At 41.2% G+C, this 64,323-nt stretch overlaps 2 protein-coding genes and 1 long non-coding RNA gene across 4 annotated transcripts; all 3 read right to left on the minus strand.

The window, feature by feature from the left end:
* Positions 1-18,159: 18,159 nt before the first annotated feature.
* On the minus strand, positions 18,160-34,458 carry LOC308105671 (uncharacterized protein). 2 transcript variants are annotated; one of them, XM_080456538.1, is made up of 5 exons: positions 34,300-34,458; positions 32,780-32,830; positions 30,173-30,220; positions 27,945-28,030; positions 18,160-26,477 (listed from the first exon to the last, which is right to left on the minus strand). In XM_080456538.1, the coding sequence occupies exon 5, from the start codon at positions 26,302-26,304 to the stop codon at positions 19,315-19,317; it is 6,990 nt and encodes a 2,329-aa protein (XP_080312664.1). In that variant the 5' UTR covers positions 26,305-26,477; positions 27,945-28,030; positions 30,173-30,220; positions 32,780-32,830; positions 34,300-34,458; the 3' UTR covers positions 18,160-19,314. The 2 variants fall into 2 exon arrangements, with proteins under 2 accessions (XP_080312664.1, XP_080312665.1); XM_080456539.1 differs by lacking the exon at positions 30,173-30,220.
* Positions 34,459-42,058: 7,600 nt separating this feature from the next.
* On the minus strand, positions 42,059-57,941 carry LOC308105674. The gene is made up of 6 exons (XR_013934926.1): positions 57,783-57,941; positions 56,263-56,313; positions 53,708-53,755; positions 51,424-51,509; positions 49,915-49,956; positions 42,059-42,197 (listed from the first exon to the last, which is right to left on the minus strand). It is a non-coding gene; the product is annotated as an uncharacterized lncRNA (long non-coding RNA).
* Positions 42,193-49,875, minus strand: LOC308105673 (uncharacterized protein). Its single transcript, XM_080456544.1, has 2 exons — positions 49,666-49,875; positions 42,193-49,605 (listed from the first exon to the last, which is right to left on the minus strand). Exons 1-2 carry the CDS (start codon positions 49,781-49,783, stop codon positions 42,794-42,796), a joined length of 6,930 nt encoding a protein of 2,309 aa, XP_080312670.1. The 5' UTR covers positions 49,784-49,875; the 3' UTR covers positions 42,193-42,793.
* Positions 57,942-64,323: the final 6,382 nt, after the last annotated feature.

A 64,323-nucleotide genomic window follows, 5' to 3' on the forward strand; every position in this document is an offset into this window, starting at 1 on the left:
CCCCCCACCCCCTTCTTCTTCTTCCCTTTCTTTTTTTCTATAACGATACGATGGGAACTATGCACGAAAATTAATTTCACCCACTTTTTTACTTCTGTAACCCTGTGATGTGACAATAAAGCTGATTCTGACACCTCCAACCACTCTAGTTATATTGTATTACATACTCTACCACACTGTCTGGTGGTGGGGTACTGGAATTTCACAATTGAGCTCATACTTTCATTTTCCTGGCTTGTTTGTTCATAAGCTTGATACTCAGGGTGTAGTTATTTCGCAGTCTACTGCCATTGGTACCGTCTATGACTATGAAGCCACTTGCCACTCGGTAGCATCTGGCACAGTCCAACGCCCTCGATGGATCAAATAAATTGAGGTCAGGGTACTCCATGAAGTGGTCCTACTGTATAACCACTATAATGTCTGAGGAAGGACTTCATAAGTAAATGTTCTGAACTTCATTATTTATTTGTTTTTGTTTTGATGTTTGCAGCCTATTAATCTCCTTGTTGAGTTTTGGTATTTGAGGCCTCTTCGTTTTGGTTTTTTTGTTTTTATTCTAAATAAATATACAAAAGTCTTTGCATTGTTGTTGGATAACACCTTTTCAGAATGTATCTTGCATTTATTACTCACATTAAACTATTGACTAGTTCCATTTTAGGATTTATTTTATTTTCAATGAAAGTATTATTATTGACCTATTCAATTATCTATTATTATGAGAGATTTAAAAGTATTCTAATACTGGACACGATCTGTCTGAGTCACAGAGCAACATTTTACTCACAGTTTATATACCCCCAAAAACACACAATCCCAGAATGAGACAGACAAGTAATAACAAGGAAAGTTACCAGCCAAATCCCTTTGACCTAAGTGTCATCTATAATGATGGGGTTTGAGAGAAAACAGATCAGTCCAGGTCAGGTCAAGGCAAGCAGCAAATACCTGCGCTTAAGACGAGATAAGTGGTGGAAAAAGTATTCAGATATTTTACTTAAGTAAAAGTAACAATTCCACAATATAAAAATACTCTGTTACAAGTACAATTTTACTTGAGTAAAAGTACAAAAGTATTGGCATCAAAATATACTTAAAGAACCAAAAGTTTAAAAAAAATGTTTTGAATATAGCAGATCTACAAGCTCACAACGCGTCACAATACTTGAGTACATGTACATGTAGTATCACATTTTACAAAAAAAATCAGCAGCACCATTCAAATATACAAATTGGTGCGCAGCTTGAAATGCATTGTATACAGTACAGTATGTGCCAAGTGCCTACATTGTACACTGTTAGCTTTCTATGCACTGTAAAAATGAAGACTCAGTGGACCTGCATGTTACTGTTGCATTAATCCTATTGTGATAATGTGTGTGTGAGAAATGTAAAACATCAATATATTAAAATTCGCTTCACTCGTCAATACAGAGAACTCTACTGTACTATACTTTCCTAAATTATTTCAAGTTAAAAAGAAAATTACAGCTAGTCAAGCGTTCAACAACTCATCATGCTTTTATGGTGTGTATAAGGGCAGAGAGACGCTATAAAAATGAATAGCCTATTGGAGTATACTTCTGTCTAAAGCTGAGAAATAATAAGTAGTCTAAGTCTTAGACTACTAAGAGATGTGCCATTTTGTTTTTAGAAAGCTTGAGATGTAGATGTTCTTCTACTTGGTCCTTCACTGAAAGCATGTTCAATTTTGGAAACAAAAGAGCTCCTCTTAATGTCTTGGCCCATGAATGCATAGAGAAACGGGTTCATGCAACTGTTTGCACTTGCGAGAGTCACTGATATGTTTATTCCAGTTGCAATAAATGCGTTAATGTCACTGGGTATGGGGTTGCTATCTAGTAAAATGAAGACGTGGTAGGGAAGCCAAGAGATGACAAATGTGACTATCAGGGCAGTCATGACTTTGAAGGGCTTAGAGGACTTGACCTTCTTGTTGTTCTGTAGCCTTACAATGATAATAGTATAACACACAGTTATGATTACAAGTGGCAGTAAAAAGCCTAGAACAAAGCGCATGACAGGAATACTTATATAGCTGTTGGGTAGAATGGCAAAGTTGTTATAACATTGAATAACCTCCTTATTGTCAGATGTAACATTAGATGTAACATCAGATGTAACATCAGATGTAACATCGCGAACCACTAAGGAGGGAATGCTCATCACCACAGAAATGACCCAGGCAACAACAACTGCAGCTCCTGCCTTTTTCAACGTACGATTGTTTTGGGCCCAAACTGCATACACCACAGCCACACAACGGTCAACACTGACAAGTACCATGAGGAAAATGCTGCTGAACATGTTGAGGAACAAAATAAAGGAGGTGAACTTGCACATGAAACGTCCAAAAATCCAAGATCTTGTTGCTGTCACAATGATGTTGAAAGGGAGAGTTGCACAGAAGATAAAGTCGGAGATGGCCAGGCTGAGGTACCACATTGTGGTGACTGTCTTCTTCTTCATCTTGAAGCCAATGACCCAAATGACCACGCCATTGCCCAAAATCCCTAGCAGGAAGATGATCACATTGATTGCAACCAGGATGACACACCCTACTTCGTTAATGCACGATGGTGAAGGCTTGTTAAGGATGTATGAATCTGGAACAACAGTGTAGTCATAGTCATAGTCATGGTCAAATGTGTATTGATCTGCAGTGGTAGCAGGTAACGGTGATGACACAGATGTCATGTTAGTTAATGGTGAAGTCACAGATGTCATGGTGCACTCCTACGGAAAAGGAAACACAATGACGTGTTCAAGTTAAGTAACAATTTATCATACAGTGGTTAGCACTTGATAATGTCAGTGGTGGTACCCCTCTGGTGCCCCTGTGGTACCACCTGTTTTTGTGGTACCGCTTTTTTCTATGTGGTGCCACTAGATGGCGGTAGAGAGCAACTAATGCCCAGACATAGGCATGTTGTGTCTATTTGAGACAGGGCTGCTTTCAGTCAACAGATAGAAGCTGCAATTGAAGCTGAACTTGTTGAGAAGTGAAACAAATAATTGTATGGGTTATATTATCAAGATGTATTTTGGTAAATTGCACTCAGTGGGCTATTAAATATAACCCTCAGGAATGAAACATTAAATACATACATTTTACTTAAGTAAAAGTAGCAATACCACAATATAAAAATACTCTATTACAACTAAAAGGCCTGTGTTCAAAATGTTACTTGAGTAAAAGTACAAAAGTATTGGCATCAAAATATACTTAAAGTACCAAAAGTAAAAGTACTCCAATGTTTGAAAGTAGCCGATCTACAAGCTTGTAGATCGGCTATTTTCAAATGGTATAAAATAGGGCTAAAGTGGTTAATGTATATGTTTTATAATATAACAATTTATATCTGCAAAGTAACTAAAGTTTTCAAACAATTGTAGTGGAGTAAAAGTACAATATTTGCCTCTGCAGATGTAGTGGAGTAGAAGTAAAAGTGCACTAATACTCCAGTACAGTAAAAAAAACACCTCAACATGTTTCCCAAGGTTCTATGCAACCCAAGTGGGTATCGAACCCTGACCTCCAACCTTTGAGAAACATTTCATTAACCACTAGACTACCAGTACAGATGCAAAATAACTGTATGAGATGAGAACACAGTACACACAGAATGGGGCATCTGACTTCCAGCTGAAACAGTGCAATGTTACTTGAGTAACAGTACAAAGGTATTGGCATCAAAATATACTTAAAGTACCAAAAGTAAAAGTACTAAAATGTCTGAAAGTAGTCAATCTACAAGCTTGTAGATTGGCTATTTTCAAATGGTATAAAATAGGGCTAAAGTGGTTAATGTTTATGTTTTATAATATAATCATTTATATCTGCAAAGTAACTCAAGTTTTCAAACAATTGTAGTGGAGTGAAAGTAGCCGGTCTAGCATGTAGATTGGCTATTTTCAAATAGCCTTGGTAAGAGAGAGAGGGAGATTTGAGGTAAGGGGGAGGGGATCTTGAAGTGAATTGATCTACTCTACCAAGCTGAAAAAGGTTATGCTAATGCACACATCCTGTGAAGTAGGCTGTCTCATCTCAGAAGAACTTGGGCTTGACAGTGAAACACATTTAGTGAGCTGTAATCTTTATATTTCATTGATAGTGGCACTTCTAATATGTATGTTTTATAATATAACAATTTATATCTGCAAAGTAACTAAAGTTTTCAAACAATTGTAGTGGAGTAAAGTACAATATTTGCGCCTGCAGATGTAGTGGAGTGGAAGTAAAAGTACAGTAATATTCCAGTAAAGTAAAAAACACCATCATTTTTCACAAGATTCTAGGTGACCCAAGTGGGAATCGTACCCTGACCTCTAACTTTGCAGGTCACATTCACTAACCACTATACTACTGATATAGCTGATAAGATGGCTGTATGTGATAAGATTTTAGCAAAACTAAGCAATAAAAGCCTGGAGATCGAGGCTAGTGATGAGAAGACACTACACACAGAAGGGGCATCTCACTTCAGCTGAAACAGTGAAGTGTTACTTGAGTAAAAGTACAAAAGTATTGGCATCAAAATATACTTAAAGTACCAAAAGTAAAAGTACTAAAATGTCTGAAAGTAGTCAATCTACAACCTTGTAGATTGGATATTTTCAAATGGTATAAAATAGGGCTAAAGTGGTTAATGTTTATGTTTTATAATATAATCATTTATATCTGCAAAGTAACTAAAGTTTTCAAACAATTGTAGTGGAGTGAAAGTAGCCGGTCTAGCATGTAGATTGGCTATTTTCAAATAGCCTTGGTAAGAGAGAGAGGGAGATTTGAGGTAAGGGGGAGGGGATCTTGAAGTGAATTGATCTACTCTACCAAGCTGAAAAAGGTTATGCTAATGCACACATCCTGTGAAGTAGGCTGTCTCATCTCAGAAGAACTTGGGCTTGACAGTGAAACACATTTAGTGAGCTGTAATCTTTATATTTCATAGATAGTGGCACTTCTAATATGTATGTTTTATAGTATATCAATTTATATCTGCAAAGTAACTAAAGTTTTCAAACAATTGTAGTGGAGTAAAAGTACAATATTTGCCTCTGCAGATGTAGTGGAGTAGAAGTAAAAGTGCACTAATACTCCAGTACAGTAAAAAAAAGACCTCAACATGTTTCCCAAGGTTCTATGCAACCCAAGTGGGTATCGTACCCTGATCTCTAACTTTTGAGAAACATTTCATTATCCACTAGACTACCTGTACAGATGACATAATGGCTGTATGAGATGAAAAGTCTGTTTCTGATGTGTTTGGTCTGTCTAATATTCTAAAATAATATATCGAAATAGCATTTCATTGAAAGGCCTGTGTGTGTGTGTGTGTGTGTGTGTGTGTGTGTGTGTGTGTGTGTGTGTGTGTGTGTGTGTGTGTGTGTGTGTGTGTGTGTGTGTGTGTGTGTGTGTGTGTGAAATGAATAGGTTTTACATTGTGATCGTGGTTAGCTGTTAATGGCCTATTTACACCTATTCATAACAATACACCCAATTTGTGAAGCACCCCCAACACACTCAGAGGCAGAGCCATTAATGTTGTTATTTGATGCCAATACCTTTGTACTGTTACTCAAGTAACATTGCACTGTTTCAGCTGGAAGTCAGATGCCCCATTCTGTGTGTACTGTGTTCTCATCTCATACAGTTATTTTGCATCTGTACTGGTAGTCTAGTGGTTAATGAAATGTTTCTCAAAGGTTGGAGGTCAGGGTTCGATACCCACTTGGGTTGCATAGAACCTTGGGAAACATGTTGAGGTGTTTTTTTTACTGTACTGGAGTATTAGTGCACTTTTACTTCCACTCCACTACATCTGCAGGGGCAAATATTGTACTTTTACTCCACTACAATTGTTTGAAAACTTTAGTTACTTTGCAGATATAAATGATTATATTATAAAACATAAACATTAACCACTTTAGCCCTATTTTATACCATTTGAAAATAGCCAATCTACAAGCTTGTAGATTGACTACTTTCAGACATTTTAGTACTTTTACTTTTGGTACTTTAAGTATATTTTGATGCCAATACCTTTGTACTTTTACTCAAGTAACATTGCACTGTTTCAGCTGGAAGTCAGATGCCCCATTCTGTGTGTACTGTGTTCTCATCTCATACAGTTATTTTGCATCTGTACTGGTAGTCTAGTGGTTAAAGAAATGTTTCTCAAAGGTTGGAGGTCAGGGTTCGATACCCACTTGGGTTGCATAGAACCTTGGGAAACATGTTGAGGTGTTTTTTTTACTGTACTGGAGTATTAGTGCACTTTTACTTCCACTCCACTACATCTGCAGGGGCAAATATTGTACTTTTACTCCACTACAATTGTTTGAAAACTTGAGTTACTTTGCAGATATAAATGATTATATTATAAAACATAAACATTAACCACTTTAGCCCTATTTTATACCATTTGAAAATAGCCAATCTACAAGCTTGTAGATCGGCTACTTTCAAACATTGGAGTACTTTTACTTTTGGTACTTTAAGTATATTTTGATGCCAATACCTTTGTACTTTTACTCAAGTAACATTTTGAACACAGGCCTTTTAGTTGTAATAGAGTATTTTTATATTGTGGTATTGCAACTTTTACTTAAGTAAAATGTCTGTGTACTTCCACCATGAAACACAGTTGTGTTTAAAGAAACAATTGCTTTTGAAGCATTTTACTTTTATTATTGTATATAGCATTATTTTCTATGTTTACAAAAAATAAAAATTACAATCAATTTTAAATGCAATCACCCTTCCCCTGTTGCTAATAATGTACTATAGGGTTCATGGACTCACATGCGCCACATCGTGGCCGATCAGCCACACTACACCTAAAAAAAAGGTGTCAAATGTGGCACCACCAAGTAGTGGTGGTGCCTCTGTGGTACCACAGAGGCACTCAGATGGTATTACTGCCGTTATCAAGTGCTAACCACTGTACCACAAGGTTGCATGAAGGCTATCAGTTGCACATTTTGGGCTGCATAAAAAAGGCTCTTTATGCTAATAGTTTCCCTCATTGTATTTACAGTAATATAAACACTGCAGTCCATTTATTAGACACTATAAAAAACACAGCATATATACAGCAAATGTTTTATTGTAAATGCATTTAGCAATAAATAAAAAAAAGTAGGCTTTAGTAATCACAACCTACATATATATATAGTATCAGTATCAGTATTGAATGTCTTCACTTTCAAAGTAAAGAACGAAAAGCCCATTATAGTACACTGATATATAGCCTACTATGCAACTACAAAATCCAAAAAATGGTTTTGCAAAAATGTCCTCCTGGTGGCGCTATAACAGGACAATGTGAAAAGGGTGGCATTTCTTCCTCGGCCTAGTGGGTATGTGCTAGCCATGGTTCACATGACGCTTGTATACAAGCGTCATGGTGCCGAGTCCCCCTGGTCTAAAGTTGTGTTCGATTTTTTCACATTGCCATCTCTCACATAAACATAAACGTTCAGATTTCAAATATAAAGTGCTTACCACCGAGCCACGGATGTTACAAGGCGATGCGTACCGCGATGAGTACCCGTATCTCCCGTATTGTTCAATAAAAAGCATTTTAATCCCATCGCCGGCCATTTTCTCCAAATTGTCGCCGATACTTTCAACCATGTGACACTAATGGTTGGGAGGTGTATTGCACTCTGATACATTACAAAACAAAAAAAAAGAAAAAAGAAAATGGCCGGCGATGGGATTAAAATGCTTTTTATTGAACAATACGGGAGATACGGGTACTCATCGCGGTCCGCATCGCCTTGTAACATCCGTGGCTCGGTGGTAAGCACTTTATATTTGAAATCTGAACGTTTATGTTTATGTGAGTGATGGCAATGTGAAAAAATCGAACACAACTTTAGACCAGGGGGACTCGGCACCATGACTGTCATGGTATGACAGTCATGTTTCAGGGCTAGGTATGTGCGTGCAAAGTTTCACAGCAATGGAGGCTGCATGCCAATCAGGATGGAATATGAAAAATCGGACGGATCCATCTTAATCACATGACTATAGAGATACTGATTTGTGTGAATCTGAGAAAAATCTAAAATCAGCCTCCTGGTGCACTCTAACAGGCCGATGTGAAAAGGTTTTTCCTTGGCCCTAGAACACACACACACACACACACACACACACACACACACACACACACACACACACTATTGAGTGTGTGTGTTCAAAGTTTCACACCGATCGGTCCAGTTATAGATAATAATAATAACTAGACGCGTCGCAATTCTGGGCAATTGCAGAGTGTGGTTGCACCGACGCTAGTCGCGGGTCGCTGCCGCCGGGACTCGAGGAATACGCTGGGAGGAATACCGTCGGAGGCTGTGCCAATTACATTGTCACTTAACTCCTGAGATCACTTGCGTTTCATTTTGAGAGGATTGATCCCCCCAAAATAAGGTTTTTGCATCAAACGGTTACATTTTGAGCATTTGTGGCGCCCCCTATGGATCAAAGTGGAAATTATTTTGGGGATTTGTTGAGTAAACCACACTTGACATGTGATTCAAATTTGGGATTGACTGGACGTTTCTTTCGTGATTTGTGGTCTTTTTTGTAAAACGGGCCCCTTCCGCTAACTTTGGAAGCCATTTACGGACGAACGGTATGGACTATCAAAATTCTGTTTAGGTCCAGATTATCGCATGGGTCCAGAGATCATGTGTACCGATTTTTGTGAAATTTGGACAAAATATATGGGAGGAGGAGCTAAAAGTGTGTTTTGAAGAAAATTCAAAATGGCGGAAAATCTATCCTGACGCAAATGGGCGTGGCCTATATGGGGAGTTGCGTCATGACCCAAGGAATCTAGGGAAAAAGACATTTTGATTTTACGACCTACGGTTCAAGAGTTATAGGCCAAAACGTAAAGGGGGCTGTTATAGCGCCACCATGTGGCCGATTAGTGTAATTATTTTTTCAATAATTTTGGAACAAATTATGAACCTCCCCTCCAAATCTGGTAACTCTAGCTCTTACGGTTTCTGAGAAAAAAATACTTGAATTTGAGTTTTTTCACTTTTCCATTAAAGTGGATGGGGAAATTTAATGCACTAATAAATCAATATCAATAAAACTATGCAACCAATCTCTTAGCCTTATACAAGCACACGATTCCCGGTGAGGCCGGTCATTTTGACATATGGCACTAAATTGGGAAAAATAAACTGTGGGAGGAGAGACGATCTAAACTATTGTTTATATACAATAATAATAACTAGACGGGTCGCAATTCAGGGCAATTGCAAAGTGTGGTTGCGCCGACGCCGGTCGCAGGTTGCCGCCGCCCGGACTTGAGGAATATGCTTGGAGGAATACCATCGGAGGCCGCGTGACGTGCCATTAGAATTTGGTGCTAATTGGATCCTGTGTTCGTGATACATGGCGTTTTGATTTGAAGAAATAGGCCCCTCCCACTAAAATAAATAAGCCCCTCCCACAAATGTAGCGGGCCAATGACATCGTCATGTCACTCCTGAGATCACCTGCTTTTCAATTTGAGAGGAGTGATCCCCCCAAAAATCATGTTTTTGCATCAAACGGTTACGTTTTGCACAGTTGTGGCGCCCCCTATGGGTCAAAGTGGAAATGCTTTTGGAGATTTGTTGAGTAAACCACCTTCGACATGTGATTCAAATTTGGGATCGATTGGACGTTTCGTTCGTGATTTTTGGCATTTTTGGTAAAACGGGCTCCTCCCACTAACTTTGGAATCAAATTACGGACGAACGGTATGGACTATCACATTTCCGCTTGGAGACGTTTATTGCATGGGTCCATAGATCACGTGTACCGATTTGTGTGAAAATTGGACAACATTTGAAGGAAAAGGAGCAAAAAGTGTGTTTTGAAGAAAATTCAAAATGGCGGAAAATATATCCTGACGCAAATGGGCGTGGCCTATATGGGGAGATGCGTCGTGACCCAAGGAATCCAGGGAAAGGGAAATTTTGATTTTACGACCTACGGTTCAAGAGTTATAAGCCAAAACGTAAAGGGGGCTGTTATAGCGCCACCATGTGGCCGAATGGTGTGATAATTTTTTTAATAATTTCGGACTAAATTATAAACCTTCCCTCCAAATCTGGTAACTCTAACTCTTACGGTTTCTGAGAAAAAAATACTTGAATTTGAGTTTTTTCACTTTTCCATTCAAGCGGATGGGGAAATTTAATGCACTAATAAATCAATATCGATTAAACTATTTAACCAATCTCTTAGCAAAATACAAGCGCACGATTCCCGGTCAAGACGGTCATTTTGAGATATGGCACGAAATTGGGGAATAAAAACTGTGGGAGGAGATGCAGTTTGAAATATTGTTTATTAACATTGTTCAAGAACAATGTTAATACTAGACGGGTCGCAATTCTGGGAAATTGCAAAGTGTGGTTGCGCCGACGCCGGTCGCAGGTCGGCGCCGCCGGGACTTGAGGAATGCGCTTGGAGGAATACCGTCGGAGGCCGCGCGACGTGCCATTCGAATTTGGTGCTGATTGGATCCTGCGTTCGTGATATATGGCGTTTTGATTTTAAGAAATAGGCCCCTCCCACTAAATAAATAGGCCCCTCCCACAAATGTAGCGGGCCAATGACAACGTCCTGTAACTCCTGAGATCACCTGCTTTTCAATTTGAGAGGAGTGATCCCCCCAAAAACCATGTTTTTGCATCAAAGGGTTACGTTTTGCGCAGTTGTGGTGCCCCCTATGGGTCAAAGTGGAAATGCTTTTGGGGATTTGTTAAGTAAACCACCCTCGACATGTGATTCAAATTTGGGATCGATTGGACGTTTCGTTCGTGATTTTTGGCATTTTTGGTAAAACGGGCCCCTCCCACTAACTTTGGAAGCCAATTACGGACGAACGGTAAGGACTATCAAAATGCCGTTTGGATATATTTATCGCATGGGTCCATAGATGACCTGTACCGATTTGTGTGAGATTTGGACAAGATTTGTAGGAAAAGGAGTAAAAAGTGTGTTTTGAAGAAAATTCAAAATGGCGGAAAATCTTTCCTGACGCAAATGGGTGGGGCCTATATGGGGAGATGCGTCGTAACCCAAGGAATCCAGGGGAAAAGAGATTTTTATTCTACGACCTACGGTTCAAGAGTTAAAGGCCAAAACGTAAAGGCGGCTGTTATAGCGCCACCATGAGGCCGAATGGTGTAATTATTTGTATAATAATTTTGGACTAAATTATGAACCTCCCCTCCAAATTTGGTAACTCTAGCTCTTACGATTTCTGAGAAAAAAATACTTGAATTTGAGTTTTTTCACTTTTCCATTAAAGCGGATGGGGAAATTTAATGCACTAATAAATCAATATCAATTAAACTATTTAACCAATCTCTTAGCAAAATACAAGCGCACGATTCCCGGTCAAGACGGTCATTTTGACATATGGCACGAAATTGGGGAATAAAAACTGTGGGAGGAGATGCAGTTTGAAATATTGTTTATTAACATTGTTCAAGAACAATGTTAATACTAGACGCGTCGCAATTCTGGGAAATTGCAAAGTGTGGTTGCGCCGACGCCGGTCGCGGGTCGCCGCCGCCGGGACTTGAGGAATACGCTTGGAGGAATACTGTCGGAGGCCGCGCGACGTGCCATTCGAATTTGGTGATGATTGGATCCTGCGTTCGTGATACATGGCGTTTTGATTTTAAGAAATAGGCCCCTCCCACTAAATAAATAGGCCCCTCCCACAAATGTAGCGGGCCAATGACATCGTCCTGTAACTCCTGAGATCACCTGCTTTTCATTTTGAGAGGAGTGATCCCCCAAAAATCATGTTTTTGCATCAAACGGTTACGTTTTGCGCAGTTGTGGCGCATGGATCAAAGTGGAAATGCTTTTGGTGATTTGTTGAGTAAGCCACCCTCGACATGTGATTTAAATTTGGGATCGATTGGACGTTTCGTTCGTGATTTGTGGGCTTTTTTGTAAAACGGGCCCCTCCCGCTAACTTTGGAAGGCATTTACGGACGAACGGTATGGACTATCAAAATTCTGTTTCGGTCCAGATTATCGCATGGGTCCAGAGATCATGTGTACCGATTTTTGTGAGATTTGGGAAAAATCTGTAGGAAAAGGTGCAAAAAGTGTGTTTTGAAGAAAATTCTAAATGGCGGAAAATCTATCCTGACGCAAATGGGCGTGGCCTATATGGGGAGATGCGTCGTGACCCAAGGAATCCAGGTGAAAAGAAATTTTGATTTTACGACCTACGGTTCAAGAGTTATCGGCCAAAACGTAAAGGGGACTGTTATAGCGCCACCATGTGGCCGAATGGTGTGATAATTTTTTTAATAATTTCGGACTAAATTATGAACCTCCCCTCCAAATCTGGTAACTCTAGCTCTTACAGTTTCTGAGAAAAAAATACTTGAATTTGAGTTTTTTCACTTTTCCATTAAAGCGGATGGAGAAATTTAATGCACTAATAAATCAATATCAATTAAACTATTTAACCAATCTCTTAGCAAAATACAAGCGCACGATTCCCGGTCAAGACGGTCATTTTGACATATGGCACGAAATTGGGGAATAAAAACTGTGGGAGGAGATGCAGTTTGAAATATTGTTTATTAACATTGTTCAAGAACAATGTTAATACTAGACGGGTCGCAATTCTGGGAAATTGCAAAGTGTGGTTGCGCCGACGCCGGTCGCAGGTCGGCGCCGCCGGGACTTGAGGAATGCGCTTGGAGGAATACCGTCGGAGGCCGCGCGATGTGCCATTCGAATTTGGTGCTGATTGGATCCTGCGTTTGTGATATATGGCGTTTTGATTTTAAGAAATAGGCCCCTCCCACTAAATAAAAAGGCCCCTCCCACAAATGTAGCGGGCCAATGACAACGTCCTGTAACTCCTGAGATCACCTGCTTTTCATTTTGAGAGGAGTGATTCCCCCAAAAATCCTGTTTTTGCATCAAACGGTTACGTTTTGCGCAGTTGTGGCGCCCCCTATGGATCAAAGTGGAAATGCTTTTGGTGATTTGTTGAGTAAACCACCCTCGACATGTGATTTAACGTTGGGATCGATTGGACGTTTTGTTCGTGATTTTTGGCATTTTTGGTAAAACGGGCCCCTCCCACTAACTTTGGAAGCCAATTACGGACGAACGGTAAGGACTATCATAATGCCGTTTGGATAAATTTATCGCATGGGTCCAAAGATGACCTATACCGATTTGTGTGAGATTTGGACCAAATTTGTAGGAAAAGGTGCAAAAAGTGTGTTTTGAAGAAAATTAAAAATGGCGGGAAATCTATCCTGACGCAAATGGGCGTGGCCTATATAGGGAGTTGCGTAATGACCCAAGGAATCTAGGTGAAAAGAAATTTTGATTTTACGACCTACGGTTCAAGAGTTATAGGCCAAAACGTAAAGGCGGCTGTTATAGCGCCACCATGAGGCCGAATGGTGTAATTATTTGTATAATAATTTTGGACTAAATTATGAACCTCCCCTCCAAATCTGGTAACTCTAGCTCTTACGATTTCTGAGAAAAAAATACTTGAATTTGAGTTTTTTCACTTTTCCATTAAAGCGGATGGGGAAATTTAATGCACTAATAAATCAATATCAATTAAACTATTTAACCAATCTCTTAGCAAAATACAAGCGCACGATTCCCGGTCAAGACGGTCATTTTGACATATGGCACGAAATTGGGGAATAAAAACTGTGGGAGGAGATGCAGTTTGAAATATTGTTTATTAACATTGTTCAAGAACAATGTTAATACTAGACGCGTCGCAATTCTGGGAAATTGCAAAGTGTGGTTGCGCCGACGCCGGTCGCGGGTCGCCGCCGCCGGGACTTGAGGAATATGCTTGGAGGAATACTGTCGGAGGCCGCGCGACGTGCCATTCGAATTTGGTGATGATTGGATCCTGCGTTCGTGATACATGGCGTTTTGATTTTAAGAAATAGGCCCCTCCCACTAAATAAATAGGCCCCTCCCACAAATGTAGCGGGCCAATGACATCGTCCTGTAACTCCTGAGATCACCTGCTTTTCATTTTGAGAGGAGTGATCCCCCCAAAAATCATGTTTTTGCATCAAACGGTTACGTTTTGCGCAGTTGTGGCGCATGGATCAAAGTGGAAATGCTTTTGGTGATTTGTTGAGTAAGCCACCCTCGACATGTGATTTAAATTTGGGATCGATTGGACGTTTCGTTCGTGATTTGTGGGCTTTTTTGTAAAACGGGCCCCTCCCGCTAACTTTGGAAGGCATTTACGGACGAACGGTATGGACTATCAAAATTCTGTTTCGGTCCAGATTATCGCATGGGTCCAGAGATCATGTGTACCGATTTTTGTGAGATTTGGGAAAAATCTGTAGGAAAAGGTGCAAAAAGTGTGTTTTGAAGAAAATTCAAAATGGCGGAAAATCTATCCTGACGCAAATGGGCGTGGCCTATATTGGGAGATGCGTCGTAACCCAAGGAATCCAGGTGAAAATAAATTTTGATTTTACGACCTACGGTTCAAGAGTTATAGGCCAAAACGTAAAGGGGGCTGTTATAGCGCCACCATGTGGCCGAATGGTGTGATAATTTTTTTAATAATTTCGGACTAAATCATGAACCTCCCCTCCAAATCTGGTAACTCTAGCTCTTACGGTTTCTGAGAAAAAAATACTTGAATTTGAGTTTTTTCACTTTTCCATTAAAGCGGATGGAGAAATTTAATGCACTAATAAATCAATATCAATTAAACTATTTAACCAATCTCTTAGCAAAATACAAGCGCACGATTCCCGGTCAAGACGGTCATTTTGACATATGGCACGAAATTGGGGAATAAAAACTGTGGGAGGAGATGCAGTTTGAAATATTGTTTATTAACATTGTTCAAGAACAATGTTAATACTAGACGCGTCGCAATTCAGGGCAATTGCAAAGTGTGGTTGCGCCGACGCCGGTCGTGGGCTGCGGCCGCCGGGACTCGAGGAATACGCTGGGAGGAATACTGTCGGAGGCTGCGCCAATTACATTGTCATGTCTCTCATGAGATCACTTGCGTTTCATTTTGAGAGGATCGATCCACCCCGAAATAATGTTTTTGCATTAAACGGTTACATTTTGCGCATTTGTGGCGCCCCCCTATGGATCAAAGTGGAAATGCTTTTGGGGATCCGTTGAGTAAACCACCCTTGACATGTGATTCAAATTTGGGATTGACTGGAGGTTTCGTTTGTGATTTTTGGCCTTTTTTGTAAAACGGGCCCCTCCCGCTAACTTTGGAAGCCATTTAAGGACGAACCGTAAGGACTATCAAAATTCAGCTTGGAGACGTTTATCGCATGGGTCCAGAGATCATGTGTACCGGTTTTTGTGAAATTTGGACAAAATATGTGGGAGGAGGAGCTAAAAGTGTGTTTTGAAGAAAATTCAAAATGGCGGAAAATCTATCCAGACGGAAATGGGCGTGGCGTACATGGGGAGTTGCGTCATGACCCAAGGAATCTAGGGAAAAAGAAATTTTGATTTTACGACCTACGGTTCAAGAGTTATAGGCCAAAAGGTAAAGTGGGCTGTTATAGCGCCACCATGTGGCCGACTGGTGTGATTTTTTTTTAAATAATTTTGCAATAAACTATTAACCTCCCCTCCAAGTCATGTAACTGTAGCCCTTATGGTTTCCGAGAAAAAAATACTTGAATGGGAGTTTTTGCAATTCCCATTAAAGTGGATGGGGAAATTTAATGCACTAATAAATCAATATCAAAAAATCTATCCAGACGCAAATGGGCGTGGCCTATATAAGGAGTTGCGTCATGACCCAAGGAATCTAGGGAAAAAGACATTTTGATTTTACGACCTACGGTTCAAGAGTTATAGGCCAAAAGGTAAAGTGGGCTGTTATAGCGCCACCATGTGGCCAACTGGTGTGATTTTTTTTTAAATAATTTTGCAATAAACTATTAACCTCCCCTCCAAGTCATGTAACTGTAGCCCTTATGGTTTCCGAGAAAAAAATACTTGAATGGGAGTTTTTGCAATTCCCATTAAAGTGGATGGGGAAATTTAATGCACTAATAAATCAATATCAAAAAATCTATCCAGACGCAAATGGGCGTGGCCTATATGGGGAGATGCGTCGTGACCCAAGGAATCCAGGTGAAAATAAATTTTGATTTTACGACCTACGGTTCAAGAGTTATAGGCCAAAACGTAAAGGGGGCTGTTATAGCGCCACCATGTGGCCGATTGGTGTAATTATTTTTTCAATAATTTTGGACTAAATTATGAACCTCCCCTCCAAATGTGGTAACTCTAGCTCTTACGGTTTCTGAGAAAAAAATACTTGAATTTGAGTTTTTTCACTTTTACATTAAAGCGGATGGGGAAATTTAATGCACTAATAAATCAATATCAATTAAACTATTTAACCAATCTCTTAGCAAAATACAAGCGCACGATTCCAGGTCAAGACGGTCATTTTGAGATATGGCGCAACATTGGGGGATAAAAACTGTGGGAAAAATAGCAGTTTGAAGTATTGTTTATCCGGAAGATTAATAAAGAGTATAGAGTACTATAGTCTGGTTGCCCTGTTAGGGCAACCACACTAACTAGACGCGTCGCAATTCAGGGCAATTGCAAAGTGTGGTTGCGCCGACGCAGAGTTCTGGGTTGCGGCCATGGGAGTCCAAGGAATCCATCGTCACATAGTAGTTCACAGTTCAGTCCCCAGTGGAACAGATGGTGTTATAGGTCTCAAAATAAATTATTAAAGCAGACTTGCCATTTTTTAAAACCTTATTGTTCTGATCTGAGACATTGTGAGGAGAAAATACCCTGTGTATATAGAGTAAATGGCATATCTGCGATTTGCAAACAAGTTGTAAATACTCGGAAGACATTTCACGTTTTCCCCACACTTATATTATGTCATGTTTTTAGTATAAGATTCAGCACCTTTTTTCCCCAACCTGATAATAGATATTAAATACCTTGTAATGTACTTGTGAATGTCTCACCATATAATACATGTGGAACCATTACGATACTTGTCGACCTGGCTAGTAGCCATACCATTTTGTATATTGTAAGATAGATACTCCCCAGCATATCAGGCACATCAGTGTTACTTAATGGTGTCAATACCACAATGAAAAACTATTGTTTAGCCTACATTGTGACAGACTTGTCATTACCAGGCAGGAGTTTTGGATAAGCTCTAATGTCCATGTAGATTGCTTCACAATTTTACACACAGTAGAGGGATTGAAGTCCATTTTGTCCAGCAGGCAGAGATTATAGTCTGACACTTTCAATTACAAGCTTAAAACACCAAATTATAGAAGGCAAGAATTATTGTCAGTTAAACGAACAACTTGTGTATATTATGTTCATATGTGTATGGGTTTAGGCATTAATGAGATGTTACATTCCAAAGTTTCACTTTTTGTTCAGCTTTAGTAGTGAAGAACCCTTCTGATTGTGAATAGTAAAAACACATCTGTATTCATTGTAAATGTTAAATACATGTGACTAAATACATTACCAAACATATAGATTCACTTTTCAAACACATGGCAAAAAGAAAAATAAGTAGAGACAAAGCAGAGCAGATATAGTTTAAAGTATTTATTAACACAATTGTATTATTGGTACCTTTACTGTAAGCAACACCATTAATATATTTGGTATAATGTCCTATCAATTATTTTTACTATAGTTATTATGATTATATATGTAATTATGGTCATATTTTATGATTCTATATATAGGTTAATATGAGTTATTAGTGACAATTAAACAAATTATATTTTATGATAACTATTACAATGCCTGTAAACAGTTTATTATTATTGACAGATATATTATTGATGCTATAATGGTTATTATTATTACTATTATTACTGTTATTGTCCAAAATTATATTCTAACCTTTAAGTAATTTCAATATTTTCCAGGGTGAAGCAAAAAACCCGCCTCCTATTTCAGCCAATTTAGGAGTGCACGGGGAAAAAATTCTTGCACCGACCCCTTTGTTAAAAAAGGCGATCAAGCAAGCTCCTGGTAAATATATTAAACAAACTAAGAAATGTAACATTCTGAAAAATAAGTAAAACTTTTAGGGCTGCAACTATATTGATTAAGTGAATTATCTCAAAGTGTATTTTGTAGATATCTAATTTTGTATTTATCAATGAATCAATGTGTAACATTTTCCATAATTATTTTGGGATTACATTTATTAGTTTAATTAAGAAATTAAGTCCTATTTTAATGCTTGTATATTGGCTGTTTGAATAAAATTATTTTTTTTGACAACATTTATTAAAAAATAATTTAGTCCTAATAAGTGTTACAGTCTTACAGCCCTAAAAACAAATGGTGAGTTAAAACATTTACAACATGCACATGTAAATATAAGGTAGTGGATCATGAAAAGGCAGTATACAATCCAAAATAGTTTGTTATGCATTTTTTAGAATTGATTATTTTATGTGTGAGTTTGTTATTAAATTCAGGGATGGCCAATATTGTGTTTATAGAAATTGGGTACTACCGGTTCATGAGCCACAACATAAATGACAATTAGAAATATGACAATTATTCACAAAGAACATTCCTGAAATGTAGAAAAAGGTTAAAGGCAAAAACAATATCAGTGCTGGACGGCTTCTGAAAAACAGGGAAACAAGTGTTAGTGTTCTTTTCAAACAAATGCTTCACAATCAGTAATTATGAAAAAAGACAAAACAATGCTACAATATGAATAATACTAGCGACAAGAGAAAAAAGGTGAGATTTGGCTGCTGCGTAATGGGAGATTCCAAAGTATAGGTGCGGCTACGATGAGGCCCGGTCACTACTTGGGCAGCTGATTCACATGTTCCAGTGATATATCCAATGACAGGGTTGGTGATCAAGAGGTTCCATTGTTCGCAATCCGTTTGTTATTTAGTGTGGCAGATGAGACTTTGCGCTGGAGTGGCACCAGAGAATGATGTAGCGTTGGCTATGAATAGTTCATACCGTCAAACGATCATCTCTGGTGACCACTATTTGGGCAGCTCATTCACATGTTCCAGTGATATATCCAATGACAGGGTTGGTGATCAAGAGGTTCCATTGTTCGCAATCCTTTTGTTATTGAGTGCGGCAGATGTGATTTATAAGAGCAGGTCAGAATGCGTTTGGTGGGAAAGAGCACGATGTCCTTGAAACTAAGGTCTACATGGTTCCAGTGTTTGCAAGCTTGTCTTGCAGGCTATGCACTAGTCCTGATCGGAGGATAATACGCAATACACAGGATCATGGTAGCTGTAGTACGTACGTAGTACTCCAGACTGTAGACATTGCTCTGGTCTTGAGATGTAAATGTGATCCAACAGCGTGTTTTTGTCAGTAGTCTTCTCCTTGATCAGTTGTGTGTATCCTCTGGACTCGAGCAGCATCGCTATCGGAGTACCTACACTGGCCAGTAGATTTTCGTTGAAATCACCACAGACTACGATGGGATGGTGGTCCATCACTTCTAAGGAGTCCAGAAGCGCCTTCAGATTTTCCATGAACGGGTCATCGTAACGTGGTGGTCTGTACACTGCAGCGATCAGAAGCTTGACAGGGGACTCTATCTTGACGACCACAAACTCGAGGTTTGTCACATTGTGTAGGTAACGCTTTTCACATGCCTGGAAATGGTCCTTCACATACACAGCGACGCCACCGCCATTCTGTTCTGCACGTTCAGGACGGCTGGTGTACGAGATGTGCTTGTTGCGGCTGAACATGGTGTATCCATCCAATTGGAGACTGTCAGCCACAAAGGAGCCGGTGAGATGCGTCTCGGTCAAGCACAGGACATCTGCATGGGTCAGTTCGTGATGTTTTTTGATGTCCTGAATGTGTGCCGGTAAACTTTGCGTGTTGTGATGGACAATCGCGAGTGTTTGCGCCTGGCCTGTCGTCTCTCGATACTTCAACAGTGGCATAACACTGTCCAGTGAGGCGGTCTTCATGGATTCCAGGGCAGCTGTGATTGCAGGATCAGCATAGATTTTCTTCGCATCGAAGTCAATGATGTACAATCCTTGCAATGACGTTGTCCTACTGAGGGCAACGTAGGCCATGCCTGGTTGGAAGATCCGTTTCAAGGAAACCACAGCAGATTGTGTAGTCATGCCTTGGACTTTGTGAGCTGTGCAAGCATATGCCAACTTGATGGGAAATTGCCTACGAAGCGTGTTATTGCTCAGGTGTTCCTCATATCTCTCGACGTACACTTGTGTACTGCCAGGTGTAGTTTTCCGGTATTTCTGTCCTGCTTCAGGCTTGTCTACTACAAGCCAAAGCTTGGCTACTCTACTCCCGTCCTCGTTTACGTGCATCTCTACACTAGCCATCTTGCCAAATGTCCCGTTCACAAGGCCATCCTCCACATCTATGTTCCTGATGATCACGATTGGGGCGCCTTCTGCAACCTGCAAGTTGTCAAGAAGATCGTTCTGCTCTCCTGTACAGGGACTGGCAAGGCGAGTCTTGTGGTTATGGACTTGCTTGTAGTCTTCCGCGGGTATGTTGACGATGTGGCTGTGGAGCGCAGACAAAGATTTGGCGTTGTGTTCGGACACCTCTTTGTTGGTTGCGAAGATGTGCACAACATCCTTAGGACAACGGTCACGCACAGTCACTCTCTGAGCAAGGAGTGCTTTGTCTCCGTCACTCAGCGGATCCTTCTTCGCTTTGACTCTCAACCTATTCAGAAGCTCTGCGTAGGGCAGATCATCTTTCTGTCGCATGATCTCGGTCAACGTGATCATCTGAAAGTGTTCGAGCAGAAGGTCCGGTTTGCCTTCCTCGAGCACACAGAGCGGTTTCCCACTTGACGTTGGAGGGAGCTGGTAAAAGTCGCCTACTACAAGTACCGACATGCCGCCGAATGGCCTCTTACTGCCTTTAATCTCTTGCAGTCTCCAGTGGATGTAGATAAACATAGCCTTTGAAATCATCGACACCTCATCTATGACGATGATCTCCGCATTTCCCAGCTTTGCCCTCACGTCATCCAATTTGTTTCCCAGTCCTATGTAGGGTGGTTTCAATTTTCTTGGCAACTTCAACAGGGAATGCAGTGTGTTTCCCGCGATGTTGTATGCCGCAGTTCCTGTAAACGCAGACAGCAGCACTGTGGGCATGGATGCATCCGTCTCCTCAAACAGTCTGGGGAGTCGACGGAGAATCCGTGTTGCCTCACCGTAGATGCACTTGATCAGGTGTGATTTGCCAGTTCCAGCACCCCCAGTGACAAAGAAGAAGAAGGGTTCGGGTTTCTGGTCGAGTACGCTCTTGAAGCACCATTCACGTACAGAGTGAAAGATGGAGGCTTGAGTCCGGTTGAGGTTTCGACACATTGAACGCAGATAATCGAGGCTCATTTGCGGAGCCGATACCCTGTGACCAACAATTGTACCCACCTCTTGACAACTGAACTCTGGGACGTCGTCTTGTTCGTCGTCTGCCTGTGGATCTTGATCTTGTTCGGCAAGACATTCCATCCGCTCGAGCTCATTTTCTGGGGCAATGTTGGCCCACGCATCTTCCGCAGGGCCATGCTTCATGAATTCCTCTAATGCTTCTTCCATCGATTTGCTGTGTTTTTCATACCTCATTTTGTTCTCATCAACAATGGCATTTGCGCGGCATGTCCATTTTTGTCCAGGTATTTTCACAGACGCAGAGTCGTAGAACTCCTTGTAGGTGGGGAAGATTGCGGTTTTCAGTGTGGTCTGATAGCGATGCGGAAGGTAAGCCTTCAGCAAGTTGCCGAAGTATTTCTCGGGGTCCTTCTGTTCCGAGAACTTCGCGTATCTGATAACCGCGGGTCGGCCATCCGTCGAGCGCTTCTTAATGGTTCCCATGTTGTCAGACAGCTTCAGGCAATCTGGCTTTTTTGCTTCGCTACCGTACACAATCCTGTACTCGGATGCAAATTCTGCTAGACACATGTTGTCAAACACCAGTGTTTTGGGTCTGGCGTTGTATTTGTCAAGAAGCCCTGACATCCACACTTGGTTCGAATCGGCTGGTCTTTTCTGCAGCAAGCTGAGCGGGAGGCTCATTTTCATTGCATTGTCATCCGTCGGGAGGAAGACAACTTCGCGGGAGCATTCCTTCAATTGCAAGCTGCAAGTTCGGGCCACTGCCTCCTGAGAGCTAACCTGTCTGTTTTTCACATATGCGTGAACAAGTTCGTTCATTGCACCCCTTTCGGTCACTTTTGTGGGGTCTATGCCTTCGACTACTTGTTTCAGAAGCTCACCCATCTCATGTTCGGCCTTGGATATGTAGGACAGCATGTATGAGATGCAAACAAAGTGGTCCAGGACAAACTGGATATCCATGTTGGCATTCCAGGCCTCCAGCAAAACTGGGTTGTAGTTGTTCACATAGCAGTCCTTGACTCCACGCTTCATCAAGAGGACCTGGACATTCCTCAAGTCTTCAAGATAGCTGTCGTACTCTTCGTGAGTCAAATTGCACTTTGCCAGCAACTCTGAGAGATCGGTCAGTTCTGATGGCAAGTCCAGAAGTAGATCATACAGAGGTTTGAGTTTGGCCAAAGCAGCTTGTGCTCTTGCCCTCTGTTGTTTGCCTATGCCTTCGGTACTCCTCTTTGCACTTTCGTTTGCTCCTTCATTTCCTCCTGTTGCGCCCCTTTCGTTTTCATCCGTGACTTCCTCCATTGGATCAACTGGCGTTGGGTTAGTTAACCAGGTTGTGTCCACTGGTGCCTTGGGGAATCCAAACCTGCATGTCTTGTTACCTTTCTTACAGGACTTTGTGTGGTTTTTGCTGTGCATCTGAACTTCTTGGACAATTCGGTGAAGCACAGGATTTTCGTTTGGATCAGGCAGCTGGCACGAAATGTAGCGGTCCGCAAATTCGCATATCTTCTCGTCCGAGTCTTCTCCAAGTTTGGGGGCGTCGGCTACCCACATTAAGGCGTGAACATGCGGCGAACCCCGGTTTTGATACTCGATTCTATGGAACCAGTCTATGACGTGTCCGATTGGGCGAGCATCAGACCGCAGCAGTTTTGAATACGCAGAATGAACTCGCTTGTCAAACATTCGCATGGTAGTCACTGCATTGCTTCTGAGGATGTCACATTTCTCATTCCAGTCTAGCTTGTCAAAATCCACTATTTGGCCTTGCTGTGCTTTTATTGCCGTTATGACCTCTGGCCATCTGAATTCTGCAGCACTTAAGGTCAAAAAGAAGGTAGGTGGGCCTAACTGACGGACCATGGCAAACAAATCATACATGGTCTTCTGCCAGTAGGCTGGCGTCCCCCTAAGGGGTTGCATGAACCTTGTTGCATCCCGGTTTCTGACCAGTCTCTCAACTTCATGCTTGTCCTGCAACATCTTGTTGGAGATCCTGCGACCATCCTTGGTAAAGGGTTTGCCCTTCCTCAATTGAATTGAGATGGTGTTTTTTGCCAAGTGGGTCTCTGTAACAAACTGGGCAAAAAAGAGATAGCTTTGGTCTCTTGCAAAACGATCATCAACATTGAAAAGCCTTGCGTTGAAGTACCTGCTTGGTGTCAGTTTGAGCTTTCTCTTCCGATCCAACGTGTTCTCTCCAGTTGGAAACAATGTAGGGAAGGCCCTTGCTTCGAGGTTAGGGGCTGTGCTATAGCTGACAGGCCTGTTTCCTTCAGCTGGGGCGATGCAGAATATGCCATCTCCGTATGTCATTGTCTCTTGTCCAATGTCATCCGGTTCCAAGCAACTGTCCAGGCCATGTCCAGGTCTCAGCGCATCTTGCTCATCTTGGGCAGTGGGTGGATGTTGATCCACTCTCTGTGATGGGTCGAGGGTTTCAGTCGCATCGGCTACTTCCATCATTTCGGCGTCGTCACAACTGTCCATGACTTCGTCTGTGCCCGTCTGTTCAACAGTGGGTAGGTCTTCAAGTTCAACAGTGGGTAGGTCTTCAAGATGGCCCTCCACATTTTCATCGTTGATGCTCTCATCATCTCGGATTGTGATGTTTTTGTAGTCGGGGTGTGTCTCGATGAGTTTCCTCAAGCCCAGTAAGACATTGGTCATATTGACAGTGTGAAACAAATGATAACCTTTGTACCGCAGACGTCTCTTCAGTTTCACCCTGTACAAACGGGATGAGTCGAGCCTTCTGGGTAGGGTGTTTACTGTGGTTTCCACGTCTGCTGGCACGCACACCACAGCACCATATATAGCACTCTGTTTGCCTTTAGGAAGTGTGAGAATCTTGGCAAATGGTATGTCTATTGCCGATATTTGTCTTTCCAGCACATTGAGTTGGCGGAGCTCTGGAGGAATGGGTGCAAGTTCCAGGTTGTTTGCGACAGCCAAGCGTGGCATTCTTCCTGCTACTACACTTTTGTGACAGCATTGACAAATCCACTCTTTTCGCCTTTCTTCGGGTACAGTGCAATCTTCCGGCCCTCCACATTGATCATCACACGAATGAAGGTATTTGCCTGTTAAGCAGGCAGCAACCACGCGGGGTTTGATCGTGTAATTTGACCGATGACAAACATACACTTGATCAGAGAAAAGAGTCCGATGGCACGTTGTGCAAACAAAAGTTGGTCCATGTTTTATGACGTTCTGGAAACTCGCTATAGCGCCTTGCAGTAGCTCATTCTGTGTGGGTGCGGGAGCTAAATCTATCCTCGCAGTATCTAAATCTTTACTCGCTTTTACAGCAATGCCCCGTTTGCGCAGGTCATCACATAAGTCCTTGTAATAATTTCTTATTCTCATTGAACGTCGGATGTCACGGCGCATGTTGAAGAATGTGTCCGTTTTGCATCTGCGGGCCATGTAGGACTTCATGTGTTCCCTAACCTTTTCCCTGAACTTCTCATCTCCTCTGAACCTCTTGTTTACATAAGCCTTCATTTTGACTTGATGCTGCCCTCTGAACTCCTCATCTTCATTGTATGTTCTTGTGAAGTATGAGTTCTTAAATTGTTTTTGCCGTGTCCTGAATTTTGCATCCGTTATACATCTCATGGCAATGTATTTGTTCATGTATTCCTTCCTCGGAGTCCTAGGTTTTTCCTTGGTATCAGATTGCAGTTGGTCCTTTTGTCTCCTCATTATTTTCCGTTTCCGTTGTTGACTCATTTTGTTGGCTCCTTCATTTGAAGTGTCTGACATCACTTGTGTTGATGGTGAATGGCCTGCCTGCAGAGAATGCTTGGTGATTCGAGGTTCAGTGTTCGTTTCATCCTGGCTAGTTAGATCGACAGGCTCTTTGTTAATCAGGTTGTCAGGATGAACTTGTGTTGTTGACAGATGGGGTGACCGAGCATTTGTCTGTTCAAATGTCACTGGCATGAAGTCAAACTGCATTTTGTCAATCATGTTCGATGAATGTGAGAAGTCAATTAGCTGGTCAATCTTAGCGAACAGATCATCCAACTGTGTGAAGGTCATCATTACAGCTTTTCCTCCAGGCAAAGGTAGGCCATCAGCACTTCTCTGATGAGAGTCAAACAGTCCATATCTTCCAGACCTGTCTCTAAAAACAGCAATGGTGTGTGGTGATACTGTTAGGAGTGCATATTTCACATTCTCAGACAGACACTTAAGTCTTTCTTGAAGCTTCAGCCACCAATGCCGTCGGTAGGGCTCTCCCTCAGCTCTCATATATCCCATGTCCACGCTAGATTTTTTCACGGAGTACGTATTGTATTCCGTTTCCACCTTGAGAGGTACTTCCTCCATTGTCAGCTGGCATGACTTAAACAGCTTTTGTCTTTTTAGTTGTTCTATTGTTCTTTTATACAGACTGTCTCCCTTGTCCAGTATCTTGTCAAGATCATCCATCTTCAAGTCAAGACCTTCATGTTGGTGTGCCAAAAATGTCAGACCCATGCATGTACACTGCCGATTCTTTGACATTTGGGAAAACTTATGATGATTTTGGCTTTTGGATGCCTGCACAGATTTCACAGAGGGTGGCACGGTGCATGCTTGTTGTACAGGGTCATTGTTGGAAAGGTCCATGGCCTCGCCAATGTCGTCTTGTTCTTCAACATCAGACTGTGCATGTTGCTGACCTATTTCTACCACAGACTCCATGGCTGGACTAAATGTCTTTTGTGTCCCTTCATCGACCACTGTGCAACTGTTTGGTGAATCTGTATGGGCCAACTTAGCATCCCAGCATTTCTTTTTAGCAATAGATTTCTTTCCACGACGACCCATGATGTCACCAAGTTTTAGATCTGAACTTTTACGAAAATGTACACTCTTTACCAAAAAACAACCTTCAACCTTCAATACTAATGTAGCATTAGTCACAAATCACTCTAGGCATCAAGAATCAACTTACTTACCGTTAAAAAGTCACCAGAGGAGCTGTTTCGATCTGATGAACACTAGAATAAAAAAAGAGAACAATTTCAGACTAGCGCTATAGTTTTTTCTACCGTTATATTCTTGTGTAAAAAACGTGTGTGCCATTTTATGACAGTAGATTTTCAGGCCGCTGCGCAGCCTTCAAAACCTAGTCCTCTGTTGCGCTGCTAAGAGCGTTGGTCACTGAAGCATGGCCATTTAAAGTGTTTTACACTGCTATAGCACCTACCAAGTTTGGGGCGTTAAGCATGCTCTGAACTGTAGTTATGGCTGTTTAAAGGGCACATTTTTTATGAAAATCTTTGTCTATGATCAAGTATCGGTATATATGAAGTCATTTCTCTGACTGCGTTGAGTTCTTTCAGCTTTCCATAATGTGCATTATTGGTGTGTTAGCAATCTAACAGCTGCATTTGTATGTATGGTGCTTATTTTATTTATATACATCTACCATTCATGCAATTATGGCTATGACAGACATAGCTGACATTCCCTTGTTGAACTTTAACTATTCAAGATTTTATACAATATTAACCAAAACATTTGGAAAAGTAGAACTAAAGAGAGAAAGTATTACATAAGCATATATGTCTACCAAAGATTATGTATATGATGAGTACACCATAGAATTGAAGTACGCATATCATCTGCATAGTTTATATTAGGTATAGCAGTGTGGGAAAATAATGCATTAATTCATAAGTTTACTGTTGCAAACACTAATGTTACCATTTATCTGTAGAGTAATGGTGTAACCATTTTGTTTTATTCCATTTGAATTATTTGATTAAGAATGGCTGACAGCTTTGACTAAATTGGATCCTATTACCTTTTAAAAATGTGTGGAAACAGAATGTAATTAGAGAAAGGGCTCCAAGAGGTCTCTACCAGGTTAGGTCGGTTATTGTGGGCCAGCAATGTTTGGAATACGTCAATCAGGATGAATATGAAAAACTGGACAGATTTGTTTTTGATCACTAAGGACAGAATTCTGCTCTGGCATCCAGACAGTGTGTGTGCACAGTTTCACTGCCATCAAGCCAACGGTACCAGAGATTGACTGTCCACAGACAGAGTGACACACAAAAAGACAGACAGTGTGCAAAACAGTCTCAGCCATGCCTTCCGGCCTGACGGAGACAATAAAGAGTGCAAAATAAGCAAAAATAATAGGAGTTGGCATTTTAAAAATAAAGAAAATGTGTTTCAATTAAGCTAATCATATGGGGACCAACAAAATAATTTGTAATGCATGTAATGCGCCGATCTCTGTGAGGACGGCGGTCACAGAGATTCCATGATTTTTCAAAAGTACAGTAAAATCACCGTTTTGCTGACAGCAATGGCACACTATTGATATGGCAGTCAAAGAGTTAAACTAAATAGAGTATACATATTGGCAATGTCTCCTTAAAAACTGACAATGGATTGACCCCAAGACAATTTCCATATGCCAACATTAGATAGTCATGTTTTGTTAAACAAACCTTGCAGTAGTGCAGTCTGGGATGGTCCCCTCAGTCCACTGCTGTGTTGGCCAAGATATCAGGTCCGGTGTACAGCCACGCAACAGCTGAAATTTTCAATCAAAAATACTGTATTTAGAAAAAAATATAAAAGTAAATGCATGTAGTGACAAGCTGTCAAGTGAATTTGTATATTGGCTATTTAAAATAAGGCAACAAGTTTAAAGTGAGCTTGTAGATCTGCTATTTTCAAATATGTATAATGCCTTGTTATCATATGGCTACAGATGTTTGCCAATTTGGGAGATAATTGTAAAATAGCAGATATAGAAGCTCACAACGTGTCGCATTGTGAGATTGTAGATCAGCTATTTTCAAATGTACAACAACATAAACAATAAACAACAATCTAAATCTACAAAGTAACTCAAGTTTTCAAAACATTGTAGTGGATTACAAGTACAATATTTGTCTATCAATGCCAACATACCAAATAAGCAATGCAACACTGTACAGTACTCACACCGCAAATGTACACAGATAGATTAGACAGACACAGCCTGAGCACAAAGCATGAGCATGTCAATATAGGGACAATAGCAGATCTACAAGCTCAGAAAATCAGCTTGTAGATCTGCTATTTTAAATAAAGGTTAAGTGGTGTGACCAGGTGTGACACCACACACACACACACACACACACACACACACACACACACACACACACACACACACACACACACACACAATAGATCTTGAAAATTGAACCAGACAAGTCAGTGTGCTGAAAAATTTGCCACATATGGATAAGACAGACACAGATGAGACGCAGGGCCTGTTAAATGGCATCAACAATGGGTCATTTATTTAACCACACCTCTAATCACCCCCCTATTATCACCTTTCAGTCAGCTGACAACTCTATAGAAACTTGAAGCAACACATACTTGTCACCTGTACATGCATAATAGACAAGTAAGACGCGCGAACGCTGGAAGCGAACGCAGCTCTAAAATATTTTGTATTTACGGACTTGTAATCTGTGTTATTTCACAGTGATGGGGAGAGAACATTGACTGTGTGTGTGTGTGTGTGTGTGTGTGTGTGTGTGTGTGTGTGTGTGTGTGTGTGTGTGTGTGTGTGTGTGTGTGTGTGTGTGTGTGTGTGTGTGTGGCAGGCTGTTGTGCATTGTAATCAGAGCATTGTCTCAATTCCTGCACTCTGGCGCACTCGGGTGGCTGCTGACAGGCAGTGCACGCATGCGAGTCACATGGCACGCATGTGAGTCACATGGGTGTGTGAGCCAATGAGAGCATGAACACAGACACACACACACACACAACCCAAGCAGAGTTACATAGTAAGCTCCACTTGGTCGGAGGCGAACAATAGCAGATCTACAAGCTCAGAAGTGATCTACAAGTGAGCTATGTAGATCGGCCGTTTAAAATGAAGCAACAAGCTTACAGTGAGCTTGTAGATCTGCTACTTTCCAAACATTACAAACTCACAGCGAGCTTGTAGATCTGCTATTTTCGAATATGTATAATGCCATGTTATCACATGGCTACAGATGTCTGCCAATTTGGGATATAATTGGAAAATAGCAGATCTACAAGCTCAATGCGTCACATTGTGGGCTTGTAGATCTGCCATTTTCAAATAGCCAAAGTTTAAATAGGGCTGAAGTGGTTAGTGTAGCCTATGTTTTTTAAACAACAATCTAAATCTACAAAGTAACTCAAGTTTTCAAAACATTGTAGTGGATTACAAGTACAATATCTGTCTATCAATGCCAACATACCAAATAAGCAATGCAACACTGTACAGTACTCACACCGCAAATGTACACAGATAGATTAGACAGACACAGCCTGAGCACAAGGCATGAGCATGTCAATATAGGGACAATAGCAGATCTACAAGCTCAGAAAATCAGCTTGAAGATCTGCTATTTTAAATAAAGGTTAAGTGGTGTGACCATGTGTGACCACACACAAAATGTATTCAACCCCTAACAACACCTCTAATCACCTTTCAGTCAGCTGACAACTCTATAGAAACTAGAAGCAACACATACTTGTCACCTGGATGCCAGTAGTTCTCAAACTATTGTAATGTCAAAGAGCTTCCATTTTTAGCCTATGCACAAGACCACAGACCCCCATAACCTAGTATTCAACCCCAAGACAATGTCAATAAGCCAACATTAGATAGTTACATCGAAAATAGGATCAGGATGTTACACACCTTGCAGGTCTGGGATGGTCTGTCTGTCACCTGGGTCCACAGCCGAAGCTGTAAAATAAATAAATACAATATTTTAGACACAGAGTTATGAAAGTACATGCATATCAATAGACAATAGCAGATCTACAAGCTCTAGATGGGCTACAAGTTTACAGTGAGCTTGTAGATCTGCTATTTTCAATATGTACAATGCCTTGTTATCACATGGCTACAGATGTCTGACAATTTGGGATATAATTGGAAAATAGCAGATCTACAAGCTCAACGCGTCGCATTGTGAGCTTGTAGATCTGCCATTTTCAAATAGCCAAAGTTTAAATAGGGCTGAAGTGGTTAGTGTAGCCTATGTTTTTTAAACAACAATCTAAATCTACAAAGGAACTCAAGTTTTCAAAACATTGTAGTGGATTACAAGTACAATATTTGTCTATCAATGCCAACATACCAAATAAGCAATGCAACACTGTACAGTACTCACACCGCAAATGTACAAAGATAGATTAGACAGACATAGCCTGAGCACAAGGCATGAGCATGTCAATATAGGGACAATAGCAGATCTACAAGCTCAGAAAATCAGCTTGTAGATCTGCTATTTTAAATAAAGGTTAAGTGGTGTGACCATGTGTGACCACACACACACACACACAGAGAGATCTTGAAAATTGAACCAGACAAGTCAGTGTGCTGAAAAATTTGCCACATATGGATAAGACAGACACAGATGAGACACAATAGGCCTGTTAAATGGCATCAACTATGGGTCATTTATTCAACCCCTAACCACACCTCTAATCACCCCCCTATTATCACCTTTCAGTCAGCTGACAACTCTATAGAAACTTGAAGCAACACATACTTGTCACCTGTACATGCATAATAGACAATAGCAGATCTAAAAGCTCAGAAGTGATCTACAAGTGAGCTATGTAGATCGGCCATTTAAAATGAAGCAACAAGCTTACAGTGAGCTTGTAGATCTGCTATTTTCCAAACATTATAAACTCACAGCGAGCTTGTAGATCTGCTATTTTCGAATATGTATAATGCCATGTTATCACATGGCTACAGATGTCTACCAATGTGGGATATAATTGGAAAATAGCAGATCTACAAGCTCAAAGTGTCGCATTGTGAGCTAGTAGATCTGCCAAAGTTTAAATAGGGCTGAAGTGGGGCTGAAGTGGTTAGTGTAGCCTATGTTTTTTAAACAACAATCTAAATCTAAAAAGTTTTCAAAACATTGTAGTGGATTACAAGTACAATATTTGTCTATCAATGCCAACATACCAAATAAGCAATGCAACACTGTACAGTACTCACACCGCAAATGTACAAAGATAGATTAGACAGACATAGCCTGAGCACAAGGCATGAGCATGTCAATATAGGGACAATAGCAGATCTACAAGCTCAGAAAATCAGCTTGTAGATCTGCTATTTTAAATAAAGGTTAAGTGGTGTGACCATGTGTGACCACACACACACACACACACACACACACACACACACACACACACACACACACACACACACACACACACACACACACACACACACACACACACACACACAGAGAGATCTTGAAAATTGAACCAGACAAGTCAGTGTGCTGAAAAATGTGCCACATATGGATAAGACAGACACAGATGAGACACAATAGGCCTGTTAAATGGCATCAACAATGGGTCATTTATTCAACCCCTAACCACACCTCTAATCACCCCCCTATTATCACCTTTCAGTCAGCTGACAACTCTATAGAAACTTGAAGCAACACATACTTGTCACCTGTACATGCATAATAGACAATAGCAGATGTACAAGCTCAGAAGTGATCTACAAGTGAGCTATGTAGATCGGCCATTTAAAATGAAGCAACAAGCTTACAGTGAGCTTGTAGATCTGCTATTTTCCAAACATTATAAACTCACAGCGAGCTTGTAGATCTGCTATTTTCGAATATGTATAATGCCATGTTATCACATGGCTACAGATGTCTACCAATGTGGGATATAATTGGAAAATAGCAGATCTACAAGCTCAAAGTGTCGCATTGTGAGCTAGTAGATCTGCCAAAGTTTAAATAGGGCTGAAGTGGGGCTGAAGTGGTTAGTGTAGCCTATGTTTTTTAAACAACAATCTAAATCTAAAAAGTTTTCAAAACATTGTAGTGGATTACAAGTACAATATTTGTCTATCAATGCCAACATATCAAATAAGCAATGCAACACTGTACAGTACTCACAACGCAAATGTACACAGATAGATTAGACAGACACAGCCTGAGCACAAGGCATGAGCATGTCAATATAGGGACAATAGCAGAGCTACAAGCTCTGAAAATCAGCTTGTAGATCTGCTATTTTAAATAAAGGTTAAGTGGTGTTACCACACACACACACAATTTATTCAACCCCTAACAACACCTCTAATCACCTTTCAGTCAGCTGACAACTCTATAGAAACTAGAAGCAACACATACTTGTCACCTGGATGCCAGTGGTTCTCAAACTATTGTAATGTCAAAGAGCTTCCATTTTTAGCCTATGCACAAGACCACAGACCCCCATAATAAATGGAAAATAGGATCAGGATGTTACACACCTTGCAGTAGGTCTGGGATAGTCTGTCTGTCACCTGGGTCCACAGCCAGAGCTGTAAAAAAAGAAATACAATATTTTAGACACAGAGTTATGAAAGTACATGCATATCAATAGACAATAGCAGATCTACAAGCTCACACGTGATCTACACGTGAGCTTGTAGATAAGCTATTTAAAAAAGGCTACAAGTTTACAGTGAGCTTGTAGATCTCATATTTTCAAATATGTATAATGCCTTGTTATCACATGGCTACAGAGTCTGCCAATTTTAGAGATAATTGTTAAATAGCAGATCTACAAGCTCACAATGTATAGCATTGTGAGCTTGTAGATCTGCCATTTTCAAATAGAAAAGTTTGAGTAGGGCTTAAGTGGTTAATGTAGCCAATGTTTTTTAAATAATAATCAAAATCAACTAACTAAAGTAGTTTTCAAATAATTGTAGTGGATCAAAAGTTCAACATTTGCCTCTGAGATGAAGTACAATACAAGTACAATAGTGGATAGAAGTACAAGCAGAATATTTATCTATCTATGCCTGCCAACTGTGGGTGCGTTCGGAAATTACGCACCGGAGCACACTCGCCTATTAGTTTGTATTGGCCAGTGCGCTCAGTGCTGTATTTTCGAACGTGCCCTGTCTGTGTCGAGACAGACACAAACAAAGCTCCAAGGAGCTGTGTGTGACGTCACTGCCATGCGGAAGTTGTAAGCATACATTTATAGCCGTTAGCATCGGTTAGCCTAGCTGACGAATCCTTGTTGTTTTTAACCTAGTTTCAGATCAACTGTCGCTGCTTAAAGTTAGTTTTAGCAGATCTACAAGCTCAATTTTAGCAGACAAGATATAACAAATGCAATGTTGATTAAAAGCTGCATTCTGCGTTATATAATGAATTGTTATAGACAGGTCGATGGCAAAACTAAACAATAAAAGCCTGGAGATCGAGGCTCGGTTGATGGTGACGTGATTGTATGAAAACAAAGTCACCAACAAACTGGCGATTGCACTTAATTCATTTAAGGCCCGTACATGTACATACACGTTCACATTTCAAATATAAAGTGCTTACCTCATGGCCACGGATGTAACAATTCCGTTCGGGCCTTCAGAAGTACCCGTATCTTCAGTATTGTTAAATAAAAAGCATTTTAATCCGATCGGTGGCCATTTTCTCAGCATGTCCTCCATATGCTTTCAACTACGCGACCCCATCGGTTGGTAGGTGTACTGCACTCTGATAGAGTGTGCTAACTATGAGAAAATGGCCACCGATCGGATTAAAATGTTTTTTTATTGAACAATACGGAAGATACGGCTACTTCTGAGGAACCATACATAATTATAACATCCGTGGCCATGGAGTAAAAACTTTGTTTGAAATCTGAACGTTGAAGTAGATTAGAGGGTCCAAAAAGGGAGAAAGTGCAAACACCAGGTTGCAGTTCATCCATGACCGTCGTGTGGTCCAAGGCTACAATCAGAGTTATGAACTGAAAGCGATATAAAGTATTACTCACCTCAGACAAAAGACGACGAAATGAAAGTCTTCCGAAGAAAACAAAGTAGATCGATGATATAATATGAAGCTAAATCAAGAAGATCCGTTTCCAATAGTAAATGACCGAGGCTATCGCCGGATTTTGATTTGTGAGAAGGAAGCGTGTGAATGCTGTGAGTCTAAGGGGAGGGACAAAATCAGCAAGAGCTGTGATTGGTCTGCTCAGGCAAAAGAGTCAGAACAAGTCCGGGCAAGCCCTGTCGCAACCCCTCCCCCCCACGAACCTCGCGTCACCAGTGTTTCCAACTCGGAGGAACCCCCCCCCCCCACACACACACACACACACACACACACACACACACACACACACACACACACACTAAACCATTTCCGTATCCTTTCTAAAGCGGATGCAGCCGTTGGCTCTGAAATGCATGTAAAATTTATGCTGCTTTCATAGAACAAACAAAAAGACATTGAAGTATTAACCAAAAATAGATACATTTGTTTTAAATGCAAACGTCATTTTATTAATTTAAAAGTTAAAAAGAAGAAGTTAGCGAAATATATAACAGCAATAATAATAATAATAATAATAATAATAATAATAATAATAATAATAATAATAATAATTAAAAAAACACAGAAGCCAGTTACATTACTAATTTCTCCCAGAAAATATACTTAAAGTACCAGAAGTAAAAGTACTAATTATGCAGAATGTCCCATTTCAAGTTTTCAAATGCATACAATGTATACAAATCTTTAGAAAATAGCAGATCTACAAGCTCACAACGCATCGGGCACTAGGGATAACTGGGCACCAAAACCGAGGGAAATGTGGGCACCTGGTCAACTGGGCACTAGGGACAACTGGGCACTAGGGACAACTGGGCACCAAAACCATCTGGGCAGTAGGGACATGTGGGCATCTGGACAACTGGGAACTGGGCATTTGGGACATGTGGGCAACTGGACAACTGGGCACCTGGAGGAATGGGCACCTTAATTAGGATTTGTGTTTTTTGTACTTTACACAGCATGATAAGCTCACAACGCATCGGGCAATAGGGATAACTGGGCACCAAAACCTAGGGAAATGTTGGCACCTAGTCAACTGGGCACTAGGGACAACTGGGCACCAAAACCATCTGGGCAGTGGGGACATGTGGGCACCTGGACAACTGGGAACTGGGCACTTGGGACATGTGGGCATCTGGACAACTGGGCACCTGGAGGAGTGGGCACCTGAATTAGGATTTGTGTTTTTTGTACTTTACACATAGTGTGTTTTGAAGAAAATTCAAAATGGCGGAAAATCTATCCAGACGGAAATGGGCGTGGCGTACATGGGGAGTTGCGTCATGACCCAAGGAATCTAGGGAAAGGGAAATTTTGATTTTACGACCTACGGTTCAAGAGTTATAGGCCAAAAGGTAAAGTGGGCTGTTATAGCGCCACCATGTGGCCGACTGGTGTGATTTTTTTTAAACAATTTTGCAATAAACTATTAACCTCCCCTCCAAGTCATGTAACTGTAGCCCTTATGGTTTCCGAGAAAAAAATACTTGAATGGGAGTTTTTGCAATTCCCATTAAAGTGGATGGGGAAATTTAATGCACTAATAAATCAATATAAAAAAATCTATCCAGACGCAAATGGGCGTGGCCTATATAAGGAGTTGCGTCATGACCCAAGGAATCTAGGGAAAAAGAAATTTTGATTTTACGACCTACGGTTCAAGAGTTATAGGCCAAAAGGTAAAGTGGGCTGTTATAGCGCCACCATGTGGCCGACTGGTGTGATTTTTTTAAAAATAATTTTGCAATAAACTATTAACCTCCCCTCCAAGTCATGTAACTCTAGCCCTTATGGTTTCCGAGAAAAAAATACTTGAATGGGAGTTTTTGCAATTCCCATTAAAGTGGATGGGGAAATTTAATGCACTAATAAATCAATATCAAAAAATCTATCCAGACGCAAATGGGCGTGGCCTATATGGGGAGATGCGTCGTGACCCAAGGAATCCAGGTGAAAAGAAATTTTGATTTTACGACCTACGGTTCAAGAGTTATAGGCCAAAACGTAAAGGGGGCTGTTATAGCGCCACCATGTGGCCGATTGGTGTGATTTTTTTTAAAAATAATTTTGGACTAAATTATGAACCTCCCCTCCAAATGTGGTAACTCTAGCTCTTACGGTTTCTGAGAAAAAAATACTTGAATTAGAGTTTTTTCACTTTTACATTAAAGCGGATGGGGAAATTTAATGCACTAATAAATCAATATCAATTAAACTATTTAACCAATCTCTTAGCAAAATACAAGCGCACGATTCCAGGTCAAGACGGTCATTTTGAGATATGGCACAACATTGGGAGATAAAAACTGTGGGAGAAATAGCAGTTTGAAATATTGTTTATCTATAAATAAAGAGTATAGAGTACTATAGTCTGGTTGCCCTGTTAGGGCAACCACACTAACTAGACGGGTCGCAATTCTGGGAAATTGCAAAGTGTGGTTGCGCCGACGCCGGTCGGGACTAGAGGAATACGCTGGGAGGAATATCGTCGGAGGCTGCGCCAATTACATTGTCACGTCACTCCTGAGATCACTTGCGTTTCATTTTGAGAGGATTGATCCCCCCAAAATAAGGTTGTGGCATCAAACGGTTACGTTTTGCGCATTTGTGCTGCCCCCTACGGATTAAAGTGGAAATGCTTTTGGGGATTCGTTAAGTAAACCACCCTCGACATGTGATTCAAATTTGGGATCGATTGGACGTTTCGTTCGTGATTTTTGGCATTTTTGGTAAAACGGGCACCTCCCACTAACTTTGGAAGCCAATTGCGGACGAACGGTAAAGACTATCAAAATGCCGTTTGGATAGGTTTATCGCATGGGTCCATAGATCACGTTTACCGATTTTTGTGAGATTTGGGAAAAATCTGTAGGAAAAGGTGCAGAAAGTGTTTTTTGAAGAAAATTCAAAATGGCGGAAAATCTTTCCCGACGCAAATGGGCGTGGCCTATATGGGGAGATGCGTCGTAACCCAAGGAATCCAGGGGAAAAGAGATTTTTATTCTACGACCTACGGTTCAAGAGTTATAGGCCAAAACGTAAAGGGGGCTGTTATAGCGCCACCATGTGGCCGATTGGTGTGATTTTTTTTTAAATAATTTTGGACTAAATTATGAACCTCCCCTCCAAATGTGGTAACTCTAGCTCTTACGGTTTCTGAGAAAAAAATACTTGAATTTGAGTTTTTTCACTTTTACATTAAAGCGGATGGGGAAATTTAATGCACTAATAAATCAATATCAATTAAACTATTTAACCAATCTCTTAGCAAAATACAAGCGCACGATTCCAGGTCAAGACGGTCATTTTGAGATATGGCACAACATTGGGAGATAAAAACTGTGGGAGAAATAGCAGTTTGAAGTATTGTTTATCCGGATTAATAAAGAACATCCAGTACTATAGTCTGGTTGCCCTGTTAGGGCAACCACACTAACTAGACGCGTCGCAATTCAGGGCAATTGCAAAGTGTGGTTGCGCCGACGCCGGTCGTGGGCTGCGGCCGCCGGGACTCGAGGAATACGCTGGGAGGAATACTGTCGGAGGCCAATTGCATTGTCACGTCTCTCATGAGATCACTTGCGGTTCATTTTGAGAGGATCGATCCACCCCGAAATAATGTTTTTGCATTAAACGGTTACATTTTGCGCATTTGTGGCGCCCCCCTATGGATCAAAGTGGAAATGCTTTTGGGGCTCCGTTGAGTAAACCACCCTTGACATGTGATTCAAATTTGGGATTGACTGGAGGTTTTGTTAGTGATTTTTGGCCTTTTTTGTAAAACGGGCCCCTCCCGCTAACTTTGGAAGCCATTTAAGGACGAACCGTAAGTACTATCAAAATTCAGCTTGGAGACGTTTATCGCATGGGTCCAGAGATCATGTGTACCGATTTTTGTGAAATTTGGACAAAATATGTGGGAGGAGGAGCTAAAAGTGTGTTTTGAAGAAAATTCAAAATGGCAGAAAATCTATCCAGACGCAAATGGGCGTGGCCTATATGGGGAGTTGCGTCATGACCCAAGGAATCTAGGGAAAAAGAAATTTTGATTTTACGACCTACGGTTCAAGAGTTATAGGCCAAAAGGTAAAGTGGGCTGTTATAGCGCCACCATGTGGCCGACTGGTGTGATTTTTTTTTAAATAATTTTGCAATAAACTATTAACCTCCCCTCCAAGTCATGTAACTGTAGCCCTTATGGTTTCCGAGAAAAAAATACTTGAATGGGAGTTTTTGCAATTCCCATTAAAGTGGATGGGGAAATTTAATGCACTAATAAATCAATATAAAAATATCTATCCAGACGCAAATGGGCGTGGCCTATATGGGGAGATGCGTCGTGACCCAAGGAATCCAGGTGAAAAGAAATTTTGATTTTACGACCTACGGTTCAAGAGTTATGAGCCAAAACGTAAAGGGGGCTGTTATAGCACCACCATGTGGCCGAATGGTGTGATATATTTTTTAATAATTTCGGACTAAATTATAAACCTCCTCTCCAAATCTGGTAACTCTAGCTCTTACGGTTTCTGAGAAAAAAATACTTGAATTTGAGTTTTTTCACTTTTCCATTAAAGCGGATGAGGAAATTTAATGCACTAATAAATCAATATCAATTAAACTATTTAACCAATCTCTTAGCAAAATACAAGCGCACGATTCCCGGTCAAGACGGTCATTTTGACATATGGCACGAAATTGGGGAATAAAAACTGTGGGAGGAGATGCAGTTTGAAATATTGTTTATTAACATTGTTCAAGAACAATGTTAATACTAGACGCGTCGCAATTCAGGGCAATTGCAAAGTGTGGTTGCGCCGACGCCGGTCGGGACTCGAGGAATACGCTGGGAGGAATATCGTCGGAGGCTGCGCCAATTACATTGTCACGTCACTCCTGAGATCACTTGCGTTTCATTTTGAGAGGATTGATCCCCCCAAAATAAGGTTGTGGCATCAAACGGTTACGTTTTGCGCATTTGTGCTGCCCCCTACGGATTAAAGTGGAAATGCTTTTGGGGATTCGTTAAGTAAACCACCCTCGACATGTGATTCAAATTTGGGATCGATTGGACGTTTCGTTCGTGATTTTTGGCATTTTTGGTAAAACGGGCCCCTCCCACTAACTTTGGAAGCCAATTGCGGACGAACGGTAAAGACTATCAAAATGCCGTTTGGATAGGTTTATCGCATGGGTCCATAGATCACGTTTACCGATTTTTGTGAGATTTGGGAAAAATCTGTAGGAAAAGGTGCAAAAAGTGTGTTTTGAAGAAAATTCAAAATGGCGGAAAATCTTTCCTGACGCAAATGGGCGTGGCCTATATGGGGAGATGCGTCGTAACCCAAGGAATCCAGGGGAAAAGAGATTTTTATTCTACGACCTACGGTTCAAGAGTTAAAGGCCAAAACGTAAAGGCGGCTGTTATAGCGCCACCATGAGGCCGAATGGTGTAATTATTTGTATAATAATTCTGGACTAAATTATGAACCTCCCCTCCAAATCTGGTAACTCTAGCTCTTACGGTTTCTGAGAAAAAAATACTTGAATTTGAGTTTTTTCACTTTTCCATTAAAGCGGATGGGGAAATTTAATGCACTAATAAATCAATATCAATTAAACTATTTAACCAATCTCTTAGCAAAATACAAGCGCACGATTCCCGGTCAAGACGGTCATTTTGACATATGGCACGAAATTGGGGAATAAAAACTGTGGGAGGAGATGCAGTTTGAAATATTGTTTATTAACATTGTTCAAGAACAATGTTAATACTAGACGCGTCGCAATTCAGGGCAATTGCAAAGTGTGGTTGCGCCGACGCAGAGTTCTGGGTTGCGGCCATGGGAGTCCAAGGAATCCATCGTCACATAGTAGTTCACAGTTCAGTCCCCAGTGGAACAGATGGTGTTATAGGTCTCAAAATAAATTATTAAAGCAGACTTGCCATTTTTTTAAACCTTATTGTTCTGATCTGAGACATTGTGAGGAGAAAATACCCTGTGTATATAGAGTAAATGGCATATCTGCGATTTGCAAACAAGTTGTAAATACTCGGAAGACATTTCACGTTTTCCCCACACTTATATTATGTCATGTTTTTAGTATAAGATTCAGCACCTTTTTTCCCCAACCTGATAATAGATATTAAATACCTTGTAATGTACTTGTGAATGTCTCACCATATAATACATGTGGAACCATTACGATACTTGTCGACCTGGCTAGTAGCCATACCATTTTGTATATTGTAAGATAGATACTCCCCAGCATATCAGGCACATCAGTGTTACTTAATGGTGTCAATACCACAATGAAAAACTATTGTTTAGCCTACATTGTGACAGACTTGTCATTACCAGGCAGGAGTTTTGGATAAGCTCTAATGTCCATGTAGATTGCTTCACAATTTTACACACAGTAGAGGGATTGAAGTCCATTTTGTCCAGCAGGCAGAGATTATAGTCTGACACTTTCAATTACAAGCTTAAAACACCAAATTATAGAAGGCAAGAATTATTGTCAGTTAAACGAACAACTTGTGTATATTATGTTCATATGTGTATGGGTTTAGGCATTAATGAGATGTTACATTCCAAAGTTTCACTTTTTGTTCAGCTTTAGTAGTGAAGAACCCTTCTGATTGTGAATAGTAAAAACACATCTGTATTCATTGTAAATGTTAAATACATGTGACTAAATACATTACCAAACATATAGATTCACTTTTCAAACACATGGCAAAAAGAAAAATAAGTAGAGACAAAGCAGAGCAGATATAGTTTAAAGTATTTATTAACACAATTGTATTATTGGTACCTTTACTGTAAGCAACACCATTAATATATTTGGTATAATGTCCTATCAATTATTTTTACTATAGTTATTATGATTATATATGTAATTATGGTCATATTTTATGATTCTATATATAGGTTAATATGAGTTATTAGTGACAATTAAACAAATTATATTTTATGATAACTATTACAATGCCTGTAAACAGTTTATTATTATTGACAGATATATTATTGATGCTATAATGGTTATTATTATTACTATTATTACTGTTATTGTCCAAAATTATATTCTAACCTTTAAGTAATGTCAATATTTTCCAGGGTGAAGCAAAAAACCCGCCTCCTATTTCAGCCAATTTAGGAGTGCACGGGGAAAAAATTCTTGCACCGACCCCTTTGTTAAAAAAGGCGATCAAGCAAGCTCCTGGTAAATATATTAAACAAACTAAGAAATTGAACATTCTGAAAAATAAGTAAAACTTTTAGGGCTGCAACTATATTGATTAAGTGAATTATCTCAAAGTGTATTTTGTAGATATCTAATTTTGTATTTATCAATGAATCAATGTGTAACATTTTCCATAATTATTTTGGGATTACATTTATTAGTTTAATTAAGAAATTAAGTCCTATTTTAATGCTTGTATATTGGCTGTTTGAATAAAATTAAATTTTTTGACAACATTTATTAAAAAATAATTTAGTCCTAATAAGTGTTACAGTCTTACAGCCCTAAAAACAAATGGTGAGTTAAAACATTTACAACATGCACATGTAAATATAAGGTAGTGGGTCATGAAAAGGCAGTATACAATCCAAAATAGTTTGTTATGCATTTTTTAGAATTGATTATTTTATGTGTGAGTTTGTTATTAAATTCAGGGATGGCCAATATTGTGTTTATAGAAATTGGGTACTACCGGTTCACGAGCCACAACATAAATGACAATTAGAAATATGACAATTATTCACAAAGAACATTCCTGAAATGTAGAAAAAGGTTAAAGGCAAAAACAATATCAGTGCTGGACGGCTTCTGAAAAACAGGGAAACAAGTGTTAGTGTTCTTTTCAAACAAATGCTTCACAATCAGTAATTATGAAAAAAGACAAAACAATGCTACAATATGAATAATACTAGCGACAAGAGAAAAAAGGTGAGATTTGGCTGCTGCGTAATGGGAGATTCCAAAGTATAGGTGCGGCTACGATGAGGCCCGGTCACTACTTGGGCAGCTGATTCACATGTTCCAGTGATATATCCAATGACAGGGTTGGTGATCAAGAGGTTCCATTGTTCGCAATCCGTTTGTTATTTAGTGTGGCAGATGAGACTTTGCGCTGGAGTGGCACCAGAGAATGATGTAGCGTTGGCTATGAATAGTTCATACCGTCAAACGATCATCTCTGGTGACCACTATTTGGGCAGCTCATTCACATGTTCCAGTGATATATCCAATGACAGGGTTGGTGATCAAGAGGTTCCATTGTTCGCAATCCTTTTGTTATTGAGTGCGGCAGATGTGATTTATAAGAGCAGGTCAGAATGCGTTTGGTGGGAAAGAGCACGATGTCCTTGAAACTAAGGTCTACATGGTTCCAGTGTTTGCAAGCTTGTCTTGCAGGCTATGCACTAGTCCTGATCGGAGGATAATACGCAATACACAGGATCATGGTAGCTGTAGTACGTACGTAGTACTCCAGACTGTAGACATTGCTCTGGTCTTGAGATGTAAATGTGATCCAACAGCGTGTTTTTGTCAGTAGTCTTCTCCTTGATCAGTTGTGTGTATCCTCTGGACTCGAGCAGCATCGCTATCGGAGTACCTACACTGGCCAGTAGATTTTCGTTGAAATCACCACAGACTACGATGGGATGGTGGTCCATCACTTCTAAGGAGTCCAGAAGCGCCTTCAGATTTTCCATGAACGGGTCATCGTAACGTGGTGGTCTGTACACTGCAGCGATCAGAAGCTTGACAGGGGACTCTATCTTGACGACCACAAACTCGAGGTTTGTCACATTGTGTAGGTAACGCTTTTCACATGCCTGGAAATGGTCCTTCACATACACAGCGACGCCACCGCCATTCTGTTCTGCACGTTCAGGACGGCTGGTGTACGAGATGTGCTTGTTGCGGCTGAACATGGTGTATCCATCCAATTGGAGACTGTCAGCCACAAAGGAGCCGGTGAGATGCGTCTCGGTCAAGCACAGGACATCTGCATGGGTCAGTTCGTGATGTTTTTTGATGTCCTGAATGTGTGCCGGTAAACTTTGCGTGTTGTGATGGACAATCGCGAGTGTTTGCGCCTGGCCTGTCGTCTCTCGATACTTCAACAGTGGCATAACACTGTCCAGTGAGGCGGTCTTCATGCATTCCAGGGCAGCTGTGATTGCAGGATCAGCATAGATTTTCTTCGCATCGAAGTCAATGATGTGCAATCCTTGCAATGACGTTGTCCTACTGAGGGCAACGTAGGCCATGCCTGGTTGGAAGATCCGTTTCAAGGAAACCACAGCAGATTGTGCAGTCATGCCTTGGACTTTGTGAGCTGTGCAAGCATATGCCAACTTGATGGGAAATTGCCTACGAAGCGTGTTATTGCTCAGGTGTTCCTCATATCTCTCGACGTACACTTGTGTACTGCCAGGTGTAGTTTTCCGGTATTTCTGTCCTGCTTCAGGCTTGTCTACTACAAGCCAAAGCTTGGCTACTCTACTCCCGTCCTCGTTTACGTGCATCTCTACACTAGCCATCTTGCCAAATGTCCCGTTCACAAGGCCATCCTCCACATCTATGTTCCTGATGATCACGATTGGGGCGCCTTCTGCAACCTGCAAGTTGTCAAGAAGATCGTTCTGCTCTCCTGTACAGGGACTGGCAAGGCGAGTCTTGTGGTTATGGACTTGTTTGTAGTCTTCCGCGGGTATGTTGACGATGTGGCTGTGGAGCGCAGACAAAGATTTGGCGTTGTGTTCGGACACCTCTTTGTTGGTTGCGAAGATGTGCACAACATCCTTAGGACAACGGTCACGCACAGTCACTCTCTGAGCAAGGAGTGCTTTGTCTGTGTCACTCAGCGGATCCTTCTTCGCTTTGACTCTCAACCTATTCAGAAGCTCTGCGTAGGGCAGATCATCTTTCTGTCGCATGATCTCGGTCAACGTGATCATCTGAAAGTGTTCGAGCAGAAGGTCCGGTTGGCCTTCCTCGAGCACACAGAGCGGTTTCCCACTTGACGTTGGAGGGAGCTGGTAAAAGTCGCCTACTACAAGTACCGACATGCCGCCGAATGGCCTCTTACTGCCTTTAATCTCCTGCAGTCTCCAGTGGATGTAGATAAACATAGCCTTTGAAATCATCGACACCTCATCTATGACGATGATCTCCGCATTTCCCAGCTTTGCCCTCACGTCATCCAATTTGTTTCCCAGTCCTATGTAGGGTGGTTTCAGTTTTCTTGGCAACTTCAACAGGGAATGCAGTGTGTTTCCCGCGATGTTGTATGCCGCAGTTCCTGTAAACGCAGACAGCAGCACTGTGGGCATGGATGCGTCCGTCTCCTCAAACAGTCTGGGGAGTCGACGGAGAATCCGTGTTGCCTCACCGTAGATGCACTTGATCAGGTGTGATTTGCCAGTTCCAGCACCCCCAGTGACAAAGAAGAAGAAGGGTTCGGGTTTCTGGTCGAGTACGCTCTTGAAGCACCATTCACGTACAGAGTGAAAGATGGAGGCTTGAGTCCGGTTGAGGTTTCGACACATTGAACGCAGATAATCGAGGCTCATTTGCGGAGCCGATACCCTGTGACCAACAATTGTACCCACCTCTTGACAACTGAACTCTGGGACGTCGTCTTGTTCGTCGTCTGCCTGTGGATCTTGATCTTGTTCGGCAAGACATTCCATCCGCTCGAGCTCATTTTCTGGGGCAATGTTGGCCCACGCATCTTCCGCAGGGCCATGCTTCATGAATTCCTCTAATGCTTCTTCCATCGATTTGCTGTGTTTTTCATACCTCATTTTGTTCTCATCAACAATGGCATTTGCGCGGCATGTCCATTTTTGTCCAGGTATTTTCACAGACGCAGAGTCGTAGAACTCCTTGTAGGTGGGGAAGATTGCGGTTTTCAGTGTGGTCTGATAGCGATGCGGAAGGTAAGCCTTCAGCAAGTTGCCGAAGTATTTCTCGGGGTCCTTCTGTTCCGAGAACTTCGCGTATCTGATAACCGCGGGTCGGCCATCCGTCGAGCGTTTCTTAATGGTTCCCATGTTGTCAGACAGCTTCAGGCAATCTGGCTTTTTTGCTTCGCTACCGTACACAATCCTGTACTCGGATGCAAATTCTGCTAGACACATGTTGTCAAACACCAGTGTTTTGGGTCTGGCGTTGTATTTGTCAAGAAGCCCTGACATCCACACTTGGTTCGAATCGGCTGGTCTTTTCTGCAGCAAGCTGAGCGGGAGGCTCATTTTCATTGCATTGTCATCCGTCGGGAGGAAGACAACTTCGCGGGAGCATTCCTTCAATTGCAAGCTGCAAGTTCGGGCCACTGCCTCCTGAGAGCTAACCTGTCTGTTTTTCACATATGCGTGAACAAGTTCGTTCATTGCACCCCTTTCGGTCACTTTTGTGGGGTCTATGCCTTCGACTACTTGTTTCAGAAGCTCACCCATCTCATGTTCGGCCTTGGATATGTAGGACAGCATGTATGAGATGCAAACAAAGTGGTCCAGGACAAACTGGATATCCATGTTGGCATTCCAGGCCTCCAGCAAAACTGGGTTGTAGTTGTTCACATAGCAGTCCTTGACTCCACGCTTCATCAAGAGGACCTGGACATTCCTCAAGTCTTCAAGATAGCTGTCGTACTCTTCGTGAGTCAAATTGCACTTTGCCAGCAACTCTGAGAGATCGGTCAGTTCTGATGGCAAGTCCAGAAGTAGATCATACAGAGGTTTGAGTTTGGCCAAAGCAGCTTGTGCTCTTGCCCTCTGTTGTTTGCCTATGCCTTCGGTACTCCTCTTTGCACTTCCGTTTGCTCCTTCATTTCCTCCTGTTGCGCCCCTTTCGTTTTCATCCGTGACTTCCTCCGTTGGATCAACTGGCGTTGGGTTAGTTAACCAGGTTGTGTCCACTGGTGCCTTGGGGAATCCAAACCTGCATGTCTTGTTACCTTTCTTACAGGACTTTGTGTGGTTTTTGCTGTGCATCTGAACTTCTTGGACAATTCGGTGAAGCACAGGATTTTCGTTTGGATCAGGCAGCTGGCACGAAATGTAGCGGTCCGCAAATTCGCATATCTTCTCGTCCGAGTCTTCTCCAAGTTTGGGGGCGTCGGCTACCCACATTAAGGCGTGAACATGCGGCGAACCCCGGTTTTGATACTCGATTCTATGGAACCAGTCTATGACGTGTCCGATTGGGCGAGCATCAGACAACAGCAGTTTTGTATACGCAGAACGAACTCGCTTGTCAAACATTCGCATGGTAGTCACTGCATTGCTTCTGAGGATGTCGCACTTCTCATTCCAGTCCAGCTTGTCAAAATCCACAATTTGGCCTTGCTGTGCTTTTATTGCCGTTATGACCTCTGGCCATCTGAATTCTGCAGCACTTAAGGTCAAAAAGAAGGTAGGTGGGCCTAACTGACGGACCATGGCAAATAAATCATACATGGTCTTCTGCCAGTAGGCTGGCGTCCCCCTCAGGGGTTGCATGAACCTTGTTGCATCCCGGTTTCTGACCAGTCTCTCAACTTCATGCTTGTCCTGCAACATCTTGTTGGAGATCCTGCGACCATCCTTGCTAAAGGGTTTGCCCTTCCTCAATTGAATTGAGATGGTGTTTTTTGCCAAGTGGGTCTCTGTAACAAACTGGGCAAAAAAGAGATAGCTTTGGTCTCTCGCAAAACGATCATCAACATTGAAAAGCCTTGCGTTGAAGTACCTGCTTGGTGTCAGTTTGAGCTTTCTCTTACGATCCAACGTGTTCTCTCCAGTTGGAAACAATGTAGGGAAGGCCCTTGCTTCGAGGTTAGGGGCTGTGCTATAGCTGACAGGCCTGTTTCCTTCAGCTGGGGCGATGCAGAATATGCCATCTCCGTATGTCATTGTCTCTTGTCCAATGTCATCCGGTTCCAAGCAACTGTCCAGGCCATGTCCAGGTCTCAGCGCATCTTGCTCATCTTGGGCAGTGGGTGGATGTTGATCCACTCTCTGTGACGGGTCGAGAGATTCAGTCGCATCGGCTACTTCCATCATTTCGGCGTCGTCACAACTGTCCATGACTTCGTCTGTGCCTGTCTGTTCAACAGTGGGTAGGTCTTCAAGTTCAACAGTGGGTAGGTCTTCAAGCTGGCCCTCCACATTTTCATCGTTGATGCTCTCATCATCTCGGATTGTGATGTTTTTGTAGTCGGGGTGTGTCTCGATGAGTTTCCTCAAGCCCAGTAAGACATTGGTCATATTGACAGTGTGAAACAAATGATGGCCTTTGTACCGCAGACGTCTCTTCAGTTTCACCCTGTACAAACGGGATGAGTCGAGCCTTCTGGGTAGGGTGTTTACTGTGGTTTCCACGTCTGCTGGCACGCACACCACAGCACCATATATAGCACTCTGTTTGCCTTTAGGAAGTGTGAGAATCTTGGCAAATGGTATGTCTATTGCCGATAATTGTCTTTCCAGCACATTGAGTTGGCGGAGCTCTGGAGGAATGGGTGCAAGTTCCAGGTTGTTTGCGACAGCCAAGCGTGGCATTCTTCCTGCTACTACACTTTTGTGACAGCATTGACAAATCCACTCTTTTCGCCTTTCTTCGGGTACAGTGCAATCTTCCGGCCCTCCACATTGATCATCACACGAATGAAGGTATTTGCCTGTTAAGCAGGCAGCAACCACGCGGGGTTTGATCGTGTAATTTGACCGATGACAAACATACACTTGATCAGAGAAAAGAGTCCGATGGCACGTTGTGCAAACAAAAGTTGGTCCATGTTTTATGACGTTCTGGAAACTCGCTATAGCGCCTTGCAGTAGCTCATTCTGTGTGGGTGCGGGAGCTAAATCTATCCTCGCAGTATCTAAATCTTTACTCGCTTTTACAGCAATGCCCCGTTTGCGCAGGTCATCACATAAGTCCTTGTAATAATTTCTTATTCTCATTGAACGTCGGATGTCACGGCGCATGTTGAAGAATGTGTCCGTTTTGCATCTGCGGGCCATGTAGGACTTCATGTGTTCCCTAACCTTTTCCCTGAACTTCTCATCTCCTCTGAACCTCTTGTTTACATAAGCCTTCATTTTGACTTGATGCTGCCCTCTGAACTCCTCATCTTCATTGTATGTTCTTGTGAAGTATGAGTTCTTAAATTGTTTTTGCCGTGTCCTGAATTTTGCATCCGTTATACATCTCATGGCAATGTATTTGTTCATGTATTCCTTCCTCGGAGTCCTAGGTTTTTCCTTGGTATCAGATTGCAGTTGGTCCTTTTGTCTCCTCATTATTTTCCGTTTCCGTTGTTGACTCATTTTGTTGGCTCCTTCATTTGAAGTGTCTGACATCACTTGTGTTGATGGTGAATGGCCTGCCTGCAGAGAATGCTTGGTGATTCGAGGTTCAGTGTTCGTTTCATCCTGGCTAGTTAGATCGACAGGCTCTTTGTTAATCAGGTTGTCAGGATGAACTTGTGTTGTTGACAGATGGGGTGACCGAGCATTTGTCTGTTCAAATGTCACTGGCATGAAGTCAAACTGCATTTTGTCAATCATGTTCGATGAATGTGAGAAGTCAATTAGCTGGTCAATCTTAGCGAACAGATCATCCAACTGTGTGAAGGTCATCATTACAGCTTTTCCTCCAGGCAAAGGTAGGCCATCAGCACTTCTCTGATGAGAGTCAAACAGTCCATATCTTCCAGACCTGTCTCTAAAAACAGCAATGGTGTGTGGTGATACTGTTAGGAGTGCATATTTCACATTCTCAGACAGACACTTAAGTCTTTCTTGAAGCTTCAGCCACCAATGCCGTCGGTAGGGCTCTCCCTCAGCTCTCATATATCCCATGTCCACGCTAGATTTTTTCACGGAGTACGTATTGTATTCCGTTTCCACCTTGAGAGGTACTTCCTCCATTGTCAGCTGGCATGACTTAAACAGCTTTTGTCTTTTTAGTTGTTCTATTGTTCTTTTATACAGACTGTCTCCCTTGTCCAGTATCTTGTCAAGATCATCCATCTTCAAGTCAAGACCTTCATGTTGGTGTGCCAAAAATGTCAGACCCATGCATGTACACTGCCGATTCTTTGACATTTGGGAAAACTTATGATGATTTTGGCTTTTGGATGCCTGCACAGATTTCACAGAGGGTGGCACGGTGCATGCTTGTTGTACAGGGTCATTGTTGGAAAGGTCCATGGCCTCGCCAATGTCGTCTTGTTCTTCAACATCAGACTGTGCATGTTGCTGACCTATTTCTACCACAGACTCCATGGCTGGACTAAATGTCTTTTGTGTCCCTTCATCGACCACTGTGCAACTGTTTGGTGAATCTGTATGGGCCAACTTAGCATCCCAGCATTTCTTTTTAGCAATAGATTTCTTTCCACGACGACCCATGATGTCACCAAGTTTTAGATCTGAACTTTTACGAAAATGTACACTCTTTACCAAAAAACAACCTTCAACCTTCAATACTAATGTAGCATTAGTCACAAATCACTCTAGGCATCAAGAATCAACTTACTTACCGTTAAAAAGTCACCAGAGGAGCTGTTTCGATCTGATGAACACTAGAATAAAAAAAGAGAACAATTTCAGACTAGCGCTATAGTTTTTTCTACCGTTATATTCTTGTGTAAAAAACGTGTGTGCCATTTTATGACAGTAGATTTTCAGGCCGCTGCGCAGCCTTCAAAACCTAGTCCTCTGTTGCGCTGCTAAGAGCGTTGGTCACTGAAGCATGGCCATTTAAAGTGTTTTACACTGCTATAGCACCTACCAAGTTTGGGGCGTTAAGCATGCTCTGAACTGTAGTTATGGCTGTTTAAAGGGCACATTTTTTATGAAAATCTTTGTCTATGATCAAGTATCGGTATATATGAAGTCATTTCTCTGACTGCGTTGAGTTCTTTCAGCTTTCCATAATGTGCATTATTGGTGTGTTAGCAATCTAACAGCTGCATTTGTATGTATGGTGCTTATTTTATTTATATACATCTACCATTCATGCAATTATGGCTATGACAGACATAGCTGACATTCCCTTGTTGAACTTTAACTATTCAAGATTTTATACAATATTAACCAAAACATTTGGAAAAGTAGAACTAAAGAGAGAAAGTATTACATAAGCATATATGTCTACCAAAGATTATGTATATGATGAGTACACCATAGAATTGAAGTACGCATATCATCTGCATAGTTTATATTAGGTATAGCAGTGTGGGAAAATAATGCATTAATTCATAAGTTTACTGTTGCAAACACTAATGTTACCATTTATCTGTAGAGTAATGGTGTAACCATTTTGTTTTATTCCATTTGAATTATTTGATTAAGAATGGCTGACAGCTTTGACTAAATTGGATCCTATTACCTTTTAAAAATGTGTGGAAACAGAATGTAATTAGAGAAAGGGCTCCAAGAGGTCTCTACCAGGTTAGGTCGGTTATTGTGGGCCAGCAATGTTTGGAATACGTCAATCAGGATGAATATGAAAAACTGGACAGATTTGTTTTTGATCACTAAGGACAGAATTCTGCTCTGGCATCCAGACAGTGTGTGTGCACAGTTTCACTGCCATCAAGCCAACGGTACCAGAGATTGACTGTCCACAGACAGAGTGACACACAAAAAGACAGACAGTGTGCAAAACAGTCTCAGCCATGCCTTCCGGCCTGACGGAGACAATAAAGAGTGCAAAATAAGCAAAAATAATAGGAGTTGGCATTTTAAAAATAAAGAAAATGTGTTTCAATTAAGCTAATCATATGGGGACCAACAAAATAATTTGTAATGCATGTAATGCGCCGATCTCTGTGAGGACGGCGGTCACAGAGATTCCATGATTTTTCAAAAGTACAGTAAAATCACCGTTTTGCTGACAGCAATGGCACACTATTGATATGGCAGTCAAAGAGTTAAACTAAATAGAGTATACATATTGGCAATGTCTCCTTAAAAACTGACAATGGATTGACCCCAAGACAATTTCCATATGCCAACATTAGATAGTCATGTTATGTTAAACAAACCTTGCAGTAGTGCAGTCTGGGATGGTCCCCTCAGTCCACTGCTGTGTTGGCCAAGATATCAGGTCCGGTGTACAGCCACGCAACAGCTGAAATTTTCAATCAAAAATACTGTATTTAGAAAAAAATATAAAAGTAAATGCATGTAGTGACAAGCTGTCAAGTGAATTTGTATATTGGCTATTTAAAATAAGGCAACAAGTTTAAAGTGAGCTTGTAGATCTGCTATTTTCAAATATGTATAATGCCTTGTTATCATATGGCTACAGATGTTTGCCAATTTGGGAGATAATTGTAAAATAGCAGATATAGAAGCTCACAACGTGTCGCATTGTGAGATTGTAGATCAGCTATTTTCAAATGTACAACAACATAAACAATAAACAACAATCTAAATCTACAAAGTAACTCAAGTTTTCAAAACATTGTAGTGGATTACAAGTACAATATTTGTCTATCAATGCCAACATACCAAATAAGCAATGCAACACTGTACAGTACTCACACCGCAAATGTACACAGATAGATTAGACAGACACAGCCTGAGCACAAAGCATGAGCATGTCAATATAGGGACAATAGCAGATCTACAAGCTCAGAAAATCAGCTTGTAGATCTGCTATTTTAAATAAAGGTTAAGTGGTGTGACCAGGTGTGACACACACACACACACACACACACACACACACACACACACACACACACACACACACACACACACACACACACACACACACACACACACACACACACACACACACACACACACACACACACACACACACACACAATAGATCTTGAAAATTGAACCAGACAAGTCAGTGTGCTGAAAAATTTGCCACATATGGATAAGACAGACACAGATGAGACGCAGGGCCTGTTAAATGGCATCAACAATGGGTCATTTATTTAACCACACCTCTAATCACCCCCCTATTATCACCTTTCAGTCAGCTGACAACTCTATAGAAACTTGAAGCAACACATACTTGTCACCTGTACATGCATAATAGACAAGTAAGACGCGCGAACGCTGGAAGCGAACGCAGCTCTAAAATATTTTGTATTTACGGACTTGTAATCTGTGTTATTTCACAGTGATGGGGAGAGAACATTGACTGTGTGTGTGTGTGTGTGTGTGTGTGTGTGTGTGTGTGTGTGTGTGTGTGTGTGTGTGTGTGTGTGTGTGTGTGTGTGTGTGTGTGTGTGTGCAGGCTGTTGTGCATTGTAATCAGAGCATTGTCTCAATTCCTGCACTCTGGCGCACTCGGGTGGCTGCTGACAGGCAGTGCACGCATGCGAGTCACATGGCACGCATGTGAGTCACATGGGTGTGTGAGCCAATGAGAGCATGAACACAGACACACACACACACACAACCCAAGCAGAGTTACATAGTAAGCTCCACTTGGTCGGAGGCGAACAATAGCAGATCTACAAGCTCAGAAGTGATCTACAAGTGAGCTATGTAGATCGGCCGTTTAAAATGAAGCAACAAGCTTACAGTGAGCTTGTAGATCTGCTACTTTCCAAACATTACAAACTCACAGCGAGCTTGTAGATCTGCTATTTTCGAATATGTATAATGCCATGTTATCACATGGCTACAGATGTCTGCCAATTTGGGATATAATTGGAAAATAGCAGATCTACAAGCTCAATGCGTCACATTGTGGGCTTGTAGATCTGCCATTTTCAAATAGCCAAAGTTTAAATAGGGCTGAAGTGGTTAGTGTAGCCTATGTTTTTTAAACAACAATCTAAATCTACAAAGTAACTCAAGTTTTCAAAACATTGTAGTGGATTACAAGTACAATATCTGTCTATCAATGCCAACATACCAAATAAGCAATGCAACACTGTACAGTACTCACACCGCAAATGTACACAGATAGATTAGACAGACACAGCCTGAGCACAAGGCATGAGCATGTCAATATAGGGACAATAGCAGATCTACAAGCTCAGAAAATCAGCTTGAAGATCTGCTATTTTAAATAAAGGTTAAGTGGTGTGACCATGTGTGACCACACACAAAATGTATTCAACCCCTAACAACACCTCTAATCACCTTTCAGTCAGCTGACAACTCTATAGAAACTAGAAGCAACACATACTTGTCACCTGGATGCCAGTAGTTCTCAAACTATTGTAATGTCAAAGAGCTTCCATTTTTAGCCTATGCACAAGACCACAGACCCCCATAACCTAGTATTCAACCCCAAGACAATGTCAATAAGCCAACATTAGATAGTTACATCGAAAATAGGATCAGGATGTTACACACCTTGCAGGTCTGGGATGGTCTGTCTGTCACCTGGGTCCACAGCCGAAGCTGTAAAATAAATAAATACAATATTTTAGACACAGAGTTATGAAAGTACATGCATATCAATAGACAATAGCAGATCTACAAGCTCTAGATGGGCTACAAGTTTACAGTGAGCTTGTAGATCTGCTATTTTCAATATGTACAATGCCTTGTTATCACATGGCTACAGATGTCTGACAATTTGGGATATAATTGGAAAATAGCAGATCTACAAGCTCAACGCGTCGCATTGTGAGCTTGTAGATCTGCCATTTTCAAATAGCCAAAGTTTAAATAGGGCTGAAGTGGTTAGTGTAGCCTATGTTTTTTAAACAACAATCTAAATCTACAAAGGAACTCAAGTTTTCAAAACATTGTAGTGGATTACAAGTACAATATTTGTCTATCAATGCCAACATACCAAATAAGCAATGCAACACTGTACAGTACTCACACCGCAAATGTACAAAGATAGATTAGACAGACATAGCCTGAGCACAAGGCATGAGCATGTCAATATAGGGACAATAGCAGATCTACAAGCTCAGAAAATCAGCTTGTAGATCTGCTATTTTAAATAAAGGTTAAGTGGTGTGACCATGTGTGACCACACACACACACACACAGAGAGATCTTGAAAATTGAACCAGACAAGTCAGTGTGCTGAAAAATTTGCCACATATGGATAAGACAGACACAGATGAGACACAATAGGCCTGTTAAATGGCATCAACTATGGGTCATTTATTCAACCCCTAACCACACCTCTAATCACCCCCCTATTATCACCTTTCAGTCAGCTGACAACTCTATAGAAACTTGAAGCAACACATACTTGTCACCTGTACATGCATAATAGACAATAGCAGATCTACAAGCTCAGAAGTGATCTACAAGTGAGCTATGTAGATCGGCCATTTAAAATGAAGCAACAAGCTTACAGTGAGCTTGTAGATCTGCTATTTTCCAAACATTATAAACTCACAGCGAGCTTGTAGATCTGCTATTTTCGAATATGTATAATGCCATGTTATCACATGGCTACAGATGTCTACCAATGTGGGATATAATTGGAAAATAGCAGATCTACAAGCTCAAAGTGTCGCATTGTGAGCTAGTAGATCTGCCAAAGTTTAAATAGGGCTGAAGTGGGGCTGAAGTGGTTAGTGTAGCCTATGTTTTTTAAACAACAATCTAAATCTAAAAAGTTTTCAAAACATTGTAGTGGATTACAAGTACAATATTTGTCTATCAATGCCAACATACCAAATAAGCAATGCAACACTGTACAGTACTCACACCGCAAATGTACAAAGATAGATTAGACAGACATAGCCTGAGCACAAGGCATGAGCATGTCAATATAGGGACAATAGCAGATCTACAAGCTCAGAAAATCAGCTTGTAGATCTGCTATTTTAAATAAAGGTTAAGTGGTGTGACCATGTGTGACCACACACACACACACACACACACACACACACACACACACACACACAGAGAGATCTTGAAAATTGAACCAGACAAGTCAGTGTGCTGAAAAATGTGCCACATATGGATAAGACAGACACAGATGAGACACAATAGGCCTGTTAAATGGCATCAACAATGGGTCATTTATTCAACCCCTAACCACACCTCTAATCACCCCCCTATTATCACCTTTCAGTCAGCTGACAACTCTATAGAAACTTGAAGCAACACATACTTGTCACCTGTACATGCATAATAGACAATAGCAGATGTACAAGCTCAGAAGTGATCTACAAGTGAGCTATGTAGATCGGCCATTTAAAATGAAGCAACAAGCTTACAGTGAGCTTGTAGATCTGCTATTTTCCAAACATTATAAACTCACAGCGAGCTTGTAGATCTGCTATTTTCGAATATGTATAATGCCATGTTATCACATGGCTACAGATGTCTACCAATGTGGGATATAATTGGAAAATAGCAGATCTACAAGCTCAAAGTGTCGCATTGTGAGCTAGTAGATCTGCCAAAGTTTAAATAGGGCTGAAGTGGGGCTGAAGTGGTTAGTGTAGCCTATGTTTTTTAAACAACAATCTAAATCTAAAAAGTTTTCAAAACATTGTAGTGGATTACAAGTACAATATTTGTCTATCAATGCCAACATATCAAATAAGCAATGCAACACTGTACAGTACTCACAACGCAAATGTACACAGATAGATTAGACAGACACAGCCTGAGCACAAGGCATGAGCATGTCAATATAGGGACAATAGCAGAGCTACAAGCTCTGAAAATCAGCTTGTAGATCTGCTATTTTAAATAAAGGTTAAGTGGTGTTACCACACACACACACAATTTATTCAACCCCTAACAACACCTCTAATCACCTTTCAGTCAGCTGACAACTCTATAGAAACTAGAAGCAACACATACTTGTCACCTGGATGCCAGTGGTTCTCAAACTATTGTAATGTCAAAGAGCTTCCATTTTTAGCCTATGCACAAGACCACAGACCCCCATAATAAATGGAAAATAGGATCAGGATGTTACACACCTTGCAGTAGGTCTGGGATAGTCTGTCTGTCACCTGGGTCCACAGCCAGAGCTGTAAAAAAAGAAATACAATATTTTAGACACAGAGTTATGAAAGTACATGCATATCAATAGACAATAGCAGATCTACAAGCTCACACGTGATCTACACGTGAGCTTGTAGATAAGCTATTTAAAAAAGGCTACAAGTTTACAGTGAGCTTGTAGATCTCATATTTTCAAATATGTATAATGCCTTGTTATCACATGGCTACAGAGTCTGCCAATTTTAGAGATAATTGTTAAATAGCAGATCTACAAGCTCACAATGTATAGCATTGTGAGCTTGTAGATCTGCCATTTTCAAATAGAAAAGTTTGAGTAGGGCTTAAGTGGTTAATGTAGCCAATGTTTTTTAAATAATAATCAAAATCAACTAACTAAAGTAGTTTTCAAATAATTGTAGTGGATCAAAAGTTCAACATTTGCCTCTGAGATGAAGTACAATACAAGTACAATAGTGGATAGAAGTACAAGCAGAATATTTATCTATCTATGCCTGCCAACTGTGGGTGCGTTCGGAAATTACGCACCGGAGCACACTCGCCTATTAGTTTGTATTGGCCAGTGCGCTCAGTGCTGTATTTTCGAACGTGCCCTGTCTGTGTCGAGACAGACACAAACAAAGCTCCAAGGAGCTGTGTGTGACGTCACTGCCATGCGGAAGTTGTAAGCATACATTTATAGCCGTTAGCATCGGTTAGCCTAGCTGACGAATCCTTGTTGTTTTTAACCTAGTTTCAGATCAACTGTCGCTGCTTAAAGTTAGTTTTAGCAGATCTACAAGCTCAATTTTAGCAGACAAGATATAACAAATGCAATGTTGATTAAAAGCTGCATTCTGCGTTATATAATGAATTGTTATAGACAGGTCGATGGCAAAACTAAACAATAAAAGCCTGGAGATCGAGGCTCGGTTGATGGTGACGTGATTGTATGAAAACAAAGTCACCAACAAACTGGCGATTGCACTTAATTCATTTAAGGCCCGTACATGTACATACACGTTCACATTTCAAATATAAAGTGCTTACCTCATGGCCACGGATGTAACAATTCCGTTCGGGCCTTCAGAAGTACCCGTATCTTCAGTATTGTTAAATAAAAAGCATTTTAATCCGATCGGTGGCCATTTTCTCAGCATGTCCTCCATATGCTTTCAACTACGCGACCCCATCGGTTGGTAGGTGTACTGCACTCTGATAGAGTGTGCTAACTATGAGAAAATGGCCACCGATCGGATTAAAATGTTTTTTTATTGAACAATACGGAAGATACGGCTACTTCTGAGGAACCATACATAATTATAACATCCGTGGCCATGGAGTAAAAACTTTGTTTGAAATCTGAACGTTGAAGTAGATTAGAGGGTCCAAAAAGGGAGAAAGTGCAAACACCAGGTTGCAGTTCATCCATGACCGTCGTGTGGTCCAAGGCTACAATCAGAGTTATGAACTGAAAGCGATATAAAGTATTACTCACCTCAGACAAAAGACGACGAAATGAAAGTCTTCCGAAGAAAACAAAGTAGATCGATGATATAATATGAAGCTAAATCAAGAAGATCCGTTTCCAATAGTAAATGACCGAGGCTATCGCCGGATTTTGATTTGTGAGAAGGAAGCGTGTGAATGCTGTGAGTCTAAGGGGAGGGACAAAATCAGCAAGAGCTGTGATTGGTCTGCTCAGGCAAAAGAGTCAGAACAAGTCCGGGCAAGCCCTGTCGCAACCCCTCCCCCCCACGAACCTCGCGTCACCAGTGTTTCCAACTCGGAGGAACCCCCCCCCCCCACACACACACACACACACACACACACACACACACACACACACACACACACACACACACACACACACACACACACACACACACACACACACACACACACACACACACACACACACACACACACACACACACTAAACCATTTCCGTATCCTTTCTAAAGCGGATGCAGCCGTTGGCTCTGAAATGCATGTAAAATTTATGCTGCTTTCATAGAACAAACAAAAAGACATTGAAGTATTAACCAAAAATAGATACATTTGTTTTAAATGCAAACGTCATTTTATTAATTTAAAAGTTAAAAAGAAGAAGTTAGCGAAATATATAACAGCAATAATAATAATAATAATAATAATAATAATAATAATAATAATAATAATAATTAAAAAAACACAGAAGCCAGTTACATTACTAATTTCTCCCAGAAAATATACTTAAAGTACCAGAAGTAAAAGTACTAATTATGCAGAATGTCCCATTTCAAGTTTTCAAATGCATACAATGTATACAAATCTTTAGAAAATAGCAGATCTACAAGCTCACAACGCATCGGGCACTAGGGATAACTGGGCACCAAAACCGAGGGAAATGTGGGCACCTGGTCAACTGGGCACTAGGGACAACTGGGCACTAGGGACAACTGGGCACCAAAACCATCTGGGCAGTAGGGACATGTGGGCATCTGGACAACTGGGAACTGGGCATTTGGGACATGTGGGCAACTGGACAACTGGGCACCTGGAGGAATGGGCACCTTAATTAGGATTTGTGTTTTTTGTACTTTACACAGCATGATAAGCTCACAACGCATCGGGCAATAGGGATAACTGGGCACCAAAACCTAGGGAAATGTTGGCACCTAGTCAACTGGGCACTAGGGACAACTGGGCACCAAAACCATCTGGGCAGTGGGGACATGTGGGCACCTGGACAACTGGGAACTGGGCACTTGGGACATGTGGGCATCTGGACAACTGGGCACCTGGAGGAGTGGGCACCTGAATTAGGATTTGTGTTTTTTGTACTTTACACATAGTGTGTTTTGAAGAAAATTCAAAATGGCGGAAAATCTATCCAGACGGAAATGGGCGTGGCGTACATGGGGAGTTGCGTCATGACCCAAGGAATCTAGGGAAAAGGAAATTTTGATTTTACGACCTACGGTTCAAGAGTTATAGGCCAAAAGGTAAAGTGGGCTGTTATAGCGCCACCATGTGGCCGACTGGTGTGATTTTTTTTAAACAATTTTGCAATAAACTATTAACCTCCCCTCCAAGTCATGTAACTGTAGCCCTTATGGTTTCCGAGAAAAAAATACTTGAATGGGAGTTTTTGCAATTCCCATTAAAGTGGATGGGGAAATTTAATGCACTAATAAATCAATATAAAAAAATCTATCCAGACGCAAATGGGCGTGGCCTATATAAGGAGTTGCGTCATGACCCAAGGAATCTAGGGAAAAAGAAATTTTGATTTTACGACCTACGGTTCAAGAGTTATAGGCCAAAAGGTAAAGTGGGCTGTTATAGCGCCACCATGTGGCCGACTGGTGTGATTTTTTTAAAAATAATTTTGCAATAAACTATTAACCTCCCCTCCAAGTCATGTAACTCTAGCCCTTATGGTTTCCGAGAAAAAAATACTTGAATGGGAGTTTTTGCAATTCCCATTAAAGTGGATGGGGAAATTTAATGCACTAATAAATCAATATCAAAAAATCTATCCAGACGCAAATGGGCGTGGCCTATATGGGGAGATGCGTCGTGACCCAAGGAATCCAGGTGAAAAGAAATTTTGATTTTACGACCTACGGTTCAAGAGTTATAGGCCAAAACGTAAAGGGGGCTGTTATAGCGCCACCATGTGGCCGATTGGTGTGATTTTTTTTTAAATAATTTTGGACTAAATTATGAACCTCCCCTCCAAATGTGGTAACTCTAGCTCTTACAGTTTCTGAGAAAAAAATACTTGAATTAGAGTTTTTTCACTTTTACATTAAAGCGGATGGGGAAATTTAATGCACTAATAAATCAATATCAATTAAACTATTTAACCAATCTCTTAGCAAAATACAAGCGCACGATTCCAGGTCAAGACGGTCATTTTGAGATATGGCACAACATTGGGAGATAAAAACTGTGGGAGAAATAGCAGTTTGAAATATTGTTTATCTATAAATAAAGAGTATAGAGTACTATAGTCTGGTTGCCCTGTTAGGGCAACCACACTAACTAGACGGGTCGCAATTCAGGGCAATTGCAAAGTGTGGTTGCGCCGACGCCGGTCGCAGGTTGCCGCCGCCCGGATTTGAGGAATATGCTTGGAGGAATACCATCGGAGGCCGCGTGACGTGCCATTAGAATTTGGTGCTGATTGGATCCTGTGTTCGTGATACATGGCGTTTTGATTTGAAGAAATAGGCCCCTCCCACTAAAATAAATAAGCCCCTCCCACAAATGTAGCGGGCCAATGACATCGTCATGTCACTCCTGAGATCACCTGCTTTTCAATTTGAGAGGAGTGATCCCCCCAAAAATCATGTTTTTGCATCAAACGGTTACGTTTTGCACAGTTGTGGCGCCCCCTATGGGTCAAAGTGGAAATGCTTTTGGGGATTCGTTGAGTAAAGCACCCTCGACATGTTATTCAAATTTGGGATCGATTGGACGTTTCGTTCGTGATTTTTGGCATTTTTGGTAAAACGGGCTCCTCCCACTAACTTTGGAAGCCAATTACGGACGAACGGTAAGGACTATCATAATGCCGTTTGGATAGGTTTATCGCATGAGTCCATAGATCACGTGTACCGATTTGTGTGCGATTTGGAAAAAAAGAATCGGAAAAGGTGCAAAAAGTGTGTTTTGAAGAAAATTCAAAATGGCGGAAAATCTATCCTGACGCAAATGGGCGTGGCCTATATGGGGAGTTGCGTCATGACTCAAGGAATCCAGGGAAAAAGACATTTTGATTTTACGACCTACGGTTCAAGAGTTATAGGCCAAAACGTAAAGGGCGCTGTTATAGCGCCACCATGTGGCCGATTAGTGTAATTATTTTTTCAATAATTTCGGACTAAATCATGAACCTCCCCTCCAAATCTGGTAACTCTAGCTCTTACGGTTTCAGAGAAAAAAATACTTGAATTTGAGTTTTTTCACTTTTACATTAAAGCGGATGGGGAAATTTAATGCACTAATAAATCAATATCAATTAAACTATTTAACCAATCTCTTAGCAAAATACAAGCGCACGATTCCAGGTCAAGACGGTCATTTTGAGATATGGCACAACATTGGGGGATAAAAACTGTGGGAGGAGTAGCAGTTTGAAATATTGTTTATCTATAAATAAAGAGTATAGAGTACTATAGTCTGGTTGCCCTGTTAGGGCAACCACACTAACTAGACGCGTCGCAATTATGGGAAATTGCAAAGTGTGGTTGCGCCGTCGCCGGTCGCGGGTTGCCGCTGCCCGGACTTGAGGAATATGCTTGGAGGAATACCGTCGGAGGTCGCGTGACGTACCATTCGAATTTGGTGCTGATTGGATCCTGTGTTCGTGATACATGGCGTTTTGATTTGAAGAAATAGGCCCCTCCCACTAAAATAAATAAGCCCCTCCCACAAATGTAGCGGGCCAATGACATCGTCATGTCACTCCTGAGATCACCTGCTTTTCAATTTGAGAGGAGTGATCCCCCCAAAAATCATGTTTTTGCATCAAACGGTTACGTTTTGCATAGTTGTGGCGCCCCCTATGGGTCAAAGTGGAAATGCTTTTGGGGATTCGTTGAGTAAACCACCCTCGACATGTGATTCAAATTTGGGATCGATTGGACGTTTCGTTCGTGATTTCTGTTATTTTTGGTAAAACGGGCTCCTCCCGCTAACTTTGGAAGCCAATTACGGACGAACGGTAAGGACTATCAAAATGCCGTTTGGATAGGTTTATTGCATGGGTCCATAGATGACCTGTACCGATTTGTGTGAGATTTGGACACAATTTGTAGGAAAAGGAGCAAAAAGTGTGTTTTGAAGAAAATTCAAAATGGCGGAAAATCTATCCAGACGCAAATGGGCGTGGCCTATATGGGGAGATGCGTAGTGACCCAAGGAATCCAGGGAAAAAGACATTTTGATTTTACGACCTACGGTTCAAGAGTTATAGGCCAAAACGTAAAGGGCACTGTTATAGCGCCACCTTGTGGCCGATTAGTGTAATTATTTTTTCAATAATTTCGGACTAAATTATGAACCTCCCCTCCAAATGTGGTAACTCTAGCTCTTACGGTTTCTGAGAAAAAAATACTTGAATTTGAGTTTTTTCACTTTTACATTAAAGCGGATGGGGAAATTTAATGCACTAATAAATCAATATCAATTAAACTATTTAACCAATCTCTTAGCAAAATACAAGCGCACGATTCCAGGTCAAGACGGTCATTTTGAGATATGGCACAACATTGGGGGATAAAAACTGTGGGAGGAGTAGCAGCCCGAAGTATTGTTTATCCGGAATGAGAATAAATTCATCAAGTACTATAGTCTGGTTGCCCTGTTAGGGCAACCACACTAACTAGACGGGTCGCAATTCTGGGCAATTGCAAAGTGTGGTTGCGCCGACGCCGGTCGCAGGTCGCCGCCGCCGGGACTTGAGGAATATGCTTGGAGGAATACCGTCGGAGGCCGCGCGACGTGCCATTCGAATTTGGTGCTGATTGGATCCTGCGTTCGTGATACATGGCGTTTTGATTAAAAAAAATAGGCCCCTCCCACAAATGTAGCGGGCCAATGACAACGTCCTGTAACTCCTGAGATCACCTGCTTTTCATTTCGAGAGGAGTGATCCCCCCAAAAATCATGTTTTTGCATCAAACGGTTACGTTTTGCGCAGTTGTGGCACCCCCTATGGATCAAAGTGGAAATGCTTTTGGGGATTCGTTGAGTAAACCACCCTTGATATATGATTACAATTTGGGATCGACCGGACGTTTTGTTCATAATTTTTGCCTTTTATGTAGAACAGGCCCCTCCCGCTAACTTTGGAATCCATTTACGGACGAACGGTAAGGACTATCAAAATGCCGTTTGGATATGTTTATCGCATGGGTCCAAAGATCATGTGTACCGATTTGTGTGAAATTTGGTCAAAATATGTGGGAGGAGGAGCTTAAAGTGTGTTTTGAAGAAAATTCAAAATGGCGGAAAATCTATCCTGACGCAAATGGGCGTGGCCTATATAAGGAGTTGCGTCATGACCCAAGGAATCTAGGGAAAAATAAATTTTGATTTTACGACCTACGGTTCAAGAGTTATAGGCCAAAAGGTAAAGTGGGCTGTTATAGCGCCACCATGTGGCCGACTGGTGTGATTTTTTAAAAAATAATTTTGCAATAAACTATTAACCTCCCCTCCAAGTCATGTAACTCTAGCCCTTATGGTTTCCGAGAAAAAAATACTTGAATGGGAGTTTTTGCAATTCCCATTAAAGTGGATGGGGAAATTTAATGCACTAATAAATCAATATCAAAAAATCTATCCAGACGCAAATGGGCGTTTGGATATGTTTATCGCATGGGCCCAGAGATCATGTGTACCGATTTTTGTGAAATTTTGACAAAATATGTGGGAAAATGAGCTAAAAGTGTGTTTTGAAGAAAATGCAAAATGGCGGAAAATCTATCCTGACGCAAATGGGCGTGGCCTATATGGGGAGATGCGTAGTGACCCAAGGAATCCAGGGAAAAAGACATTTTGATTTTACGACCTACGGTTCAAGAGTTATAGGCCAAAACGTAAAGGGCACTGTTATAGCGCCACCATGTGGCCGATTAGTGTAATTATTCTTTCAATAATTTCGGACTAAATTATGAACCTCCCCTCCAAATCTGGTAACTCTAGCTCTTACGGTTTCTGAGAAAAAAATACTTGAATTTGAGTTTTTTCACTTTTCCATTAAAGCGGATGGGGAAATTTAATGCACTAATAAATCAATATCAATTAAACTATTTAACCAATCTCTTAACAAAATACAAGCGCACGATTCCCGGTCAAGACGGTCATTTTGACATATGGCACGAAATTGGGGAATAAAAACTGTGGGAGGAGATGCAGTTTGAAATATTGTTTATTAACATTGTTCAAGAACAATGTTAATACTAGACGGGTCGCAATTCTGGGCAATTGCAAAGTGTGGTTGCGCCGACGCCGGTCGCAGGTCGCCGCCGCCGGGACTTGAG

Source organism: Gymnoscopelus braueri, assembly GCF_963280865.1.
Source record: "Gymnoscopelus braueri genome assembly, chromosome: 18".
Taxonomy (NCBI): Eukaryota; Metazoa; Chordata; class Actinopteri; order Myctophiformes; family Myctophidae; genus Gymnoscopelus; species Gymnoscopelus braueri.

What these genes read in the sequence shown, in the direction of transcription:
- LOC308105671 (XM_080456539.1), bottom strand. Translation starts at nt 26,304, where the DNA reads ATGGGTCGTCGTGGAAAGAAATCTATTGCTAAAAAGAAATGCTGGGAT.
- LOC308105673 (XM_080456544.1), bottom strand. Translation starts at nt 49,783, where the DNA reads ATGGGTCGTCGTGGAAAGAAATCTATTGCTAAAAAGAAATGCTGGGAT. An exon ending in AGGGACACAAAAGACATTTA is followed by an intron (nt 49,606 to 49,665) that starts GTCCAGCCATGG and finishes CTGATGTTGAAG; the next exon opens with AACAAGACGACATTGGCGAG.